At 36.3% G+C, this 61,595-nt stretch overlaps 2 protein-coding genes across 2 annotated transcripts; one reads left to right on the top strand and one right to left on the bottom strand.

The window, feature by feature from the left end:
• The first annotated feature begins 4,274 nt into the window (after positions 1-4,274).
• Positions 4,275-40,964, top strand: LOC138308332 (prion-like-(Q/N-rich) domain-bearing protein 25). Its single transcript, XM_069249327.1, has 9 exons — positions 4,275-4,359; positions 21,340-21,489; positions 28,851-28,976; positions 30,311-30,448; positions 31,843-31,932; positions 34,723-34,848; positions 36,248-36,373; positions 39,835-39,987; positions 40,933-40,964. The coding sequence occupies exons 1-9, from the start codon at positions 4,275-4,277 to the stop codon at positions 40,962-40,964; spliced, it is 1,026 nt and encodes a 341-aa protein (XP_069105428.1).
• Positions 40,965-49,015: 8,051 nt separating this feature from the next.
• On the bottom strand, positions 49,016-59,319 carry LOC138327198 (uncharacterized). The gene is made up of 7 exons (XM_069273182.1): positions 57,144-59,319; positions 56,752-56,877; positions 56,023-56,158; positions 52,459-52,709; positions 51,731-51,953; positions 50,811-51,141; positions 49,016-50,466 (listed from the first exon to the last, which is right to left on the bottom strand). Exons 1-7 carry the CDS (start codon positions 57,893-57,895, stop codon positions 50,222-50,224), a joined length of 2,064 nt encoding a protein of 687 aa, XP_069129283.1. The 5' UTR covers positions 57,896-59,319; the 3' UTR covers positions 49,016-50,221.
• Between the last annotated feature and the right edge of the window lie 2,276 nt (positions 59,320-61,595).

Here is a 61,595-nt window from a genome sequence, read left to right on the forward strand (position 1 = left end):
TATTGTCAACATAAATAGTCCATATGCAAATCAGTTTAAAACAAAGCGTATTTAATTTGTTTTAAAGAGAGTCATCAAAATGTCTGACCTTCGCACATACCTTTGTCTGCGTGTGAAGCAATAAAACCCTGTTAACCTCTGACCCTTGAAGCCATGACTGAAATGTTATCATTTATGTAAACTGCACTATATCTATGAATTGGTCAAATTTATTGTTTAAAAGTCCATCACTTTATATCTAAGAGAGAATAGGGAAATAAATACGGTTTGACCCCTAACCTAGAGGTCAAGGTTACAGTCAAACTGTCAAAAATACACTGCCTATTTATCTTATACAAGAATAGTCAACTTACATAACGCCAGCACAGGACGGAACATACACATGCGTTGGGTTTTGAATAGTCCATATATATACAATCTTAGATAAGTTCATTTCATTATGTAATTGTATGAAACAAATCTTTACTTTGGGAGCCTAGATGTGTGTCATAAAATATCATATGTAAATAAACACAACTTTAAGATACTTTTTTATCACATAACTACAACAACCTTCATTTCGAGGAATCTAAACTTCAAAATGTGTTGCAATAATCCAGTGGGCGCCACTAATCTGTCATAGCGTCCTCTTATTCTGACACCATGTCATTGTTTAACTGACTTCAAGTCAATAAAGCGCCCCAGGACCAAGTTTCATCGACATTTTTAAATTAAAAAGAATTTCTTAACTTAAACTTCTCCATAGGAAACCCTCAGAAGTTTAGGGGAAAATCTAAGTTAAGAAAGTTTCCTTAACTTATATAATGCTTTCCTGTGTAGAATTTTAAGTTAAAGAATTTCATAAGTTAAAGAATGTTGGCTGAAAGTGAATTCAAGCTAATATCACATGGTCGAAATCACAGAATGCCAGACGGACTACATGATAAAACTCCAAATGCCATAGGTGTGATTTCATGGCAATCGAAATGTTAGCTACAATATCAGTGTATGTGTATTTAAACGTACACGACCTAACATGCTTTCCGGCCGACAAATAAGGAAACCATTATCTGTCTAAAAGTCTTTCGAGCTACAATATTGCAGATGTGCCCCATTGAAAAATATAACCAACTTCATATTCCTCTTTTCAACATTAACTTTTAAGATCACCACTGATTACGTTATTCGTGGGTAAAATAATGATATAAATGTATTTCGAAACAAAAGACGATAGACCTCCGATTAAGCAATGATATGAGTAGTATAAACGACACGATAACTCCTGAAGTAAATTGGGTGGAGTACCAATGATTTGTAAACAGAGACCAGGAAGTTTGTGATATTCAAATTAATAGAAAACCGGTTTCTTCTCTGTTATTTAGAGATACGGTAACACAATCTAAAAATAGGAATACATTTATTGTAAATCCATACATATGTACTAAAATGCTGCACGCACATAACTGTACAAATTTTACATTGCAGTTTTATTTCTAATGTGTTCTTTGAAAGTAGTACATATGACACGATCAACATAATAAGCTTTCCATTGTATACACCAGAAATACATTACTTCATTTTCCATATTTGATTTAATTGTTTTACTTCTGTTTAAATTTCTTGTTTCAGACATCACTGACACCACGATGTCAGATAATCACTGGCCGAGACACACTAACTAGTCTATAAAAGTGGTAGTTTCTGCTCCTACTTAGCGTTCAGAATTAATCAAGGGAGTGAGACGACTGGTTCGCCCGTTTTCAGTATAATGTGACCGATAGGGCGTGTTACTTAGTGTCTTCGGCAGCATGCTTCAGTAGTTCCACTATACAAGAAGACACAGCACGAATATACCGCAGTCTCCAAAACACATCCCCGCACTTCATAGTTTATACACGCTACACACCGCATACACAGGAGGCCGTCCTCAAATTACCCTGGCTGTTATTAGAACGTAAATATAATAAACCAAACCAATTCAAACCAAAGTCAGAAAATACGGCAAAACAACCGTATATGGTGGTGAATACGTTTTCGTTTGTTGGATGGTTGATTTGATAACTGTGCTAATAACAGGCAGTGCCATTTAAGGACGACTTTCAATGTATGTGGTGTGTTGTATGTGAAGTGCGTGCGTGTTTTCGGAGACTGCAGTATGATCGCGTTGTGTCTCTTTGTTATAGTGAAACTTTACTGCTATCTCACTGAATATATAGAACATTTGGCTTCGTAAACCAGTAATAGCACGAAAGGTCTTCCTGTATTTGATGATGAGGGTTTATTACGAAATCATAATAGTTGAAATCCTAATTTGTTTTACTCAAGGCCTCCTAGACCCATATCAATGACCTTCCCTTTATGTTACAATTTGGAAAGCTTTTTGGAGACAACAAGGATAGCTCTCCCGACAGCTTATCACCTGTGAATGTCAGAAAAAAGGCCCCAGTGTTCCCTAACAAGGGAGACGCTTCACTATCACTCAAAGAGATGTCCTTGGTTTCAAGAAAGACATTGGGAAGACGAAAGCTGAATAGTGATATCGTAATGGAGGGCAACAGACACATTAAATGAAACAACGCTGAAATAATAACACAATACAATATGTAGGGTAGTTGATTCATTGGAATAGCCGGCATCCTCGATTTCCAGGGGTTACAGATCATCCTCGATTTCCATAGGTGACTGTCGCTTACATGTAGATCTCCACTGTGTCCTCGATTTCCAGGAGTTACGATGATTTAGGATCTCTTCGGAGATCATTCTCGATTTCAAGGGGTTACGATCACTTATGATCACTCAATTTCCAAATTTAGGAATTTCTAAGCAATCATAGAAACCATTTCGAATCCATCTAAAAAACAGAAACCTCGCCTCATCTCAAAACTTTAAAACTACCGCGGTTTGATGAACGCTAATTATTAGTAATACTTTGAATAAGTACATGTATCCCGATTCTGTGATTAGATTAGGGAGTGTTATAGGATATTGTGATAGGAAATAAATATAATATTAGTTCAACAGGTTATGACGAATAGATGATGTTACTTCCCGTATCAATTAGCAGGAAGTTATACGGCATCACTGGTTTGTGTAATAAAAGATAAATAAAAACTACGATTTTATTTGTGTCGACCAAACACACTGTATATTTCATTTTCCGGCTTATGTTGTACCAGACCTCCTATCCCAGAGAGTCACTTACTGTATATCTATAGCCGTTATTTAGAACAAACTTACATAAACTCACCTAACACGTTGTCATTCGCAACAAAACTGGCTAAAAAATATAATAACAAAGAAGGCCACTCAGTGATAAGCAAAATATTTTGCATGAAGATACATTATGGTCAGCTGCATATTGTATGCTATTCAGAATATCCTATTTTTCTGGGCTCATGGTAATTTCAGAGGTCAAAGGTCAAAGGGTGAAAATTTACAATTTCATTATTTTTGCTGTTTTTGCCTGTAAATATAGGGTTTGTGAAGTTCAGTTTAGAAAACTGATGAAAGTAGGTCACAGTGACCTAGTTAAACATTTGTTCTATTTTAGCATTAAACACTTTAATACCGGTATTTTTTGCCGAAAACTAGGATTTTTTTTAAAGATTTAGTACTGCGTGTAAATCTTGACATGACTTGCTTAAGATGACCCTAGGGTCACATTGGCTAGGTCACATACATAGATTAAGTCATAAAAAATGGTATTATCTGTCCACTAAGCCTTTGCTGTTTTCCCATGTTTAAACCAGGATTTTAAATCATTTAGACTTGTTTTATGAGCTTAATTTCAAGCAACGCCTTCACTGCGGTAAGATGTTAGAATTATGCCTGCTGCCCCACTGCATGATCGTAAAAGGCGACTTGGGATATGTGAGGGAATGACGGCAACTTGCCGATGACTGGTTGTTAGGTTCATTGCAACCTGTCCGAATCTTATGCAGCTTCACAAACCAGGTATAAACACCATCCATCTGGCTTGCAAAAGCTTCCAGCTTCAACCCTTTCTTTTTTAATAACTAAAGGCTTTCTTACTGTTTGTGAACTTGAAAAGACCATGACACTTTCTCCACCGCACGTCATTTTCCTTCAGTCCCTCAAACGCAGCGTTCTCTGGTTCTGGTATGAAAGTAAAGTTTCTTCATGGGATGTCTCTCTGTTGCTGGTGTATTGTTTTCTCCTTGCACCCCTCCCCTTGCTAATAGCATAAAGTGTATCCGTACCATCGATGGCACCAATAGGACCAGAAGCGACCCCCATTTCCTCTCTTATCGAGTGAAGTAGCTTCAGATGGTGGAATGGGCGACCTGGTGACAACCGTGGATGGCTTTGATTTGAGTCGGCAGCAGACTGGGCCCCTGTATCTGGAGGAGGTAGACTGGGGTATGCAGACCACCCTTTTGCATCCACTGCTTCTTTGGCTTGTTGTTATAGTATTGTTGAAATAGTGATACCGAAAGTCTCGATAGCTCTTCTTCTTTTATGAACACAATACAGATGCCCAAATTGCGCAACACATCCGTTGTTTCCGCTAATGTGCGCAATGCATCCTCATAACATCCGTAACGTTTCCGTAACATTCGCAATGCTTCCGACCTGTTTCCTCAATACATGTAGTATACATTCGTAGTTGTTCGTTACATATCCGCAATATTCGAGAATTTTACCGATTGTACCCCTCATGGGAGAGCATCCGTTATCGTATTCACTTTTATTCGTGAAATATCCGCTTTTGGCCGTCATGAATTTGCAGTACGTTATTGATATATCCGTAATTCAAACTTGAAGTTAGCACCGAATTCGGGATTCGAATAACGAATCCGGTGCCAGCACTTAATTCGTTATTCAAAAATGAACAAATAAAAAAGCACTTTCAAAACATAAAAAACAGATCAAAACATAATTTCACAACCTCAAAATAAACTTAATATCTTGATAAATTGTTTTGTGTTTGAACAACGAATCTGGTTTCAGCACCGTATTCGTTATTCTGTTTTCAATTTTCAACAACGAATCCGGTGCCAGCACCTTATTCGTTATTTGAGGACTTGAAAACCGTAAAACACCTCATTATATCGTTTTTCGTTATTCAGTTTGAATAACGAATTCGGTGCCAGCAAAACGCCTGTGATTAGCCGAATCTGGTTAAATACATGTAACGTTAGCTGTAATGCTTTTAAATTATTACCATCTTATGTAAGATATTAGAAACTCTTATTGAAGTTTGTATGTTTACATAAAAGCTTTAACATTTTCAGTGTTTTGTGAAATGTTTGAGAATCGGAATTATTGTCATTATGCATAAACCCAAAACTTCCTCGTGTTCACAGCACGTTAATTGTACTACAGAAATAGAAATACAAAAGGCCTAGCGTATATAATAATATGTGTAGTAGTGTACAATGTAGTTATATGGACTATAGCTATATAGGTTGACTTCCTGGTAGATAACCAATATTATATAGCCTACCTTCATTGTGGCAAATTATATCGTTTTATTCTGAAATTTGAGTCGCTCTGTTGAGGCTCAGTCGTGTGGTGAAAATTCACCAGCTGAGATAAATGAAACTGCTGTAAGTCTTTCGGTATAAGTCAGGGGCACAGGGATATGAGAATTAGTTACAGTTTATATAGTTATGGACCGATCCGAGTGCCGTCAGACCATTTTTAGACGTTTTAGAGGTCTATACTCTGCATAGTACTGTAAACGTGATATAGACCTCTAAAACGTCTCAAAATGGTCTTATGGATCCATAATATATTATGTAAACTATAACTAATTCTCATATCCCTGTGTCCCAGACTTAAAGCTTGTCCTCGAGGTCTGGGGCTACATGTGTACAGCTCTGTACATGTATAAATACACCATGCCCCATGTCCCTATTATACAATTGTATCTGCAATTTTAGTTTGCAAGTTACACAATAATTACACGCATGAATAGTAATTATAATTAATTAAAACACACACAATATCAGCTATTTATTTATTGATAAATGATCTGATAATTATATATTCCCGTGTACAGTCAGAATCGATTGATTCACAAGGAAAGGACTCTTTATAAAGAAACACTTTAGCATACAAGCGTAGTTAAAATGGCGCGAATTTCAAAAGTATGGTCATTGACCTATACATGTACCTTTTCCACTGTGTAACATGTAGTTTTGCTATACAGTGATGGTGAAATACTAAACAGCGTGAAAATTATAACAAGTGTTCAACTGTTCATGGAGCTACAGGTTGGCTCAGTTGAATCAGAAACCAAAAACATATCCATGTATAAATACAATGTATGTTTTCGCAGAAACTTATGTTTTCGCAGAAACTTATGTTTTCGCAGAAACTTATGTTTCTGGTTGAATTACAATTTACATAACCCACCAGAGTATCCACAAAACCGTTTTAAGAGCTCTTATGGGTCTAGATTAAAAATCGGTAAAAGTTATATTCTAAATGGTACATATATTGGCATACTCGTATATATGTAGAATGTCAGTTTCACCTACTGCAGTTTTTATCTAGACCTCGTGGCCATTATAAGATCAGAAACATTTAAGGGTAAACAAAAATAATTGTGTCTTCAATATCAATGCATCCCTTTCTTTCATCTAGGTAAAATAATTATACATAGCATGGAATGTGTGATTCCTTCCCAGAGCAAAATCGTGTATTTATTTAATTTCCAGTTGCATTGACTGCCATGAGAAGTCTAAGCCGGAAAAAAGGATACGGTTTTCCGGAAACCGTTCCGGAGATTATATTACTACAAAACAAGTTTTGTCGCACTGGCTGAAACAGGAAGCAATATGCACAGTAGAGTGAACAAGAAAGACGATTGCTATTAATACCAGGGATTTATTCAATAGAACTAACTTCCTGGTTCCCAAAAAGTTTACTTCTTTAACCATAGTTTTCGATCTGGTACTGTGCCATTCTGGAAAAGTTCAGAAGAAAGTTTACCGGCTACAGTGTCGTCTGTTCGCGATCGCCTGCAGGGCGTGGGTCACTGGGTGGACCAACATTCTCATCTTGGTCTAAAACTTACCGTTCCCGGGTACTTCCTGGTTATGTAAGACGGTGATCAGGTTAGCCATTTTGTGATCGCCCGAGGGAAGACTGATAATGGGCGCCATCAGAATACCTTGGGCTGTGTTTACATGCCTTGTAGTGATGGTAAGTGTCCGGAGTATGTAGTCACAAGGGATTGTAACGTAGGTTGTGAGAAACTTGCTATAATATTTATATAAAAGGACAAGGGAACCAAGGCTGGAAGAGGTACACCTGTACAAAACTATCCGTCAAACATGGATAAATATGTATATAATATTCTTAAATAAATTTTCGACATAGAAAAACACAACTTTCACGATATAAATATATTAACATACCTTTATTTCACTATATTTACACTTGCTAGGCCACTATACGCTAATACTAGCCGATTTTTGTTTACATAACTGCATGGTAACAATTGAACTTTGAACTTGCGTAAGGAAATGTTCTGTGCAACGTAAAAGGACTACTTTTTTTAAAAAGAAACACATGGCTTTGTTTACATTTTGACGCAACATTACGTGTATATTGTTGTTTTCATAGAATTTTGGAAAAATGTAAACAATATATACATGTTTTATATTTATATATGATTCAAACAATTTTTAAATTAACAATTGTATAAAGAAACGGAAAAATAATATCCCGACCGGGGCGACGTGCTTTCATTTTTGTTAAAAATGATGGGTGTCAAATGTAAACATTACCTCTGTGCCTATGTTCGTCCTACGATCGAGCCTTTGGGGTGGACGGGTGTGAGACCCTCTGATAGAGGTCAGTTATAAACATATCCTCTTGTCTTTGTTCTTTGAGTATTTAATCATGTGTATTATAAAACATGCACCGCTAATAATCCACGTGTTGACAGTTCCGCGTCACCACAAATACATTGTATCCATCGAACACAAGTGAATTTGTTTCATCTATCGATGGCGATATGGATCTAAGCGTAGATTATATAATCACATGGCTCCCAAGGATGTAATACTGTCAAGTCAGACGACATCTCAAACACATTGAGCTACTTGAAAATCGGTGTTTTGCCAACTTCGGCAAACTAAAGTGTGTAAGCGTGTGCGTCAGCTTCGCCTCGCTGCACAATAACGGTCACCGAGTTCACACATGTGGCCGTGTACAAATTCTTTATGTTATTACGCTATATATTAACTTTTAGCAAAATTGAATATATATATTTAAAGTTCTGATCTGATTAAATAAAATTATCTCTGAAATTTACTTTGTTTGTCATGTTTATTTTACACTAAAATATTGAACTTTTTTGTCGTCGCGGATGAATAATTCTACCTTACGTGAAGCGTCACCATTCGCTGTTCAAATGAGTAAGCTCCTCCCACTTTTGACCGACTTTTATTGAATAATTACGTCACTTTCAAATGACGATTTTATTGCATAAAAAATAAATAAAAAGTCGTGTGAGTGTAAATATAGGGATTGGATTTCGTTTTTATGTTAACCATGCTTGTATGGAGCAATTCCTCTAAGAATATATTCAATATGGGGGCGCGCCCCCATAGAATATATTCTTAGAAGAATTGCTCCATACAAGCATGGTTAACATAAAAACGAAATCCAATCCCTATATGAACGTGGAAAATGCAGTCAGATTTCCTCGCAGTCGTTTTGCTTGTCCACTGAAATCTAGGTTAAACACGTTTCGAGTGGATATTGTGTACCCCATACCCGGACCCGAACTGGAAACCCCATATACACAGTGCCTGTATACTAAAAGCTACAATATTAATGTGGTAACGGTAAAGTAAAACATGTTAGAGTCTCGACTTAAGTTAGATTCTTCAATTAATGATACGTGTATTTCAAATAAAAGGTACTTCTAAGAACCTTAACCATGAAACTTAATTTATACAGAGTCTGGGTACAGAATTTCAGTGCAGTATCGGGTAAGGGGGGGGTACACTAAAAAGGTACCCATCATCAATTACAATATGGCGGATTATACGAACAAGAGTCGATTGCTGGATAAAAAAAAGTGTGATTCCTAGCTTAGTTGTTGGATTGGTTAAATGAAAGCGTTATCGGAGATAGCCTATTTGTATTTGCAATGGGAAAATATCACCAGTAAGTGAAATGAATGCATACAAAATTTGTTACAAGGGAATATGAGTGCCTTTGACCTCGATTTCACTGGACAGGCATAACGACAGTGAGGAAATCTGACTGCATTTTCCGCGTTCATAGTGAAATAAAGGTATGTTAATATATTATTTCGTGTCTGAAGTTGTGTTTTCCGTATCGCAAATTTATTTAAGAATATATTAGTATTAAATATATACATATCTATCCATGTTTGACGGAATACCGGCGACTTTTGTAGAGGCAGCTAGGTGTACCTCTTCCAAGCGAGCCGTTTGTTCCCTTGTCCTTTTATATAGTATATAGGCCTAGTACACATGTATACACAACAGACTTTCTCACAACTTACGTTACAAGTCCCTGTGTATGTAGTCTACTGGGCGAAGCTTTGTAAACATAGAGGTAAACAGTAGGGCTGGGTATTGGAAGGTCTAAAACAATACGATACGTATTGACTATACACTGAAACAATACACGATACGTATTGACGATACAGTGGACCTCTTTTTCAAATTCAGTTGACCAATGTGTTTTGAATATTGTGACAATAAAAGACAATTTTGATAAAACATTTTATAACCTGGAAAAAATCTACCAAACATTTGATTCGGTTTATCATCTGTGTTGATTAAATTATGTCAATTTGTATCTTAGTTATGGAAAAGGTATTTTCTAATCCATCTAGGGGACACAGATGCCTTAAAAACACATTCCAATTGATTGAAATGCTCTTACTTGAATGATGTTTTAGAATAAATTTTGTTTTGATTTTCCTATTTCTATAACAAAAACAGTAGGGTGAGATGTAAAACGATACAGCGATATACAACATGTTTGCATATCGATATTTGATACACTGGTGAAAACCGATACATATCGGTAAAACGATATATTGATTCAGCCCTAGTAAACAGAAACACGAAATTTCAAATCATGATAATGATGGCAATAGCGCTATATAGCTAGCAGCGTGTTTTGTTTAGTTCGCTGATCGACATAAAAGGCTTTATAACAGTGATTACTGATCAGTGGATTCAGTGCCATGTATAAAAACCAATACACATAAAGACAACTGTGCAGGGACACTGCTTCCAGAAGCATAACGTCATTGTACCCAAATTGATACAGTTACTGTACCCAAATTGATACCCTAATTGAGAAATAAGCTGAAACGTTGTTTTTTTTTTTGTTAAATCTTACCTCATTTTTCAGTGGTGATCTACCAAAGATGCACCATTTATTGATAACTACGCTTCGTTTTATGCAACTAGTTCTGTTATTTTCTCTGAAATATAACTTTGAAATTGATAACTTGATCTCAAATGTGTTGATCCCTAGAAATGTGGCCATGGCCGTGCCACAATTACTAATATACTATAATCATGTTTTTTTCAAAGCATAAGGCCTCCTCAATGAAATTTTTATTAATAATGAAATTTAAGATATGTAAACACTCAACAAAAATAGAAAAAATATAATTTTTCTATTTAATCAAGTGCATATTGCTCTCTGTTAGCGTTATTTCTCCATCTTGATTTTTATTAAAACTGTTAGGCCTACTAGATTCTAGTATCTTGTAACTTGATTGATCCATAATTATGTTTGTAGTATCTAACATTGTTTTTTTTACAATCATTAAAAATAATTGATAGTGTTCTTATGACATATACACCATATTGGAACAATATAGACTTTGGTGAATGCCACAGAAAACTGAATTTAAATCATTGAAATATCACATAAGTGACATTACCTGGTCTTACAGGGGTACTGAATTAGCGCAGGTACTGTTGTGAAAACACTTGTACAATTTTCACAGTAAAATGTATCACTGCATTCAGTAAAAGTCAGTACATGTATAATAAACGCAAGCACACCTCATTTATGTAGTAAAATCATAAAAGTATCTTTTATACATTTTTAGCTCACCTGGCCCGAAGGGCCGGTGAGCTTATGTCATGGCGCGGCGTCCGTCGTCCGTCGTCCGTCCGTCCGTCCGTCCGTCTGTCCGTCAACATTTCCTTTAAATCGCTACTAGTCATAGAGTTCTGCATGGATTGTAACCAAATTTGGCCACAAACATCCTTGGGGGAAGGGGAACAGAACTTGTATAAATTTTGGCTCTGACCACCCCGGTAGCTGCAATATTGTAGCCCAAAAGACTTATAGACAGAAAATGGTGTCGTCTTTAGAGCTACAATTGGTGCCTATTACCGCTAATGGAGCAAATTAATGATTATGCAAACCATTATTAATCATTTGTTTGCATTTTATCGTACTTGTTTGGTATCGCTTACCTACTAGGCAATAAAACTGAACCACATAAAATATCAAATTCTCATCAAGGCATCATTTTTTTTACATATTCATATGAAGAGATCTTTCTGAGGGGAATTTATACGGCGAGTCCACAAATTGTGAATTTTGACGTCTTGTGACCTGTACGGTAGATATTAAGAATGGTAGTTATGTTTGTTTTGGACAAAAATAATATGTAAATGCAATGTATACGCATAAAAATAATCGGAAACCTACAAAAAAGTATGAAAAACTATGCCCGAGTGATTTTCGGAGGCAGTGCTCCACTACGACACATAGGGACCAATTCGTACCCGGCCGAAAGGTATAGTAGGCCGGGTACGTATATTCGTTCTAACCCCCGGGGGCAGGAGGGGCGGGGCCCAATAGGGGAAATAGAGGTAAGTCCTTTAAATCGCTACTTGTCATAGAGTTCTGAATGGAATGTAACTAAATTTGGCCACAAACATCCTTGGGGGAAGGGGAACAGAACTTGTATAAATTTTGGCTCTGACCCCCCGGGGGCAGGAGGGGCGGGGCCCAATAGGGGAAATAGAGGTAAATCCTTTAAATCGCTACTTGTCATAGAGTTCTACATGGATTGTAACCCAAATTTGGCCACAAACATCCGTGGGGGAAGGGGAACAGAACTTGTATAAATTTTGGCTCTGACCGCCCGGGGGCAGGAGGGGCGGGGCCCAATAGGGGAAATAGAGGTAAATCCTATAAATTGCTACTAGTCGTAGAGTTCTGCATGGATTGTAACCAAATTTGGCCAGAAACATCCTTGGGGGAAGGGGAACAGAACTTGTATAAATTTTGGCTCTGGCCCCCCGGGGGCTGGAGGGGTGGGGCCCAATAGGGGAAATAGAGGTAAATCCTTTAATTCGCTACTAGTCATAGAGTTTTGTATGGATTGTAACTAAATTTGGCCACAAACATCCTTGGGGGTAGGAGAACAGAACTTTTATAAATTTTGGCTCTGACCCCCAGGGGGCAGGAGGGGCAGGGCCCAATAGGGGAAATAGAGGTAAATTCTATTAATCGCTACTTGTCCTAGAGTTCTACATGGGTTGTAACCAAATTTGGCCACAAACATCCGTGGCGGAAGGGGAACAGAACTTGTATAAATTTTGGCTCTGACCCCCCGGGGTCAAGAGGGGCGGGGCCCAATAGGGGAAATAGAAGTAAATCCTATAAATTGCTACTAGTCGTAGAGTTCTGCATGGATTGTAACCAAATTTGGCTAGAAACATCCTTGGGGGAAGGGGAACAGAACTTGTATAAGTTTTGGCTCTGGCCCCCCCGGGGGCTGGAGGGGTGGGGCCCAATAGGGGAAATAGAGGTAAATCCTTTAATTCACTACTAGTCATAGAGTTCTGCATGGAATGTAACCAAATTTGGCCAGAAATATCCTTGGGAGAATAAGAACTGAGTTTGTATAAATTTTGGCTCTGGTCCCCCGGGGCAGGAGGGGCGGGGCCCAATAGGGGAATTATAGGTAAATTCTATAAAGTGCTACTTAATTGTCCAAGAGTTTTGTATGGATTGTAACTAAATTTGGCCACAAGCATCCTTTGGGGTAGGAGAACAGAACTTGTATAAATTTTGGCTCTGACCCCCAGGGGGCAGGAGGGGCAGGGCTCAATAGGGGAAATAGAGGTAAATTCTATCAATCGCTACTTGTCCTAGAGTTCTGCATGGATTGTAACCAAATTTGGCCACAAACATCCTTGGGGGAAGAGGAACAGAACTTGTATAAATTTTGGCTCTGATCCCCTGGGGGTAGGAGGGGCGGGGCCCAATAGGGGAAATAGAGGTAAATCCTTTAAATCACTTCTTCTCATAGAGTTCTGCATGGATTGTAACCAAATTTGGCCACAAACATCCTTGCAATTGGGAGAAGGGGAACAGAACTTGTATAAATTTTGGCTCTGATCCCCCGGGGGTAGGAGAGGTGGGGCCCAATAGGGGAAATAGAGGTAAATTCTTTAAATCGCTACTAGTCATAGAGTTCTGCATGGAATGTAACCAAATTTGGCCAGAAACATCCTTTGTGGAAGGGGAACAGAACTTGTATAAATTTTGGCTCTGACCCCCAGGGGGCAGGAGGGGTGGGGCCCAATAGGGGATTTAGAGGTTAATATTAAAATTCCTTCAGAAAAGAAACAATGAACCTGTATTCAGAAAATTATTTGGCATTACAAACCAGGTGAGCGATACAGGCCCTCTGGGCCTCTTGTTCTTGCTGGGTATATCAATTTGGGTATACATAATGTGACAAAACTAGAAATTTTGACACAAGCTGTTAATCATTCTAACAGTAAAAATAAGCATTGTAATATCAAAAAACAAAGCATCAAAATAAAGTTTGTATGCTCTTCTTAAAAACAAATCAGAAAAAATGAAACACACCAAGCAACACATGTCATAAAGGAGAAATCTGTGTGTATTGGTATCAATTTGGGTACAATGACGTTATAGTTACATGTTTCTGCTATTTCATTTCCAATACCTGTAATTGGGAAATTCTTACAGCATTTGCATTAATTTAAGGATCATTGAAAAAAGAAAATTAAAGGAAATCTAACTGATTTAGTTTTTTTAGCTCACCTGGCCTGAAGGGCCGGTGAGCTTATGTCATGGCGCGTCGTCCGTACGTCCGTTAACATTTAATTTAAATCGCTACTTGTCCTAGAGTTCTGCATGGATTGTGACCAAATTTGGCCACAAATATCCTTGGGTGAAGGGGAACAGAACTTGTATAAATTTTGTCTCTGACCCCCCAGGGGCAGGAGGGGCGGGGTCCAATAGGGGAAATAGAGGTACGGTAAACCTCCGGTTAATTCGAACCGCCGGATAGTTCGAACACGCAAATTTTTCCAGAAAAACGGTAATTTTTTAGCTTGTGATAGTTCGAACACTGACTTTTTATAATCAATCCTATTTCGGATAGTTCGAACACGTCAAATTATGAACGTAAAAGTAAGATTTTTGTCGGCAAATCGGCGCAATGGGGTCCCCAAAAATGGTGATATATTTGCATATTGCAACAGTTTTGGTGTTTGGAATAAAGATTGTATAAATGATCATTATAATGACCACATGACAGATAATTAATGAACATTTTAAGCCATAAATAAAAATAATTTATGCCGATATATCGTACACAAATGTTTAATCTTAGGCCCAGACAATGTATATTTGAATTCGCTGTACCTGATGGAAACACGTGGAAGAAATCGCCAATGTTTGTTAAGTTCAATCTAGATACGGATATCAGTTTAAGTCATTTTCTGTGGTTTAAATAAAGTTTCTATCTCAGTTAACGGACGTCGATGTAAATTATAGGTCGCATCGTGAACGGTGCTGTTTGGGGCCTTGTCCACGTGCACGTATGCATGCGGCTTCTGCTACGCAATTAAATATGAATTCACAAATTAAATGCCCATGTTTATGAAGAAAATGATTGAATATATTATCTTCAGGAAACTAAATACTTACCCGATAGATTTTCTGCCTTACATTGCTTATGCCTGGTACATCGGTACTCAAAACTGATTTTTAGCTCACCTGGCCCGAAGGGCCGGTGAGCTTATGTCATGGCGCGGCGTCCGTCGTCCGTCGTCCGTCTGTCGTCCGTCCGTCGTCCGTCCGTCCGTCTGTCCGTCAACATTTCCTTTAAATCGCTACTAGTCATAGAGTTCTGCATGGATTGTAACCAAATTTGGCCACAAGCATCCTTGGGGGAGGGGGAACAGAACTTGTATAAATTTTGGCTCTGACCCCCGGGGGCAGGAGGGGCGGGGCCCAATAGGAGAAATAGAGGTAAATCCTATAAATCGCTACTAGTCATAGAGTTTTGAATGGAATGTAACCAAATTTGGCCACAAACATCCTTGGGGGAGGGGGAACAGAACTTGTATAAATTTTGGCTCTGACCCCCCGGGGGCAGGAGGGGCGGGGCCCAATAGGAGAAATAGAGGTAAATCCTATAAATCGCTACTTGTCCTACAGTTCTGCATGGATTGTAACCAAATTTGGCCACAAACATCCTTGGGGGAGAGGGAACAGAACTTGTATAAATTTTGGCTCTGATCCCCCAGGGGCAGGAGGGGCGGGGCCCAATAGGGGAAATAGAGGTAAAACCTTTAAATCGCTACTTGTCCTAGAGTTCTGAATGGAATGTAACCAAATTTGGCCACAAACATCCTTGGGGGAAGGGGAACAGAACTTGTATAAATTTTGGCTCTGGTCCCCCGGGGGCAGGAGGGGCGGGGCCCAATAGGGGAAATAGAGGTAAATCCTTTAAATCGCTACTAGTCATAGAGTTCTGAATGGAATGTAACCAAATTTGGCCACAAACATCCTTGGGGGAAGGGGAACAGAACTTGTATAAATTTTGGCTCTGACCCCCCGGGGGCAGGAAGGGCGGGGCCCAATAGGAGAAATAGAGGTAAATCCTTTAAATCGCTACTAGTCATAGAGTTCTACATGAATTGTAACCAAATTTGACCACAAACATCCTTGGGGAAAGGGGAACACAACTTGTATAAATTTTGGCTCTGACCCCCCGGGGGCAGGAGGGGTGGGGCCCAATAGGGGAAATAGAGATAAATCCTTTAAATCGCTACTAGTCATAGAGTTCTGCATGGATTGTAACCAAATTTGGCCATAAACATCATTGAGGGAAGGGGAACAGAACATGTATAAATTTTGGCTCTGACACCCCGGGGGCAGGAGGGGTGGGGCCCAATAGGGGAAATAGAGATAAATCCTTTGAATCGCTACTAGTCATAGAGTTCTACATGGATTGTAATCAAATTTGGCCACAAACATCCTTGGGGGAAGGGGAACAGAACTTTTATAAATTTTGGCTCTGGCCCCCCGGGGGCAGGAAGGGTGGGGCCCAATATATATATAGGGGAAATAGAGTTAAATCCTTTAAATCGCTACCAGTCATAGAGTTCTGGATGGATTGTAACCAAATTTGGCCATAAACATCATTGAGGGAAGTGGAACACAACTTGTATAAATTTTGGCTCTGACCCCCCGGGGGCGGGAGGGGTGGGGCCCAATAGGGGAAATAGAGATAAATCCTTTAAATCGCTACTAGTCATAGAGTTCTGCATGGATTGTAACCAAATTTGGCCATAAACATCATTGAGGGAAGGGGAACAGAACACTTATAAATTTTGGCTCTGACACCCCGTGGGCAGGAGGGGCGTGGCCCAATAGGGGAAATAGAGGTAAATCCTTTAAATCGCTATTAGTCATAGAGTTCTGGATGGATTGTAACCAAATTTGGCCACAAACATCCTTGGGGGAACGGGAACAGAACTTGTATAAATTTTGGCTCTGACACCCCGGGGGCAGGAGAGGTGGGGCCCAATAGAAGAAATAGAGGTAAATCCTTTAAATCGCTACTTGTCATAGAGTTCTGCATTGAATGTAACCAAATTTGGCCACAAACATCCTTTTTGGAAGGGAAACAGAACTTGTATAAATTTTGGCTCTGGCCCCCCGGGGGCAGGACGGGTGGGGCCCAATAGGGGATTTAGAGGTTAATATTAAAATTCCTTCAGAAAAAAAACAATGAACCTGTATTCAGAACATTACTTGGCATTACAAACCAGGTGAGCGATACAGGCCCTCTGGGCCTCTTGTTACCGATTTCAACTCGGATAGTTCGAACTCACGATTTTTTAGCTCACCTGGCCCGAAGGGCCGGTGAGCTTATGTCATGGCGCGGCGTCCGTCGTCCGTCCGTCGTCCGTCGTCCGTCGTCCGTCTGTCCGTCAACATTTCCTTTAAATCGCTACTAGTCATAGAGTTCTGCATGGATTTTAACCAAATTTGGCCAGAAACATCCTTGGGGGGAGGGGAACAGAACTTGTATAAATTTTTGCTCTGACCCCCCGGGGACAGGAGGGGCGGGGCCCAATAGGGGAAATTGAGGTAAATCCTATAAATCGCTACTTGTCCTAGAGTTCTGCATGGATTGTAACCAAATTTGGCCAGAAACATCCTTGGGGGAAGTGGAATAGAACTTGTATAAATTTTGGCTCTGACCCCCCCGGGGACAGGAGGGGCGGGGCCCAATAGGGGAAATAGAGGTAAATCCTATAAATCGCTACTTGTCCTAGTGTTCTGCATGGATTGTAACCAAATTTGGCCAGAAACATCCTTGGGGGAAGGGGAACAGAACTTGTATAAATTTTGGCTCTGACCCCTCGGGGACAGGAGGGGCGGGGCCCAATAAGGGAAATTTAGATAAATCCTATAAATCGCTACTTGTCCTAGAGTTCTGCATGGATTGTAACCAAATTTGGCCAGAAACATCATTGGGGGAAGGGAATCAGAACTTGTATAAATTTTGGCTCTGACCCCCCGAGGACAGGAGGGGCGGGGCCCAATAGGGGAAATTAAGGTAAATCCTATAAATCGCTACTTGTCCTAGAGTTCAGCATGGATTGAAACCAAATTTGGCCAGAAACATCCTTGGGGGAAGGGGAATAGAACTTGTATAAATTTTGGCTCTGAACCCCCGGGGACAGGAGGGGCGAGGCCCAATAGGGGAAATAGAGGTAAATCCTATAAATCACTACTTGTCCTAGTGTTCTGCATGGATTGTAACCAAATTTGGCCAGAAACATCCTTGGGGGAAGGGGAACAGAACTTGTATAAATTTTGGCTCTGACCCCCCAGGGACAGGAGGGGCGGGGCCCAATAAGGGAAATTGAGGTAAATCCTATAAATCGCTACTTGTCCTAGAGTTCTGCATGGATTGTAACCAAATTTGGCCAGAAACATCCTTGGGGGAAGGGGAACAGAACTTGTATAAATTTTGGCTCTGACCCCCCGGGGACAGTAGGGGCAGGGCCCAATAGGGGAAATAGAGGTAAATCCTATAAATCGCTACTTGTCCTAGAGTTCTGCATAGATTGTAACCAAATTTGGCCAGAAACAACCTTGGGGGAAGGGGAATAGAACTTGTATAAATTTTGGCTCTGACCCCCCGGGGACAGGAGGGGCGGGGCCCAATAGGGGAAATTTAGGTAAATCCTATAAATTGCTACTTGTCCTAGAGTTCTGCATGGATTGTAACCAAATTTGGCCAGGACCATCCTAGGGGGAAGGGGAACAGAACTTGTTTAAATTTTTGCTCTGACCCCCTGGGGACAGGAGGGGCGGGGCCCAATAGGGGAAATAGAGGTAAATCCTATAAATCGCTACTTGTCCTAGAGTTCTGCATGGATTGTAACCAAATTTGGCCAGAAACTTTCTTAGGGGAATAGGAACAGAACTTATATAAATTTTGGCTCTGACCCCCCGGGGGCAGGAGGGGCGGGCCCAATAGGGGAAATAGAGGTAAATCCTATAAATCGCTACTTGTCCTAGAGTTCAGCATGGATTGAAACCAAATTTGGCCAGAAACATTCTTGGGGGAAGGGGAATAGAACTTGTATAAATTTTGGATCTGACCCCCTGGGGGCAGGAGGGGCGGGGCCCAATAGGGAAATTTAGGTAAATCCTATAAATCGCTACTAGTCTTAGAGTTCTGCTTGGATTTTAACCAAATTTGGCCCAGAAACATCCTTGGGGTTAACAGAATTCCTATAATTTTTGGCTCTAACCCTCTTGAGCAGAAAGAGTGGGGCCCAATAGGGGAATTAGAGGTAAATATTCAAATTTCTTCAGAAAAGAAACAATGAACCTTACTAGGCATTACAAACCAGGTGAGCGATACAGGCCCTCTGGGCCTCTTGTTCCTGAAGCTTAATTTCGGATAATTCGAACTGGTCCATCAATATCTATTTAATTTTGTTCGAAATAACCGAAGGTTTACCGTAAATCCTATAAATCGCTACTTGTCCTAGAGTTCTGCATGGATTGTAACCAAATTTGGCCACAAACATCGTTGGAGGAAGGGGAACAGAACTTGTATAGATTTTGGCTCTGACTCCCCGGGGCAGGAGGGGCGGGGTCCAATAGGGGAAATAGAGGTAAATCCTATAAATCGCTACTTGTCCTAGAGTTCTGCATGGATTGTAACCAAATTTGGCCACAAACATCCTTGGGGGAAGGGGAACAGAACTTGTATAAATTTTGGCTCTGACCCCCCGGGGGCTGGAGGGGCGAGGCCCAATAGGGGTAATAGAGGTAAATCCTATAAATCACTACTTGTCCTAGAGTTCTACATGGATTTTAACCAAATTTGGCCTCAAACATCCTTTGGGGAAGGGGAATAGAACTTGTATAAAGTTTGGCTCTGACCCCAGGGGACAGGAGGGGTAGAGCCCAATAGGGGGATATAGAGGTAAATCCTATAAATCGCTACTTTGTCCTAGAGTTCTACATGGATTGTAATCAAATTTGGGTCACAAATATCATTGGGAAAAGGGGAACAGAAACCTGTGTAAATTTTGGCTCTGACCCCCTGGGGGCAGGAGGTGCGTGGGCCCAATAGGGGAAATAGAGGTTAATCCTTTTAAAATCACTACCTAGTCATAGAGTTCTGCATGGAATGTAACCAAAATTTGGCCAGAAACATCCTTAGGGGAAGGGGAACAGAGTTTTGTATCAATTTTGGCTCTGACTAGCCCCCAGGGGGCAGTAGGGGCGGGGCTCAATAGGGGAAATAGAGGTTAATCCTTTAAATCGCTACTAGTCATATATTTCTGCATGGAATGTAACCAAATTTAGGCAGAAACATTCTTGAGGTAAGGGGAACAGAGTGTGTATAAATTTTGGCTCTGATCACCCCAAGGGCAGGAGGTGCGGGACCCAATTAGGGGGAATAGGAGGTTAATCCTTTAAAACGCTACTAAATTTGGCCAGAAATATCTTGGGGGAAGGGGAACAGAGTTTGTATCAATTTTGGCTCTGACTAGCCCCAGGGGGCAGTAGGGGCGGGGTCTCAATAGGAGGAAATAGAGGTTAATCCTTGAAATTTGCTACTAGCTATAGAGTTCTGCGTGGATTGTTACTAATTTGGCCAGAAACATCCTCTGGGGAATGGGAACAGAGTTTGTATAAATTTTGGCTCTGACCCCCTGGAGCAGAAAGAGTAGGGCCCAACAAGGAATTTAGAGGTAAATCTTTAAAATTCCTTCAGAAAAGAAACAATGATCCTGTATTGAGAACATTATCTGGCATTACAAACCAGGTGAGCGATACAGGCCATCTGGGGCCTTTGTTTCATATCTTGATCAGACCAAATTGTAGCAGTTGAAAAAAACATCTAGAGAAGAAGCTGTACTAAATGTAAAGTTATATATGTCTGCTTATGTAGGTTTGCTTTTATACATGTATACATATATATTATTCAATATAGAATTATTATTTATAGGGTTACTTTAATGTTCCACACTGGCTGTGTCATCAACATATCTTTCAAGTTTCAACAGGAAATTAGCTATATATAAGATCTAGACGCAGTAGCCAGAATCATTATGCTACATCATCAGATGATGAAAAAATATCATGTTGCTAGTTTATATATAATATATTGAATTTTGATCATGATTCAACACCAGATATCATTTTATATACATTTGTATATTCAAACATGCTGTTGTGACTAAGCCTGTATCAATTAAGACCACCGGCTTATTAGACCACCTTCTCAGGTTCCCAAAATGGTCAATCGAACACATTTTGTTCCTGTGTATAAAGATCTAGACATTTGGCTATTTAAAGACCATTTTTCCTTGGTCCAATATGATCATGAGTAGTCTAGATCTTTACAGACAGGTTTGACAGGAGATCAAGAAGAGAGCTAAAACTATATAGCTCAAAAAGTCTATATTTTCCTTTTTATTTGTTTTATTTATTAGTAACTTTAACTAATCAGGAAAATATTTTTATTATGCATGCACTTTTTTCTTTCTATAGATAGTTTTTGTTGTTCAGTGGAGGATGTAAGGCAGATGTTGGTACAGCCTGTTACAGACACCACTAACTGTACTACAGGGGAGGTCTGTAATGGTTCATCATGTGTCTGTGATACAACTCATTACCAGAATGGTGTTAACTGCCTGGAAAGTAAGTGATATGCCGATCTACAGTATATAGATACATGATTGTCCTCATCAGCATGGACTCTATATTGTCTAGGCTAATGCTCACTATCATCCTTTATGTTAAAAATTGCATTATTTAAATTATAGGATTTTAACAGTATTGCCTGCATGTGTATACATGACTTTTAGATTTCTATTTTTTCACTGCATAATTTTTGGATGTTTAGTCTACTTCTTGTAATAATAAGTAGACGTCTTGGTATAACAGTGATGTGCCGTTTACTTTGTATTTTCCAATTTTCCAAACCATCCAAGTAGGTTCGAGAAATTTAAAACATATAGAAAATCTAAAATTGGTTCATTTCAGTGATTTAGGGACTCTCCTGAGTCCAGCGTAAAATCATGATTTTTTCTGTTGGACTTGCCAAAATTTTGAGAATTCTTTATTTTCTGTTTACTAGGACTTCATGAAGATTTTTGAAAATTAATGTTAGACTTGTCTTAAAAAATTCCTACATAACTTGCTGTCCATTACATGTTTTTTTTCAGTGGAAAATTGAAGTTTTCTAATATATATGATACTGTAAAAACCATTTAAATTTTGTTGGACATTTACGTAAATCTTATTTATTTCGTGGGCACATAAAAAACGACGAAAAATAAAAACACAAACAAAAATTTAACCACAACTTAATCTTTATCTTAAATAGAAGAACAACGAAAATATCCTCAACGAAAACGTTTATAGACATCAAATAACAAAATTTTACCCCAACTAAATTAGATATTTTTACAATATAATGGGTCTATTCACAACAGTAAAAATACCAATGCTTCAATGTCTTTTACTAAGTTTTATTCAGAAAACTAAAAACAACTTAAAAAACTAGATTTGATCGCGATCAAAACACGGGATTTCCACCTATGTATGATATAAGTAATGTTAGCGAACAGACGATTGCTTGAACGACGACGAACGATCTCACTCAATATTAATCAGAAAGCGTTTCTTACGAAAGTAGTCTGGTCCAACCGAAAAACAGATTTAGGGGAATCCCCTTTTGGGCACAAGATTTCATAGAGAGGTGAATATATAGGAACCTGCTGATTGGATATATTCAGGGTACACCAGTTAATGGTTTATGTGTGGGTCGGACAATACATGTAGATGTAAAATTTGTAAAGAATTTTGATAACTTCATTTAACCTGAATAGTAGCAAACGTTAACACGGTCCTCTATGGGAATTTATTTGGTTCTGTGATCTCAAAACGGCCGGGTAGTTTCTCAAAATAGCACCGGTTGTGTTTGAACATCCGGTGTCACAGGTGACGGCTCTGCCACACACATAAAAGGTTTTTAAACCTGTCAGTTATTGTGTTTGTGCATTACTTTTATTGTTTGTTTGTTCAAAATGTACGTCCTATTAACAGCTAGGGTCACGTAAGGACGGCCTCCCATGTATGCGGTGTAGTTACACATGTACGTGTATTTACGCAAACACGTGTACATTGTTCATATATACGTGTATATGTAGTGTGATAGAACGGGTTTCTATCATTGTTGCATTTATTTCTACAGTATGTATATTTGTTATTGCACTCTTCTAAGTCTTCACTTCAGTGATCTGTTTATGTATCTTGGACCTAAATTCAAGGGAACACCAGTGAGAACAGGTCTTATCTAGGGTGTGTTTGCTGTTTAGCAGTCACATTCATCAACCTAGTTGTCCTCATGATCACACCCCGATGATGACCGCTGGCCGGAGTACACGTGTGGTACACGTGGGAGGTTTTTATCAGTCAGTTGAGCCTTGTCTGTTTTAAGCGGAAGATATATTTAGTGTGTAGGTGGGTTGTTGTAGCAACGGTTTCACCTAAATATGGTGCTCTGTCCGGACATTGACCAATCAGTGGTCACTTTGGGGTAATGGGTTGATGAGTTGTTATAAAAGGGGCTGATTCTAAGGAAGCTTTGGTCTTGACTTAGGGAATAGGTAGGGAGCAGAGCCACGTCGTGCACTGTCAACAGTGCAACACTTGCGGGGTTTTCTGAGCTAGACTGCAACGTGGGTCTTTACTTAGAGTGTATCTATAGCTAACGTAGGGTTTGTGTATAATTAGGGGTTGTCAGGGGCTTAGGGCTTAGGCATCCTAAGGTATCCTAGTTTACACCGTTGGTTTTATATACCTCTAGAGTTAAGAACATTTGTAGGTGGTTAGTTGGCTCCGTAGGGTGTTAGGCTTTGTTTAGGGAACGTGGTAATCACACAGGACTTAGCTAATTAGGCCTAAAGTTTGGCTATAGTTAATCTTGGATACATTGTTACTGCTTCGGCACTTATATATCTCTTATTGTTATCTGTCTTAACGGGCACTATTGTGAATCTTCTATGTAATAATTAATCTACTTGTCTTTTATATAATAAATAGTTATTTGTACCTGTATTTACCTAGTTGAGTTATTGGATTAGTGTCAGTACTTCCGCTACATCCTAGAGATCGAACCAGTTGAGATACAGGCCTGTAACCTGTGGAGGAAACGGGATCCGGAGAAGATTTGTGACGACTGTGGACTCTGTTGTATACTAAAAATACTATACGATCACGATTTGGGACTTATACATATAACGGGAGCTACAGTCGGATCGCCCCTCCGGGTCTCTTGTGGAAAACCCTCCCTATTACAGTAGCACTTAAAACATCCCGAAAAGTATTGAAAACTAAATGTAAAAATACCTTCGAAACGGCCCGTGTGTAACGAAGATTGAGCCCAGGACAGAATTTTAACCCGGCCGCTGATTGGCTGGCTTATTATGAATTTCAAAATTAAAAATGTTTTCTGACAGGTGATTATTCCTTGATAACCGTGATATGAATTTGGAAATTCCGATTGAGATTTAGGTTCAAAATATCAATTTTGATAATGAATAGGTAAACACATTAGAATTTCAGGTTTTTTTAAAGTGCAAAAATTCTCCTTTTCTTATGAAGATCTTGGACCAATGCGGAATAACACGTACGATTAGAGTTTTAGTATTAGATATGGATTATCTCCCTTTGGCCACAGGCCACATCATGTAATCACAACTCAAAATCGCTGAAAGTTCTATACCTCCGCCATTTTGAATCATATGACATTGAAATTGGTCATTTTATGTGTCTGAAAGCATGATCTTTCACATCCAATTCAAAACATTTCACCTTTGAATTTTCATGAATTACGATAAAATTTACGTTAAAAAATGAACGAAACGCCATATTCGGAGGGGTGTATTTCCACCATTTTCTAATTCCTGATTTTGAAATTATAACTCTGTACAGACAATATATCAATGTCTACATTTACATCAAATCAACACCCTAAATTAAATCATAAAGGCCCTACGAGCTCACAAATTACGAAAAAAAATAAGGAAAACATACAGGTTTAAAGGCGCTGAAACGCGTGCCGCAAGGACAAATATAAACTAAAAATTCGATTTTTGATGTCCTATATCTCCGCCATTTTGAATCTGATGACCTTGAACTTGGTCATTTTATGTGTCTGAAAGCATGATCTTTTACATCCAATTCAAAACATTTCACCTTTGAATTTTCATGAATTACGCTAAAATTATACGTTAAAAAATGAACGAAACGCCATATTCGGAGGTCTATATTTCCGCCATTTTCAAATTCATGTCTTTGAAATTAAAAACCTGTACAGACAATAGGCTAAAGCTAACATTTACAAAAAATCAACACCCTACATGAGATGATCAAGGCCCTACGAGCTCACAAATAACGGACAAAAATAAGAAAATGAAACAAATTGCCATATTTGGAGAGCTATATTTTCGCCATTTTTCCATTTAACCCCTTAAAAATAAATAACTTTTGAAGACAAAAAGTTCATACAACATAGGTATGAGAAATCAACACTGTACATACAGGTTTAAAGGCGCTGAAACGTCTCGGGCAAGGACAAATATAAACTAAAAATTCGATTTTCGATGTCCTATATCTCCGCCATTTTGAATCATATGACCTTGAAATTGGTCATGATTTATGTGTCTTAGAGCATAGCTCTTTCACATCTAATTCAAAACAATTTTCTTTGAAAATTCATAAATAACGGTAAAATTTACTTTAAAAAAATGAACGAAACGCCATATTCGGAGGGCTACATTTCCGCCATTTTCAGTGCTTTGTCTTTGAAATTGAAACCCGATACAGATAATATGTTAAAGTCTACATTTACAAAAAATCAACACCCTACATTAAATTATAAAGGCGCTACGAGCACACAAATTACGATTGAAAAATAAGGAAATGGAACAAATTGCCATATTTGGAGAGCTATATTTCCGCCATTTTTCTATATAATCCCTTTAAAACCCAAAACTTTTGAAGACAAAAGTTCATACAACACGCGGTATGAAAAATCAACACCGTACATACAGGTATAAAGGCGCTGAAACGTCTCTCGGGCAGGGGCAAATATAAACTAAATTTTCGATTTTTGATGTCCTATATCTCCGCCATTTTTTGATCATATGACCTTGAATTTGGTCATTTATGTGCCTGAGAACATGCTCTTTCATATGCGCCATTCGAAACATTTCTATGGTAAAGTTCATTTTTGACCTTTGTTTGACCTCATTTGACCCCCTAGTGAACTCGTGACCTTGACATAATTTCTGATTAACATGTAATGAGAAAAAAACGTGAATTATCGTGATCTACATGGAGAATGAAAACGTACATGTTGTGTAGCGTACGGTTATGAAATTATGAGCGTTTAAAGTTCGTTCGAAAAAAGCAGTTTTTTACGTCTGTGACCCTTGACCTTGAACGTTATCCTCCAAAATCGAGAGTACATTTGAAGAACTCATGTACGTACATAACGTGTCCAAATTTACAGCGCTCTACACCTCTTATTTATAAAGAAGAAGTCGTTTAAAGATTTAAAGCTTTTTGAACCCTGTGACCTTGAATGAATGTCAAGGTCAATAAAAAGGCATAAGTTCTGTAGACATTCGTCCATGCTATGTCTATACAAAAAATCAAGCATGTATGTTAAGTATTAAAGGCGCTGAAAACCTTTAAATATTTTTGGCGGGAAAACGCCAAAATATCCTTTTTTCAAAGGCCTATATCTCCGCCATTTTGGATCTCATGACCTTAAAACTTGTCATTTATATATTTCTGAGGGCATGCCCTTTCATATCCAACTTTCAAAACTTTTCTGTGACAAATTTCGTTTTTGACCTTTGTTTGACCCCGTAGCGAACTCTTGACCTTGACATAATCTCATGATAACATGGCATGGGAAAAGCACGCGCAATGTCAAGATCTATCTGAATAACAAAACGTGAACGATGTAAACCATACAGTAATGAAGCTATGAGCGCTTAAACTTCGTTCCAAAAAAAATGTTTTTTTACGTCTGTGACCTTGACCTTGAACATTTTTGTAAAAAATCGAACGTACATTTCAAGATCTTATGTACATTCATAACGTGTCCAAAGTTGAGCGTCGTACCTTATTTCGTTCCTGAGATATCCTGCGGAACAAGATTTGTGGAATAAGAATAAAAAAGAAAAATAAGAATAATAATAATAAGAAGAAAAAACAGAACAATAACAATAGGGATTTCCATCACCTCAATGAAATCCCTAATAAGAAAAAAAACTTTTTAAAACCACATTTAAAGCAATAGCATCCTCCATACAATTTAGAAGGCCAGGATCTCGATCTACATATAGATATAATGACAACTTATATTTGTATTAAATTTTGTTTTTGTTTTACCACAGAAACTAAAGTTCTTTGGCTTCATTCTCGAAGCTTATTGAAATCTTCGGTTTCTGTAGAGGTAATATTCAAAGGATCACTTAATTTGCTATGTAAATAATTGTTTTACATGTTTTAGACCACCATCATCTGATTGTGGGCTATTCAAATCGCTTTTCTGTCCGTGGTCACTGTCATCCGTCCTTCTGTGTCCGCGTCCGTCTGTCCGTCCGTCCGTCCTTCAGTATGTCCTTCGGGTCCGTTAACATTTATTGTTACTTTTTTTTTTGTTAAGCTATTTCTCCAGTAAAGTGCTGAAGGGATCTCTCCTCAAATTTCACTTGTAGGGGTTCCCCTAGGGCCCTAGTTTGTGCATATTGCATTTTAGGGACCGATCGGTTTACAAGATGGCCGCCAGGCCACCATCTTGGATTTTGATAGTTAAAGTTTGTTACCGCTATTTCTCAGAAAGTACTGAAGGGATCTCTCCCAAATTTCACAGGTAGGTTCCCCTAGGGCCCTTGTTGTGCATATTTCATTTCGGGACACGATCGGTTATCAAGATGGCCGCCAGACCGCCATCTTGGAATTTGATAGTTAAAAGTTTGTTAACGCTATTTCTCAGAAGTACCAAAGGGATCTCTCTCAAATTTCACATGTAGGTTCCCCTAGGGCCCTAGTTGTGCATATTTCATTTTTGAAACTGATCGGTTGACAAGATGGCCGCCAGGCCGCCATCTTGGATTTTGATAGTTAAAGTTTGTTACCGCTATTTCTGTAGGTTCCCTATTTCTGAACACGATCGGTGAAAATGCCCCAGGGCCGCCAGGATTTTGATACCTCTCTCAAATTTCTCAAATTTCACATGTAGGTTCCCCTAGGGCCCTAGTTGTGCATATTTCATTTCTGAACAGATCGGTTGACAAAGATGGCCGCCAGGCCGCCATCTGGATTTTGATAGTTAAAGTTTTTTACCGCTATTTCTTAGAACAGTACTGTAGGGATCTCTCTCAAATTTCACAGGTAGGTTCCCCTGGGGCCTTAGTTGTGCATATTGCATTTTGGGACCAATCAATCAACAAGATGGTCGAAGGTAGCAATCTTTGATTTTTGATTATTGAAGTTTGTTAGTGTTATATATCTCAGAAAAGTACTGAAAGGATCTTTCTCAAATTTCATATGTAGTATTATGTAGTAAAAGTTTGAAAAGCAGAGAAAATTAAGATCCCTCTTTGGTAGACATAGATCATTCTTTGGTGGGCGCCAAGATCCCTCTGGGATCTCTTGTTAAATATTCATTTTCAACCTAAGCCTCCAATCTTCCTTCTGAATCATTATTGCTGGTACATTGAAGTGAATGATCTTAACCTACTTTTATAAGTCATCAAATATTTCAAAAACTTACAGTTTCAACCATTAAGGCCTATTAGAGTCTCCTGTTTCTCAAAAGTAAAGCATCTAGTTCTATTCATTTGGTTCTATTCATGAAGCTGTAAAAAGACATGATTGAAAGCCTGGTGTCTGAGGTAATCATTACAGGGATACTTAACTTTGCAATGTAAATAATTGTATTACATTTGTAAATATTCATTTCCAACTACTACCAGAAATCCAGGCTGGTGAGACAGGTTGTACAGGTATAACCAATGAGTGTACTGCCATGTCTACCTGTACCGGGAACCAATGTATCTGTATCAGTGGTTACTATGACAGTGGTGCTGTCTGTTCTCTTCGTAAGTTTTTAGTTCATTTTCATAAACTAACCGTCTGTATGTAGTACAAGACTAATGCTTCAACCACTTGTAATCAGGTTTGTTTTTGGTTTATTATAGAAATATAATGATAATGGACATCAAATCAGACAAATGGGTTTAGCTGTACAAAAATTATGATATTATTATTATAAAGAGATTGCTTAAGACAATTATTAAGGGATTGACACTATAAAAACCCTTCAGTGTCGAAGTTTCCGGTAGACTAGAAATTTGATTAAAATCTGATGACTATTATAGAATAAGAGCTAGAATTAATTCATTATTCATTAGGATTTTGCTGCAGGACTGTTGGCCTATATATAATAAGTTACTGTGCTATAATTATATAATGTCTATTTAAGCTTTAACTTAATTCTCCATAATCGAAAGCCCCAGGTTACTGATATTTTGCCTGTAGCCTTGATGGGATGAGGGTTACAGAGTTTGTTCAAACGAATTGGTACCTTTACATATATATATACATTTAACGTCACAGGGGTCTAAAAAACTAAAATCCATCCTACAGGACTTCTTGGCAATAAATAAGAGCTCTTGAGAGACCTGATATTTGGCCTGTAGTATATATGCTTGCATTAAATTTGTTCAAGTGCATACCTGTCAGCTTTCAGGAATTGCAATGCGGGAGAAAGGACATATGAGCAAAATTTTCAACAGTCCAACTGAGGCGCTACACGTCGCTTATCATTATTACTTGTGATGTTTTAGCATATTAAACCCTGTTTATCTTTAGAAAATAACATGGGATGGAAATATTTCTTGAATGAATAAGCTTATTTTTATATCCTATCAGTTGAAAAACTTGTATCTTTAACATCAAAAGTTTTTATCATGTAAAATAACATTTGTGTAATTAATCAAGTGTAGAAGGAGAAGGAGAAAAGGGTTCTGATAATATATTCTTGTTGCGACCTCAAATATTGAAACAATTGGATCCATGTGTTGAAGTTACATCTTCAAAAAATATGTTTCGTCTGTATCTGTGCTTGTTTTCTTTCACTTTCAATCTCCTTCTGAATCATTATTGCTGGTACATTGAAGGGAATGATCTTAACCTACTTTTATAAGTCATCAAATATATAAAAAAAACTTAAGTTTCAACCATTAAGGCCTATTAGAGTCTCCTGTTTCTCAAAAGTAAAGCATCTAGTTCTATTCATTTGGTTCTATTCATGAAGCTGTAAAAAGACATGATTGAAAGCCTGGTGTCTGAGGTAATCATTACAGGGATACTTAACTTTGCAATGTAAATAATTGTATTACATTTGTAAATATTCATTTCCAACTACTACCAGAAATCCAGGCTGGTGAGACAGGCTGTGCAGGTATAGCCAATGAGTGTACTGCCATGTCTACCTGTACCGGGAACCAATGTATCTGTATCAGTGGTTACTATGACAGTGGTGCTCTGTGGTGTGCTGTCTGGTCTCTTCGTAAGTTTTTAGTTCATTTTCATAAACTAACCGTCTGTATGTAGTACAAGACTAATGCTTCAACCACTTGTAATCAGGTTTGTTTTTGGTTTATTATAGAAATATAATGATAATGGACATCAAATCAGACAAATGGGTTTAGCTGTACAAAAATTATGATATTATTATTATAAAGAGATGTTTAAGACATTTATTAGGGGATTGACACTATAAAAACCCTTCAGTGTCGAAGTTTCCGGTAGACTAGAAATTTTATGAAATCTGATGACTATTATAAAATAAGAGCTAGAATTAATTCATTATTCATTAGGATTTTGCTGCAGGACTGTTGGCCTATATATAATAAGTTAATGTGCTATAATGTCTATTTAAGCTTTAACTTAATTCTCCATAACCGAAAGCCCCAGGGTACTGATATTTTGCCTGTAGCCTTGACGGGATGAGGGTTACAGAGTTTGTTCAAACGAATTGGTACCTTTACATATATACATACATTTAACGTCACAGGGGTCTAAAAAACTAAAATCCTTACATGACTTCTTGGCAATAAATAAGAGCTCTTGAGAGACCTGATATTTGGCCTGTAGTATATATGCTTGCATTAAATTTGTTCAAGTGCATACCTGTCAGCTTTCAGGAATTGCAATGCGGGAGAAAGGACATATGAGCGAAATTTTCAACAGTCCAACTGAGGCGCTACACGTCGCTTATCATTATTACTTGTGATGTTTTAGCATATTAAACCCTGTTTATCTTTAGAAAATAACATGGGATGGAAATATTTCTTGAATGAATAAGCTTATTTTTATATCCTATCAGTTGAAAAACTTGTATCTTTAACATCAAAAGTTTTTATCATGTAAAATAACATTTGTGTAAGCTTAATCAAGTGTAGAAGAGAAGGAGAAAAAGGGTTCTGATAATATATTCTTTAGCTTGCGACTTCGTCATCAAATATTGAAACAATTGGATCCATGTGTTGAAGTTACATCTTCAAAATATGTTTCGTCTGTATCTGTGCTTGTTTTCTTTCACTTTCAATCTCCTTCTGAATCATTATTGCTGGTACATTGAAGGGAATGATCTTAACCTACTTTTATAAGTCATCAAATATATAAAAAAAACTTAGTTTCAACCATTAAGGCCTATTAGAGTCTCCTGTTCTCGCAAAAAGTAAAGCACATCCTAGGTTCTATTCTTTTGGTTATATTCATGAAGCTGTAAAAAAGGACATGATTTGATAAAGCCTGGTGATCCTCTAGGTGAAATCATTACAGGGATACTTAACTTTGCAATGTAATAATTGTATTACTATTTGTAAAATATTCATTTCCAACTAATACCAAGAAATCCAGGGCTGGTGAGGCACAGGATTGTACAGGTAATGTGATAAGCCAATGAGTGTACTGCCATGTCTACCTGTACCGGGAACCAATGTATCTGTAACAGTGGTTACTATGACAGTGGTGCTGTCTGTTCTCTTCGTAAGTTTTTAGTTCATTTTCATAAACTAACCGTCTGTATGTAGTACAAGACTAATGCTTCAACCACTTGTAATCAGGTTTGTTTTTGGTTTATTATAGAAATATAATGATAATGGACATCAAATCAGACAAATGGGTTTAGCTGTACAAAAATTATGATATTATTATTATAAAGAGATGTTTAAGACATTTATTAGGGGATTGACACTATAAAAACCCTTCAGTGTCGAAGTTTCCGGTAGACTAGAAATTTTATGAAATCTGATGACTATTATAAAATAAGAGCTAGAATTAATTCATTATTCATTAGGATTTTGCTGCAGGACTGTTGGCCTATATATAATAAGTTACTGTGCTATAATTATATAATGTCTATTTAAGCTTTAACTTAATTCTCCATAATCGAAAGCCCCAGGTTACTGATATTTTGCCTGTAGCCTTGATGGGATGAGGGTTACAGAGTTTGTTCAAACGAATTGGTACCTTTACATATATACATACATTTAACGTCACAGGGGTCTAAAAAACTAAAATCCTTACAGGACTTCTTGGCAATAAATAAGAGCTCTTGAGAGACCTGATATTTGGCCTGTAGTATATATGCTTGCATTAAATTTGTTCAAGTGCATACCTGTCAGCTTTCAGGAATTGCAATGCGGGAGAAAGGACATATGAGCGAAATTTTCAACAGTCCAACTGAGGCTAGCATACACGTCGCTTATCATTATTACTTGTGATGTTTTTAGCATATTAAACCTGTTTATCTTTAGAAAATAACATGGGATGGAAATATTTCTTGAATGAATAAGCTTATTTTTATATCCTATCAGTTGAAAAAACTTGTATCTTTAACATCAAAAGTTTTTATCATGTAAAATAACATTTGTGTAATTAATCAAGTGTAGAAGGAGAAGGAGAAAAGGGTTCTGATAATATATTCTTGTTGCGACCTCAAATATTGAAACAATTGGATCCATGTGTTGAAGTTACATCTTCAAAATATGTTTCGTCTGTATCTGTGCTTGTTTTCTTTCACTTTCAATCTCCTTCTGAATCATTATTGCTGGTACATTGAAGGGAATGATCTTAACCTACTTTTTATAAGTCATCAAATATATCAAAAAAAACTTAGTTTCAACCATTAAGGCCTATTAGAGTCTCCTGTTTCTCAAAAGTAAAGCATCTAGTTCTATTCATTTGGTTCTATTCATGAAGCTGTAAAAAGACATGATTGAAAGCCTGGTGTCTGAGGTAATCATTACAGGGATACTTAACTTTGCAAATGTAAATAATTGTATTACATTTGTAAATATTCATTTCCAACTACTACCAGAAATCCAGGCTGGTGAGACAGGCTGTACAAGGTATAGCCAATGAGTGTACTGCCATGTCTACCTGTACCGGGAACCAATGTATCTGTATCAGTGGTTACTATGACAGTGGTCGCTGTCTGTTCTCTTCGTAAGTTTTTAGTTCATTTTCATAAACTAACCGCTGTATGTAGTACAAGACTAATGCTTCAAACCACTTGTAATCAGGTTTGTTTTTGGTTTATTATAGAAATATAATGATAATGGACATCAAATCAGACAAATGGGTTTAGCTGTACAAAAATTATGATATTATTATTATAAAGAGATGTTTAAGACATTTATTAGGGGATTGACACTATAAAAACCCTTCAGTGTCGAAGTTTCCGGTAGACTAGAAATTTTATGAAATCTGATGACTATTATAAAATAAGAGCTAGAATTAATTCATTATTCATTAGGATTTTGCTGCAGGACTGTTGGCCTATATATAATAAGTTAATGTGCTATAATGTCTATTTAAGCTTTAACTTAATTCTCCATAACCGAAAGTACATCCCCAGGGTACTGATATTTTGCCTGTAGCCTTGACGGGATGAGGGTTACAGAGTTTGTTCAAACGAATTGGTACCGTTTACATATATACATACATTTAACTTCACAGGGGTCTAAAAAACTAAAATCCTTACATGACTTCTTGGCAATAAATAAGAGCTCTTGAGAGACCTGATATTTGGCCTGTAGTATATATGCTTGCATTAAATTTGTTCAAGTGCATACCTGTCAGCTTTCAGGAATTGCAATGCGGGAGAAAGGACATATGAGCGAAATTTTCAACAGTCCAACTGAGGCGCTACACGTCGCTTATCATTATTACTTGTGATGTTTTAGCATATTAAACCCTGTTTATCTTTAGAAAATAACATAGGATAGAAATATTTTATGAATGAATAAGCTTTTTTTTATATCCTATCAGTTGAAAAACTTGTATCTTTAACATCAAAAGTTTTTATCATGTAAAATAACATTTGTGTAATTAATCAAGTGTAGAAAGAGAAGGAGAAAAAGGTTCTGATATTATATATTCTTGTTGCGATTTCAAAATAATGAAACAATTGGATCCATTTGTGAAGTAACGTCATCAATATATGTTTCGTCTGTACCGGTACTTTTCTTCTTTCACTTTCAATCTCCTTCTGAATCATTATTGCTGGTACATTGAAGTGAATGATCTTAACCTACTTTTATATTAAGTCATCAAATATATCAAAAACTTACAGCTTCAACCGTTAAGGCCTATGGTCTCCAGTTTCCAAAAACTAAAGCATCTCGTTCTATTCATTTGGTTCTATTCATGAAGCTGTAAAAAGACATGATTGAAAGCCTGGTGTCTGAGGTAATCATTACAGGAACATAACTTATTTTTGCATAGTTATTAATTCTATTGTATTTGTAAATATTCATTTCCAATTACTACCAGAAATCCAGGCTGGTGAGACAGGTTGTACAGGTATAACCAATGAGTGTACTGCCATGTCTACCTGTACCGGGAACCAATGTATCTGTAACAGTGGTTACTATGACAGTGGTGCTGTCTGTTCTCTTCGTAAGTTTTTAGTTCATTTTCATAAACTAACCGTCTGTATGTAGTAAACAAGACTAATGCCTTCAACCACTTGTAATCAGGTTTGCTTTTTGGTTTATTATAGAAATATAATGATAATGGACATCAAATCAGACAAATGGGTTTAGCTGTACAAAAATTATGATATTATTATTATAAAGAGATGCTTAAGAAACAATTATTAGCGGGATTGACACTATAAAAACCCTTCAGTGTCGAAGTTTCCGGTAGACTAGAAATTTTATTGAAATCTGATGACTATTATAGAATAAGAGCTAGAATTAATTCATTATTCATTAGGATTTTTTTGCTGCAGGGGACTGTTGGCCTATATATAATAAGTTACTGTGCTATAAATTAATAATGTCTATTTAAGCTTTTAACTTAATTCTCCATAATCGAAAGCCCCAGGGTACTGATATTTTGCCTGTAGCCTTGATGGGATGAGGGTTACAGAGTTTGTTCAAACGAATTGGTACCTTTACATATATATATACATTTAACGTCACAGGGGTCTAAAAAACTAAAATCCTTACAGGACTTCTTGGCAATAAATAAGAGCTCTTGAGAGACCTGATATTTGGCCTGTAGTATATATGCTTGCATTAAATTTGTTCAAGTGCATACCTGTCAGCTTTCAGGAATTGCAATGCGGGAGAAAGGACATATGAGCGAAATTTTCAACAGTCCAACTGAGGCGCTACACGTCGCTTATCATTATTACTTGTGATGTTTTAGCATATTGAACCCTGTTTATCTTTAGAAAATAACATAGGATAGAAATATTTTATGAATGAATAAGCTTTTTTTTATATCCTATCAGTTGAAAAACTTGTATCTTTAACATCAAAAGGTTTTTAACGACATGTAAAATAACAATTTTGATTTGTTTAATTAATCAAGTGTAGAAAGCAGAAGGAGAAAAAAGGTTCTGATATTATTATATATTCTTGTTGCGACTTCAAATATTGAAACAATTGGATCCATGTGTTGAAGTTACATCTATCAAATATATGTTTTCGTCTGTATCTGTATCTTGATTCTTCTTTTCACTTTCAATCTCCTTCTGCAATCATTGATTTGCTGGTACATTGAAGGGAATGAATCTTAACCTACTTTTATATTAAGTCATCATCAAATATATCAAAAACTTACAGCTTCAATCCGTTATTGTAGAGTCCGTTATTAGCCTATAAGAGTCTCCTGTTTCTCAAAAGTAAGCATCTAGTTCTATTCATTTGGTTCTATTCATGAAGCTGTAAAAAAGACATGATTGAAAGCCTGGTGTCTAGAGGTAATCATTACAGGGATTACTATAACTTTGCAATGTAAATTTAATTGTATTTACATTTGTTAAATATTTATTTCCAATTACTACCAGAAATCCAGGCTGGTGAGGCAGGCTGTACTGGTATAGCCAATGAGTGTACTGCCATGTCTACCTGTACCGGGAACCAATGTATCTGTAACAGTGGTTACTATGACAGTGGTGCTGTCTGTTCTCTTCGTAAGTTTTTAGTTCATTTTCATAAACTAACCGTCTGTATGTAGTATAACAAGACTAATGCTTCAACCACTTGTAATCAGGTTTGTTTTTGGTTTATTATAGAAAATAATGATAATGACATCAAATCAGACAAATGGGTTTGCTGTACATCATATTATCAGATGCAGAATGGGTTTATGCACTGGTCGCGAGTTCGAATCCTATATGGGGCTAGTTGTCAGGGTTATCTGACCGCTGGTCGGGTATGGTTTTTAGCGTCCAGGTATTACCTCCTACCAACTAAGTACCCTGAACGTCCTTAACTCTGACCCTGGTTTATAGGACGTTAAACCTTCAAACCCAAACCCAACTCAAACCACATTGTATACCTCAAGGTTTAGTTTTTGGTTTTATTTATATAAATATAATTGATAATGGGACATATCCAAATCAGGACAGATGGGTTAAGGTAGAGGTATGGCTATGGCAGTCATATTTTGATATATTACTCTATATAGAAGATGTGATGTCCATTTCGACATTGAATATAGGCATTGACACCACAGGTACCATAAAATGCCCTTCAATGAAGTTATCAACCAAAAAGATAGCATTTCTTCAATCATCCTAAAATATCACACATTTATTGTTCTGCGACTTGTGACATGTAGTTCTGGTTCAAAAAGTTGACTTTGTGAGACCGTTGTTTTAGTGTAAAAAAAGTATATTGAACCTATGGCCATTTTACTATTATGTTGGATGGCGGGGATTGGTTTGTTTAGTTTTACGTCCTATTAACAGCCAGGGTCATGTAAGGAGTATGCCAGGTTAGTTGGTGGGAAGGAAAGCCGGTGTACTCGGGAAGTGGAGACCAACGGTCGTAAAAACCACCCGGCATGCGGTCAAGTACTGGCAAACTGCCCCCACAATGGGATTCGAAACCCGCATCCCAGAGGCTGATGAGGGGGAACTTGTGGTATTCTATATTGTTCCCTAAGAGTGTAAACATCACTAACGAGTGTCGGCTACCGCGGCCCTCGGCTCTACATTACATATTCCCGAGGAACAACTAGAAAAATTGAATTTGTAATACTAATACAGCTCAGCTCTGAATGGATTATAAAAATTCAAATTCCAATACCTCTAAAGAGCAAACTATCTGATGCAACGCAATGCACATGGATTTAATAACCATAATTACTAAACAAATAGAATATGTACAATTAGTATGAGAAGAAGGAAGGGAACATCCACCATCAAAGGCTTACTATATTGTGTAGTTATTGTATTTTGATTGAGTAGTTGGGATTAAAATCTCTGCCTTTAAATCTTTTTCTTAACAAAGAGCATGTAAGGGTGTATGAACCAGCAAAACAACACCAAATCCAAAATCTTATATTTATCCTTCACTGGCTGATAATACTGGAGACCAATAAGGAACATTGTTGCTTACTGCGTTTCCGCTGTTATTATTATGTTACAGTCTCCTCAGGTTTACAGAAAGTGTGTAGGTTATTCCTAATGGATCGATAATGTCACTCAGTTACCCGTTCTTCAGATGTATTCGCATTCGTACACAGAGGGTTACGAGGCTAACATGGGACCTTAACTGTTTAGAGTGCGACATATATTACCAAGTCGCAGATACTTATATGTGTGTATGAAAATCATTGTGAATTGTGAATAGATAAGAAGGCCTTTGCTTCTTTGACTCATGGTGCGAACCTTTTTGTCCGAAACTAACTACGGTCAAATCAATAATTGGACATCAAATAAATGGGATTTAGGGGGACATATTTGATGTTATTATAAAGAGATGTTCTAGAGACATTGTATATTGGATTAATACTTTAAAAAACACACTTCCTTGAAAGTTTATTATCAAAGGAACCCATGGGGGCATGTGAGGGGCCAAGGCTCCAATAGAGGTCAATTTGTGTAATAATTCATTATTGCTATCTAATACTTTCTTCTCTCGCAAAGTTACTAAATGGATTTTCGCTGTATGACATGTATATTGTTTGTAGTATTCTTTATGATGGTGTTGGGAGTTTCTAAATATGTTACAAATGCGTTGGGCAAAACCTCCTCCCCCAGGGCTTAATAGGGTGGGCCAAAGGGGTATACAATACTTGCGGTCATTATAGCAATAAAATGTCTTATTCCCTGAAAGTTGAGTGAATCTATCTGATACGTCATCTGGGATGTTAATGGTTTTGCTGACATCACCCAACTTCTAGCAACATTCTTGTGTTATATCACTTAAGTTATGTATGTATGCTATCTCTGACACTGGAGGTTGTGACTTCACAAAATTGTAACAAATAGTGGAAACATGGCACATTGCATGACTCATAGGTAGTGAGAAATTGATTCATAATAGTCCTGTCTAGTCAATTAGTTGGGTGTATATATCTATATGTGCTTGCATGTATAATCAATATGTACCATCCACGAGTCTGATACACTTGTCAGACAGTTTCGTAGTTATGGCCTATACCTGAATGCTAGCACTGGAAGATTTTTATAATTGTAAAAATATTCTCATTGCTTTTCATGATATAAAATTGTCTTGAATATTTTGGTTTATGATGATCAGATAAAAGCATTTTATTTAATGTATATAATATATATATATAGCATATATATTGATCTCTACTGTTCTATGTATAAAATGAATGCTCTATTTTCATGTTTCTATCTGATAAGTCATGTATGAATGCATTCCAATTTATGTATATGATGTATATTAACAATATTAAGGATAATTCAAACTGGTCCATCAATATATATGTTTAATTTTGTTCGAACTAACCGAAGGTTTACCGTATTTATTACTGACAGAAACATAATGCGTGATTGTATCATCAACCTACCAATAATGGGATATGTGCTGAATGTAAGTTAATGGTTTGAATTATACACTGACTGCCAAATTGCTTGGAAAGTCACTTGAACTCTCACAACTATACATTTCTTAAAAGCAATTAAGTCTGTCCCTGACTTCACCACTGGATTTAAAAATTGTATATCTACTTCCCATGCATCCTTGACCTCTTGTCTTACAGACAGCTAACCTGTTGGATAGTAATGACTGTCATTATATGCTGGTATATAGCACATTAAAAAACAAATTTATAAAAGATTTTTCTGTAATAATTTTAAAGTATATACAGTTATAGTTAAGGTATACATGCAGTTATAAAATGGATGGATATCTTAAGACAACAAGGTGTTTTCTTTATTTTTGTCTTTGTTTACCTATCAAACCTTCATGTTCAAAATGAAATAGAAGGTACATGGTCAGTGCAATTATTAAATTCAGGCATATATACCTGTATCTAGCTAATATTTTTTTTCACAAATATTGCAGTTAGATCATCTTTTATTGTAAAACTTGAATTAAAACATTATATCTGGAATCCTATGTTTAATTGAAATGTTGCAATTGAAAGGAAATCAATATTTGATTGATGTTTCAGTGATTACATTAAGTGGGACCTGTACTAGTAGTTTAAGTGTTACCCAGTGTCAGACGACTGGAGCTGTTTGTGCTACTGACAACAAATGTAGATGTAACCAAGGAACATTTGATAGTAACGGGTTTGGTACAGCTGATGGTACCTGTGTAGACAGTAAGTTTATAATATATTTGAATTCCTTTGAGTGAAATAATGTTTTTGGTCTTACTCTTCACTATTGAATATATAGTCAATAGTGCCTAAATACAGCTAGTATTATATATTGCTACTCAGCTGTCATGACCATCAGACAGGTCCAACCATTTTCCATCTTTACTATTGAATGAAGCTATAATTATGATGCAGCAGACACAATTATTTGATAAATTAAATTAAAAGAAAGTTATTATGATAATCCTTTGTTTGTTATAGATGTAGTTATAGTGGTCACATCTACTTTATACACAAAGCATGTTCAAAATTCCAAACTGCCATATTATGTTGTTAATGGCATGCAATTTTAGTCTAGTCTAAAAAGAAACTTTTAGCACATTTTCATTATGATTAAAAATGATTAAATAATCAGTTAAAGAAAAGTCTCATCCAGAGCAGTTATCTCCTATACTATAAGAAGACGTCATCTAGGTGAGATGATGAGTTATTTACTAAAACAACATGGTCGTTTACAAGCTAGGTCACTGTGACCTACATTTTGATCTTTAATAAATTGATCTCAGTTTAAAAACAGCTTATCCAGACTTGCTCTCCATTACTTTGAGGCATATGAAATATCATATATATACTACTCAAAATTTGCTAAGGATCACTTTTACTTTGTAGTATATCAAATTCATTTCATTGTACAAAATTCATAAAAAATACTTAAATGATTTCTTTAAGATGTCTGAACACAGGTTCCAACAGAAAAACTGTGAAATTTCCACGAGCGTTCGATACATTACTTGTGAAACAGTTCTACCCCCAAAAATGACAAAAACAGGACAATAGGAGTGAAAATGAAATACGCATTAAAAACAGTTTTCTCGCAATTAAGTCCCATTTCCAGTTTTGCTGGATGAATGCCCATTCCTCTTGCAAAGCTGTTCCATGTTTTTGCAGTGACCTTGGCTTGTAAACGCTGGAAGAAATAGATTCCAGTAGCATGTCCTACATGTGCTCTATAGGAATTAGATCCAGGGAATGAGCAGGCCAATCCATGTGTTTGATAATTTTCATTTGAAGCTCGTCGTCCGAGGTTTATAAGGCTATGTCACTACGAATACACTTTATAAACGCCACTAGAACTTGAATATCCACGCAATCTGTGTATAATAGACTTTATTTGGCAGGTCTGAGGTCCCGTAGACCTGCAATGAGAATTTCTTTGACTAGTAAGCATGCTCAGGCAAGACTTATATCAGCCCGCGATCACGCGAGATGGACTTTCAGAGTAAATAGGTTCTATATCTTTTCAATAATTCCTGATTAGTAATAACAAGTGGATAAATATCTCAAACACAACATTGACATTTTCAACCTGGAGTGAACTGGGCGGACCAGAACCGCCGATGATATATGGACATTCTGCATCAGCATAGAATGTCAGTTATTCAGGGTAACGGAGGGCCAATAACAAGAAAACAAAACACAATGTCGGTTTTAATATGTAAATATCTTTTAAATAATTAAAATACAACACTGAGAATTCTTAGTGCACAGTTGTCAATCATATATATCGGGTAATATAATTGGCATTGAAATTGTCACCAGCTCCCGCGTTTCCATACCTCCGATATTTAGGGACATCCTCTGTGACATGCGTTTTTTTTTCCAAAAATTTTTATGATGCTGCAAAATATACTCGATAAGTAGATGTTTTTCATCAGCATTATTCCCAGCCCTAAAAAGTACCTGCGCAAATTACACTGGTGCGCAAATTATAACCAGTTTTATACGGTAAAAGGTAAAGGTCATTTTTTTAAAAAAATAAACTTGGTAGCCCACCTTTATCCCAGCATGCCACAGGCCGTAAATCAGGTCCCTAGGCTGTTTGGTTATTAAAATGAAGTCGTATTTTTAAAGATTTTAGCATATTTGATCCCTGTGACCTTGAATGAAAATCAAGGTTATTCTTTTGAACAAAAAATTTGTAGCCCTCATCCCAACATGTCACAGAGCCCAATATCAGGTCTCTAGGCCTTTTGTTTAATTAAGAAGAAGTCTTTTTAACAATTTTAACATCATGGGGACAGTAAAAATAAATTTGACTGCAATACAAAAAGTCAAAATAGAATCTCACCAAGCAGTCAACATTAAATCTTAACAGAAAAATCAGGCATAAGTCAAACAAGGACATAGTCATTCAGATCCCCAGCCAATGGAGAGCTAAATCAATTAATTTTATATGCTAGTAAGAGTATAGGGAAAAGTATTTTAAAACCCAACTGCAATTGAAGAAATATATCCAAAACATAAATTTATGTTTTTTTTTTAACAAAGTGAAACCAACTTTGAAAACATTTGCTTCTTTGAAAAATAACAGAATTGATCTTAGCTTTAACAAAGTTCAGCAGCTAACAGTGTGATTTTTTATTTGTTTTAAACAGCGACGAGTTACATAGGAATTAAGTGAATGTTCATAGTAATTGAGTTTGATATATCTGAGTTTTACTGCATGCATATTAAATAAAAAGTAAAGCATAATACAAAATTAGAAGTCCTACATAAAATGTGTCTATGAAGTTTCATGGAAATATCTCTGCTGGTTTTAGAGTTGTGCTCCGGAAACGATTCTTACACAAAAATCTGCCATTTTCAGCAATGTTTCCATGGTTACAGAAAAAAGTACAAAAAGTGAAAACCTTAAAATAGCAATGCTCCGGAACGAACCTGGTACAAAAATATGATATTTTCAGCAATGTTTCCATGGTTATGGAAAAAAATGCAAAAAATGAAAACCTAAAAATAGCAAAAGGCACTACTAGACCATAAGACCAATGTGTGTATGAAGTTTCGTGGAAATATCTCTACTGGTTTTAGAGTTATGCTCCGGAAACCATTCGAACGCACGGACGGACGGAACCCATTTGTATATCCCCCGCCAACTTCGTTGGGCGGGGGATAATAACCAGTTTGTATTTTGTAATTTGCTGCTAGTGTATCTGCATATAACATTCTGACTTACGTGTAACACACATCCCATTATTGGCTGACGGACCATCACTGTCATAGTAACCAGTGTTACAGGTACACACACCACCAGAACACATAGAGTTATCCTTACATGCAGTTGATGGTAAAGAAGAGCATGCTTCTCCTGGATTTAGTCCTGGTGTAGAATGGTTATAGTTATCAACATGCTGTTTATTAAATGTTTACCATGCTATATAGAATAACGATAAAAATTTCTTGCACCTCGGACAAGGAAATCTCACATGGTACCCGGTGCTAGATTTTTCTATCTCGTCCGATCTGTCTGGTACCTTTACATGAATATTGGCGGAATTTTAAGCCATTCATGTAACAGTTCGTGCATGTGACGTGTCATACTCTCGAATCGGTGATGTCACACGCGTCAGATAATCAATATTATTAGAAATTTGTGCATTCAGTCATTTACCATGCATTGTTTGGTTCTTGTTTTTAATTATGAAAACAGTAGGGTATGTACCGATTGATCATCGTTTTTCTTTGATATGACTAAACTATAGTTTTACAAGAAATGACTGCAATTGAAGTGCAGAAGAAATGGTTGATAGGCTTTGAACCAGGAGGCCCAAAACGGGATAATTTTGCACTCTGAACGCGTATATAGATTGAGTTTGTTATATCATAGAGGCGTGAGAAATAAAATCTATTATCTTTAAGTGATCAAGATCGGGTTATCTCAGTCTCGGGCTAAGGTTTGGTAATGTCCTAACTTCGGCTAACGCCTCGGCTGGGATTATGTTACAAAATCTTAGCCCTCAACTGAGATAACCCGATCTCGATCACTTACAGGTAACAGATTTTATTAATCTAGTGATTGATCTCAATCTAGCCAGGTCAAAGGATTTTAATAACGAGACTTCTAATATAGGGAGATCCCAAAAAGATCTAAAAAAGAGGTAAATTTAAAACACTTGAGATATCATAATCCAATATAGCTGTCAGTCATATTTTGTATGATAGCTGTCAGAAAACTATAGGTACATGTACTAGTAAGAGGACACTACCAATGCAATATGAAGATTATTGGGATGACTCGATTGATATCCCTCCCTACTTTGAGAAATTGCAGAAACAAGATTTTTTTTTAGGATGCACATGTACATATAGACCCAAACAAAAGATGATTTGACAAGCCCACTGTCTGATGATAGAGGACAAATAAATAGACATTTTATAAAGTTTAGTAAGTTATTATCATTATTTGCCTTATATGTGATCTTTAACTACAGCATCAATTGTTTGTTAGGTAAGGCTGATCAACATTTCCTGACTTACTTGGAGTACATGTACCACTACTGGCTGACGAACCATCACTGTCATAGTACCCGTTGTTACAGGTACACACATTATTGTTACACATAGAGTTATCCTTACAGGCGTTTGTTGGTGATACTGAACATGATACTCCTGGATTTAGTCCTGGTGTAGAAAGGTTATCATCATGCAGTTTAATAAATGTTTACCATGATGTAAAGAATATAGTCTAAGCAGATGAACATCAGAACTCAGGTTCTCTATAAACTATAGAAAATAAATGATCGGTGACCAGATTGACATTGAAACTATATGTTTAGAAATCAAAAATTCATTTTTATACACATAATGCATGCATTAGATGGAAAAATATTTTTCCTATCTAAATGAAAGTGTGTTTTATGGTAATAATGTATTTTAAAACAACTGAACATAGACGCTTAGTTTCAAACTAAAGAGCAAGATCTCCGAAAGATCTTGGTACCATCCATTTTATTATTAGACAATAGCAAATGTTAAGTTTTCCCTTATTAACAGGAAGATTTTTTACCTCAACATTTGATTACCACAAGGAAACTGCCCATAAAATCAACTATTCTAGATATATATAATGTTATAGAAGCAAAACACTTTAAACTATTCTAGATATATATAATGTTATAGAAGCAAAACACTTTAAATGTTTTGATTATCTGCTTGCATTGCTGTCAGCCATATTTGGTATGATAGCTAGCGCTGTTCTAATTTAACCAGCTAGGGACGTACCAATAGGTCCGTGCTGGGGAAAGTTACCAGTTCGCTCATCCAAACGAGTAGTGGATTTGACCATAGGAAAGTAAATATTGACAGCACTGCACTTGTTCATCAGACAGGCACAAATTACTGACACCAATCAAATTTGACTTGGATCTTCTATAAGTCATGTTACATTTATCACTAAATATATACTTCTTTTACTGTTTCTTAGAAATATGATAGAAAATAATAAGCTTCCACGTTCTGCATCATTCATGAAAATGAATTCCCGAATTTTGTTTTCAATACAATGCAGTTAAATCTAAATAACTAAATGAATTAATTCCAGCTCTAATTTTATTAGTTTTTTCAATACACTAATTATTAATATAATGAAAGATGCAAGTAATAAACACAATTAAGTATTTATATTTACACCCCCCCCCCTTCCAAACTACTCAAGAATGGTTGAAGGTTTCTTTATTGGTATTGGAAAATACAAGGCACATATACTCAGTGTTTTTTTCACTTACAATTTTCAACAGCCCATGCCTTTTCAATTGGGAAAATAACTCGGAATTTGGAGGAAATTGGGAAAAAGTGTAAAAATATTCAAAATCACTTGCCCCGGGCAAGTAGAGCCCAATAATTCACTTGCAATTACCCAAAATTAAATTCCACTTGCCCCCCAAAAAATACCATTTTTTCTTACCGCAGTACTGTACTTATTAGAAAATTGAAAATCAAAAACTTTAGAATTATCTAATAAACATTTCTAATTCTATTTCACAAGATGTTTTCCTTCTATTATTAGAAGAAAAATAAAACAATTAATTTGAAACACTATTTGTATTTTTAAAACTTTTTTTTTGTTTCTCTATCATTTTTTTTTTAAATTCCTGAATTCCGGAAACCGGATTCCGGCTCCATTATTAGATACCAAGTGCTACTTCCTACCTTGAACAGAGATCGTTTTTACACAAGAAAAACTCCATGCTTATGTCGAAAAAAAATAATTAGACGACTAATAATGTAAGTTAACTCTGGAAACATTGTTGTATTACTTAAAAGCAGTTGACTATTGTTTTTATTAGCTTGAATGTCTGTAAAACGTCTCTGAACTGAAGGTGCACCTAGCGACCTAGTTATGCTCATTTCGATTTTGTTTTCATTTTGTGAAATAAAAATTGTTTCTGATCCCAAATGTTTTGTTTTAAGTAATGTAAACTAGTCTATATTTACACATTTTAGGAATGAAAATCTGGTTCAAATCATCAACACAAATGTCATTGAATTTGATCAGTTTTTATTGGGAAATTTGACTTCAAAATTGGGGAAATAAGGCATTTTTTGGCTAGGGGAAACAGCCGAAGTTCGGCTGAAGATTTGGCCAAAAAAAACCACTGATACTGGTATATGCAAATATGTCCCAGCATTATTACAGTAGGAAAGACTATGCAAATCTCAAAGTCACATATATATCTTACATGTATATACATGCAGTCTATACTGTTAACATCCTATAATATAAATAATGCATTTTATCATACAGAGGTCATACAGAGGTCCTATGTATAATATGATGGATGTCTGATCATGGTGCAATACATGTACAAGAGTAATTAAAATAATATAATGAGCACAAGCCTACAATTTAGTGTCCATGCTGATGAGACAATCATGTATCTTATAAAGATCTGCAAATAACTTACTTTCCAGACAAGTACTTCCATTTTGGTAATGAGTCGATGTGTCACAAACACATGTTGAAGATCCAGTATCACAGACCTCCCCTGCAGCTGTAGTACAGTTACTTGGATCACCCTCAGTACAGGGTGTACCAACATCTGCCTTACATCCTCCACTGAACAACAAAACTGTCTGTAGAAAGAAAAAAGTGTGCATAATTAAAACATTTTCTGAATGGTTATAAAATTAACTTACTAATAATATAAATAACACAAACAAGAGGCCCAAGGGCCTTAATGGTCATCAATTGGGAATTAACCCGAGATGTAGCAACACTTTGTCATAATGTCAAGATCATATCAGAATCATTTCAGGCAAGTTTCAACCAAATTGCACTGGTATAACTTTTGAAGAAGTTCAAATTTGTTTTCAAGATGACGGCTGTGGTGGCCATCTTGGATTTCAGATCAACCCGAAAAATAACAACACTTGGTTGGGATAATGTCAGGATCATTTCATGCAAGTTTCAGCTAAATCGCATTGGTAGAACTGGAGAAAAAGTTCAAAATGTGTTTTCAACATGGCAGCTGTGACAGCCATCTTGGATTTCGGAACGACCTGAAAAATAACAACACTTGGTCGGGACCATGTCAGGATCATTTCAGTCAAGTTTCAGCTAAATTGCACTGCTTGAACTAGAAAAGAAGTTCAAAATGTGAAAAGTTAAAGGGACAATTCAGTCTAAGAGTATATTAAAAGTTGCACATATTTTGGAAACAAACCAGTTCTAATAGAAATTAATTAAGTTTTGCTGTAATATGCCAGAAACGCCCATTGTAGTGAAATGTTTGTGAAATGTTCAAACTCGCTTACTGTCCGCCATTACACATGGTGGTTGGATGTCTTGTATGCCGAACCCTGGCCCTTGCTAGTGTACATGTAATGTTGTAAAGAAATCTTTGTCTGGAACTACTCAAATCGTTCTTACAGTAGTGTGTTTACCTTATTAGATGCATGTTCTTGTCTAAAAGTAATTTCATCAACTCTTCAGTGGTTATGTAAAGTTGCATTTGTTTAACGTATGTGACTTTGGCTCGGGTATGGGTACAGCATATATGTTGTACTGGCTTAATTGTATTGATCAACGATTAGGAATTTCAACGGTATATCATGCGGATATATCAACCAAAATACTTTATAATGTCGTGGAATTTGTCAATATTTCTTGTTATATGTTTCATAAGGAATGTAGAACAATACATCTATGTCATATTTTGCTTTGTGGTTATGTAACAGAATTAGCCTCATTGAATTGTCATTCAATGCACGCCGGACGACGCCGGCTCACGTATGACCTAATAAAAATGTAGAATTTTTACAATTTTGACCATTTTTTGCTAACTTTGTGTCAAAGAAACCATAGAGTGCATCCTTGAACAAACTTTGTATTTCTCCTTAAGATGTATTGGAAGTGCATACATATTCTCAGTAAATAGTAAAACAGTCATTATAGTTGAATCAGGGATGTATCAAATATTTCAAATGAAACAATTTAATCACCAAATGATTGAAGTGTGCTGTCATTAACATATCTCTATTCTATACAGGAAGAAAAATCTCCTTAGTTTTAATTAATTAAAAGTCACACTGCATGGCAAAGTTAATTAAATATGAGGGTCAATATTGTAAGCATTACATGAACATTTCTGATGCAGGAGTTTTTAATTAGGTATGATGGACCATGAGCATTATATTTAATACATACATGGTGTAGTTGGTGACAAGTTATTTAATGGGTTGATCATATATGAGCTGCCGGCTGGGATTTAGGTCCTTAAGTAATAAAAAATCGATTTTGAGTTTTTTGTTGATTCACAATCTAGAGGTTCTAAGGATTAAAATGGTGTAAAAATATTTTCAGTGCGTCAACATTTGACAATATTACACATAATTGAATGTATGTAACATTTGGTTTGTAAAATGACATTGACGTTTTTCATGACGTTGTTTTACCTCTGCTGTTTAACGTCATTTTTGACGACGTCATCATTGAGGTTAGTTGTATAACACTTTATTTTTTAATTGATGAATAATACAGATGTATGTTACATGCTTTATATATATTGCATGGACTTAATTTACTTTTTGCATTTAATGAGAGACTATGTATAAGTAGCATGCCATCAAAAACTTATACCCAACAGAACTATAGTAATGCATGATGTACACGTTTCCGGTGGTTATCCAGTCTAGAAAGTGCAACTAGCTGTTAAATGAATGGATAGTTATAACAAACAAAGCAACATATATATATCTGTTGTTTAGATTCATTTATTTAGTACAATGATAATTAACAACATATATATTTATATAATTATAACAATAAAGATCCAATTACTCATAACTTCTACATTTACATTTCATGTTCTCACACTACCTCAACCACATCTCTTTCACGAATTATTACAATCTCACACCCAACTTGTACCTCTTTGTGCCCTCTCATATTATCTCAACATGATGTCTCACATTAATTTCTTTATTGACTTAACATACTGTGAATCATATAATCAACTGAAAGATAAAACACATCACAGGTATGCAGAAATAAATTTCTAAAATACTTTGAAAGAAATTGCAGAAATAAATTTCCAAAATACTTCGAAAGAAATTGCAGAAATAAATTTCCATAATACTTTGAAAGAAATTACAGAAATAAATTTCCGAACTATTTCGAAAGAAACTGCTGAATTATAAACATAAACATGTTGTTTGATAGAAAAGAATATAGGTATGCTATATGTGATATTAATCATAATACAGTAGACTACAGAATCAAGCAGAATTATAATTATAATCATTGCATGATGCACAAAGACATTCAGATTAAGGAGAGGCAGAAGAGAGATGAACAGACAATCTTTGTTTTGTTGCAGGCACAAATGTATATTGTTAAAAAAGTAATGACTTAAAACATTTGACATTTTGAAACAATCATCAGAAACCAAAAGGAACCAGTTTTACTGATGACAAGATCATTTTACTGTATATAGTTGCTTTTAATCACGTGGGGATTTTCACTTCCACGATCATTAAATACCTACGAAATCAATGCAAAGAGTGAAAAGTACAATAATTTACATACATATAGCTTATTACTGTTAGAAATCAACAACTGCAGGATATCTCCCTTTTGAATAAGTACTATTGAGTAAATCAAAGAGTAAGATGTGTTCAGATTCCAGATGTTTGACTTACTGAGTACCCTTACAGTGACTACATGTACAATGTACAGCTGTATGTATAGTTAAAGGATCATTCATTAGCTAAATACAATGTACATTACTCACATCGATGCATCAGTACTACTGCAAAATTATCTGTTAGACACAAAAAAGCTCACAAGGACACATTAGATCATATCAATTTTTTTAAACAAATTTCACTTTACATTAGTATCAAGAGTAAATGTCTGAACCCTAAAACTACAGAATAAATTAAACTCAAAACCATTTTTGATTTATTCTTCTGTATGAGGTTGTGTAGATTTGGTAGGCTCTGGGACAGTTGGAAGAGGGCAAAGAAGGTCTTTTGAAGGATCCTTTACAAAAGCTCTGATGTTTTTATATAAATACCATGTTCGTTCTGGAGAAAGACCTTTTGCTTCTAGTCTTACTGGCATGCCATTTGGTATTTCCTTTCCTCTCTTCAGAAGTCTCACAACTGTGTGATCTCCACCAACGCTTGTCTTCACTTTCACCATTCCTGAATGAAAACAAAATACACAGTAAAATACTTTCAGTAGAGTAATAACAACCTTTTGTTTGATTATTTAAACATCCTTTTAACATTAATTCCTGGTGGAAAGCCGGAGTACCCAGAGTAAAATCACCAACCATCATTTAGTACCTGAAGACGTGTGGTATATATATATCAGGACATTTTACATTATGTAACCACTCGGCCACTCCGGCCTGATAACTGACTTAAAATTCACAACCAAGAAAAACACCTTACTATTCTAGGTAAACAATAAGTTAAGGTTTATATTGTAATTTTGTGTTTATGTAAAAAAAAACAAAAAAAAAAACAACAGAAGTACAATGTACCTGTATTGGTTGAAGAAAAGTGGAAGTGGTGATATTTGGTAATCCCAGGTACAGCTCTGAAAACAGGTTTAAAGAACTGCTTCCAGTCCCTCCATATCCATGAGTTTGGAGACAGCTCGCTATAAACATCTGCCTGGTTATGTGTGGATGACGCATCAATGGTCATTTTGAGGTCAGACAAACTATCAACATCATTCCACCGAATTTTCCTTCTGGCAATACCAAACATTCCATCTACAAGACATCGAGCATGGTATGGTTTCATGAAGTGAAGATTGATGTCTTTGTGGTAACCATTTGCGACCCTCCATGCGAGATAGCTTGTGACAACCTGAATAATTAAAACATACAAATAGCACTGCATTATAAAAAGCAGAACCAACACTCTTATTGATCTATATCTGTTATCATAAAATGGGGTGGGACATGTCACATATGGATATTTGTTAAAATAGTATTGCACATAATCACACAATGCTTACAGGAAAAAGTCATTTGGAGTCAGAGACTTATAGATTACAGTTTAAAACCAGTAATATTGTGATGATTGTATTAATCACATGACTGGAAAGCTATGTCAAAAATCTGCATGAATATACCAATGTATGCAGTGTGCACTGACAGTCTAACACTGCTGTCACATCACAAGTACTTTTCAATGTATTGTAAAAAAGAATATGTAGTACTACAAAATTAGTTCTGAAATTAATACAATATAAATTGAGTATGTTAATTTACATAATAATTACAAACAGAGCACATGATTTTTTTTTATAAACATAATCACTGCATCTTCAAGGGTTCGAACTCGGGACCTCTGGGTTCTATAGAGAAGTTCTAACCAAGCAGTATATTGTGGCTTATATTGACCAGGGTTGCACATGTTTTATCACAATACCTCAGTTGAATGTGTTTCATACCTGATTCTTGTTCTGTCCACCACAATTATCTGCGTTAAGATAAACCGTCTTTTCCCCTTCCCCATGATGCTCAAAATAATGGTGAAGCATTGATATCACAGAGTTAGCTGAGTGGCTCTGTGATCCATCCAGACCTATGCACTGATCCTCACCAAACAAGTAGTTTGTCTGTAATGTGCGGCCATCATTACAAATACCAAACAGATTGGCTTTATATGGAGATCTGAAAATTAAGAAATATAGTATATTATCATAAAACCTAATTAATTCAGGAGAGAAAGCATGATCCAGTGTTAAATATATCAGATTGATGATGGTGAATTTTATAGGACAGAAATATTGAAAGTGATACTAATTAAATAAGTTTTTACAAAACAAATTATGACATACGTTTACTTTGGTTTATTTTACATCTTGTAAATGAACAGGACTATTACAGGATATGCCAGCTTTAAGAGATATAGAAAAATTAGCATACCAAGAAAAAAAATCTGACCTACGGACAGTACTTTATAACTGCCTATGTGGGTTGATCTAACATGAAAATATATTAAACATCTGCAAGGAATTTAAATTGTTTCTATCACTACTTCAAAATGTAAAAACACAGTCACTGAATGATTTCCTCTCATTCAACTCAAATATAGGTGTACAGTTTGCATTTAATAAAACAAAATTACCTGAAGTAAATATAGGTGTACAGTTTGCATTTAATAAAACAAAATTACCTGAAGTACAAAGCACCTTCCTGTCTACAATGGGTGGGTAGAAGTACACTCTGGGCAAAATCAAAGGTGTAGTGGACATCATCGAGGTCTAGGGACGCTGGAGGAATAGCAACATGTGACTTGGGGTGATCTCGGAGACCTGCAATAGCAGCCTGACACCTTTCTCGATAATAATCTCTCTCCATTTGAGCTGATGAAATGTGGTTAGCAAAGTCTGTAGTGGCCTCCATTTTGTCCGTCCCTGTGATAGCCTTTAATGTACCAAAATCTTGTCAAAACATATTTTATATTTTACAATATTTCACTTTTAGCAAGTTGACTAATTTAGACACAAAAAATATCACTGCTTAAAAGATATTTCAAAAAATTAAATAATTTCTTTTGTTCACAAAACCTTCTTTTGATTTTCATTTCTTATTTCATTTTATAAGAATTTTTTTAGTTAAAGTCCCATTATGCTTTCACCAAACTTTGCTAAAATATATATTAACATCCCTTATGAAAGGTTCTTCATTTGGTTTCTTTCCAATGAAGATAATTACGCAATTATCAATTAGTAAAGAATTCTTAAAATAGAACGGGTTGATTTGCATAGTTAAAAATACCTCGTGTATACGTATGTTCGGTACCCGGATAGTAAACAAAAACACGCAGGGCCGAGAGAGAGAGCAGTTTTGAGCAAACGGTGAGCAATACAATGTTCTATAATTGTTTTAGAATATGATACATATCAGATTTCACAAATTATAAATGTGTCCTGTCAAAGGTTACAAATAGTTTATATAAAGCTTAATACAGAATACGTATTAATCGAAAAATAGTGTGTAAATAGTGAAATGCGTACATGGGGCACCATATGGGGTATTTTATCGTACCTGGTACCAATATAAACACGTGGCCGTGTCAATTTTGGTAATGATCGGTTGATTTTAACTTTCCTCTCGTGTAATAATTTGAGATAAATACAGTATTTGTCCCAAACTATATATTGATAAGTAAATATCATGATACTACTAATCTATTCATAATTTGAGAGTTAGGAGAGCACAGTATATCTAAAATACTTAGAACATACGTAAAGAGGTGGACCAATAGCTTACTATATACATGTATAACTGCTTTCTATTTCTTCTTTGGGTATCTTAAAACGATATTCTTATGTCTATGAAATATGTGATAGTACATGTAGATGAAAGATTACTGGAATCGGTGCTAGTCGAGATACGTCAATCTGTATGTTGAGACATGTCTGTATTATATATATTACTTTGCTCGTTATCTACGATAGTATACATATCGTATATTACATCTATACATACATGTATCTATTCTCAGTATTCATGTACCCAACATATATGTGTTTGTTAGGACCCAGCACTTAATTGACATATATACCGTTGCTATTATAATTACCTCCTTTATTTTTTTTTTTATCAATTATACATGTAAAAATTTTCTGGTTTATATTCCAACCGGGGGGCTATATACCGATACCTGTCGAGATTTTATTTCTGTATAATTAACTGATTAAATGTTTCTCGATTACGTTTCGTGTGGTTAGAAAAGGATCATCATATACATTAAGTATTGATTACCAGGTGCATGAGTCTTAATTATCGTATGAGCATTTTTAAATATACATGTAGGCCTACATTTTTATGTACACGGAACGAATTAAAGTAATCAAAGACTCGCATTTATATTCGTACAAACGTCAGTATTAGAGTGAACTAAGGGGATATAAATATTGCCAGACTATTTCATCATTAAAAAGACACAACATATATTATTTTGACCCATGATGCTACCTGGCGGACTATCAATTTCCGCCAGTACGTAATTCTTAGTACGGTATACATGTACGTAGTAAAAAGGAAAAGGGAATTGAAACTGAAATTTCTCTAATTTCACGAGTGTGCATTCCATTTTACGCCGAACGTGAATTATGTTTATTAGCATTCAGCCTATTTGTTTTCATAGAAAAAGTTCGATTTATGGAGCAAGTCTAAAAGTTTATGCGCTAAATAAAATATGTAAGAAAAATAGGTTCGTGATACCTGCTAGGACTTTACCAGTCTTATTAAAACGGATATTTTTCCCATGTTCTCTTCTTTTAATGAAGGACTGATCCAGGGTTTCTTTAGCTTTTCTGGTATACTTTTCCATCAGATTTTAGTTCACTTGATGAACTGTATAGAAATCATTAACTGACTGTTTTTATACTTCATTTCTTAGTACTATTCAATCAAACCAAATTATTCTACATTTTGTACATGCATTCCTTTTCCTGTCCCGTGCATGCAGTGAATTATGAGATGATATGAATCACATAGGCCTACATGTGGTTCATTCACAGGTGTTTGGCTCTATAGACATTTTTCTCTCTTTATATACTGACACGGTATCACACACACACACATATACATATATGTGTGTGTGTAGAAAAAATGTCTATAGAGCCAAACACCTGTGGTTCATATACATGTATATATCTTTACATGTAACATAAACATAATTATGTTTCTGCATGTAGTAATTTTAAAGTTCATACTAATAATTTTATGCTACAATGTGGATTGTACTCAGTTAGTAATTCATGATCATGATCACTTGTCATGGATATATCTGATAATGCCGATACACTGGTCTAAGTTTATGTTCGGTCTTCGATGGGGTAGAACATGTGGGCTTACCAGACTTCGTATGAATGTATACATCGCTGTATTGTTATACAAAGAACCAAAGTGTAAGATCTATATAGCAGGTAACGACATGGCGTGTTTGTGTTTACTTTCATTTGTTTACGAGTTTTGTCGAGCCACCCCATGGGAGGCCTCATCAGGTAACACAAACGTATGTTTGCTTTCGATGTACATTTCAATAAAGCCAGATTAGGCCATATAGGCATCTATAAATCGCTAATACAAAATACATAAGATCAGCAAATAAAATAGTAATTATAATTTTGTTAATTGCTTGCTTTCCATTCAAGAACAAATTACACTTTTTAAATAGTTTTAGCCTAGTTTTATATAGAAACTACATGTAAATACATTAGTTACATGTACAACATGAATTTTAGGTCCACGCGTGGAAAATGCGTGGGTTCGTAACGTGCAGTCGATCGCGATCGAGCAACTTGACCGCTAAATTATGTGCACGTTCCAACAGACGCATGTGTGTTCGCTGACATGTATAAGTTTGGCGAGTTGTGTTCGCCATGCATGATGTTGAAGTTTGTTAGGGAAATCCCACTTTTTATGTGCCTACGCATGCGTACTAGATTGTTTTGGCTCTGGGGCGGAACTACGGATTTCCCCCTCTCCGTAGACGGGTTTTCTATTGTTTTTGAAAAACATGGAAATGTTGGGCATTTTTTATTAGCGGATATTTTCATAAGGATATATGCTCTACTATTCAGCAAAGTTTGGTACTTTATGACGATATTTTTTTCACCCCAAAACATAATGGGGCTTTAAAACATGGTACCTGTATCACAAGGAAGTACATGTATTATGATATTATAAATAACTTTGCATATATGCATAGCAATAATTATCATACCTTCTGTATGCAATTCCTGAAGGATTCACACTTGTGACAAACATCAGTCTTACAGGACATAAATTGAATATGAGGGAGACACTGATGCCAAATTCTCCTGAATGTTGTCTCGGAAAGACATCTGTTTCCTGTTTCACTGTTGAAGATAAAAAAGATTCCATCATTTTATCTTTAAGATTCATGATTGTGCGAAACGATATAGAGTAGTAAATTTGAATTATTATTCTTATGCCTAAACAATTTAGCAAAACTTTTAAAAGATATTGTGTTCTAGCCATTGAGTAAACAAAAGCACACTAAGGATGATACAGTAATATAATTTTTTATTATATATGGTACAGGGCATCCTCGATACTCCAGGGGTTCAAATCACTTACAATCTCTACACCTATGGACTATCTCATGGTAAAACTGTAGGCAACAGAACAGAACAGGTTATACAATTTAGTCCTTTGCTGTAAATCAAAAGAGCTGTCCAATGATACACTGTTGTTGACTGTGTGGCTTTGAAGTTGGGCATCACTCTCTCTGTAGTCTTCAAAGGAAATTTTGCAGGCCTGTGTTTGGTTCAGATTTTTTTCTCAATTTTACTATGAGAGAGTTCAGGGGTATAGAGATTGTAAGTGATCGGAACCTCTGGGGGTATCGAGGATGGGTATATGGTGACATTTATTCATTAAGAGTTTTAGTATTAATAAATACCAGATATGAGGTTCATCTAATACTCACAGACAAACTTGAGTGTACTTCTTATGAACAGATATATAAGTATCACTGCCAGGTAGATAAATTGGCGGAAAGCTATCTCGTCCACGTGGGGCAGCAGGCTCAGGCAATCCCATTTCATCTGCATACCTAACGGATGAAAAAAAATTATTTCAAATTTTGAAGTTAAATGACAAGTGATTTATAATGTAATAGTCTATGATTTGTAATATTACTTTTGCTTAAATCAAATAAAATTAAAATTAATAATTCAGAGCATTTCATTAATTCTGCATGTACATGGAGTACATTTGTATTTGAATATTCTGCTTTTCATCTACGAATACTGTAGTTTATAGGAGGACATCGAGTTATAACTATAAATTACATCATGTGCATAAATACACTGTACATACCTTGAAATAAACTGTACTACTTGTTGTACATGGTCATATGTTACAGCATTCTTGGGCTTTTTCCCTGTGTTTCCATGTATCCTAGGAACCGCACCATGCTTAATAAAATGGGTTCTGATATTTTTAAGATAATGTATATTGATGTTGTTGATGTAGAGGAAACATGACTTACAAATATTTGTGTTCTGGAACTGGTAGTCAAACCGATGTCGTTTCACGTTAGGCCTAGATACACCATCCATACTCCTTGTTGTACCACACGCCTGAAGCTGGCCTATTATAAACATGTCTCTGACATCTCTGTCCATTCCCTGTATGTTCAGTCTATTCTCCACAATGTCACTATTTCGAAACTTTGCTTGGCAACCCTTGCTACACATACGAGTTGTGTCACACTCTTGTTCCGTATCATCCTCAAAATTATCGTCACCACTAACACATGTTTCTTGATCAGATTCAATATCCCTTTCACTACCATTTCTGACGAAAATTCTCATTCTGGTATTCAAAATAGGTGAGTGTGTTACTGATTTACCGTAGTACTGTTCGCTGTCCTCCTCATCACTTCCAATGTCGAAATCACACTCATCTTCCTGGAACTGATGATCACCGCTAACCTGACTCGATACATGTACTTCATCAGTACTATTTCCCCGGCTCGTAGATGGGAAAAAATGGCTAAAATCGGTATCTATCTCTGCCGCCAGCTCACTATCGCATCCAACAACATTAAAATTTGGTGGAACAGACATGGTAAACTTCCCCGTGCCTTACAATCAACACTTTCGTTCTGTCACATCTTCGTAGCGAATGTAAACAAACTACCGGAAGTGTGTTCTGCAGAAAACGGGAAAACCCCATTCGCTTCGATATTTTCTGTTGATTAAATACTTTTATTAACATTAACGGCCAATGTTATTGTTTGAGAAATTAACTGACATATATAAGGTTTCGGAATAACTATTTGAGGTATATGCATAAATAGACATATCAAGAGTATTTTTCGTTTTTATGACGCAAGTGAGGTTTCCATTTTCGCGCGAAATGGAAATAGTACAAAAATATTACGTCTGACGGAATTCCCATTTTTCTCCCTTTTCATTGGCTAGAAGTTAAGGACCTAAATCCCAGCCGGCGGCTCATATATAAGTACCATTGTCCAAAACTAAATGCAGGGTTCTCGTTAAAAGCTGGTTGCCGGCAAAAACAGCCATGTATTTCCTTGTTTACAACCTGCTATTTTTGTCAGAAATAAGTATTGGCCCTCATGGGGGCTTGTAGCCCTCAATGCAACCACCTATTATTAATTTTCAACCATCTATTTAAAAAACTTAGTGAGAACCCTGAAATGTATCTAAAAACCTTCCATGGGTTATTTAGTTAGGTACCCAAGTAAAAGAGCAGGGAATGATTAACATACATATGATTCCTGTCAAGCGCCTGACCAGAAATCAAACCTGGATCTCTTGTGTGAAAAACTGATCAACTAAGCCAAAGAAGCATGCTCCATCAGCTGAGTGACAGAGACCGTATTTAACACTATGTACAAACTACAAACCACACTGATGTGCTCGAGCTCCATTTACAAACATATAGCGATATATAGGCCCTTGCTTTTTTTTTTAAGTCAGTAAATTAAATTGGCAAATGAGATCGCTGATTAAAGAGGTAGTATACGTATGCATTGTGCAACATTAGATATATAGGCCTGTATATATCATATTTTACAGGTTTGTATATATGCATGGTTCTCCCAAATAATATTTTGATCTGATCCTTTGGTTTTTTGTTTCAGGTTCCCCATTAATACTTTGAAGCACACGACTATATTGTATAAAACTGAAATATTAAACTGAATATAATAAAGAGTAATGAAGCAGAATTCCAATGGGTCCGGATGATATTATTTTAATCAAAGATATATAAGTGACTGTGAAATGGATTTATCACTCTGGATTAACATTTTGAATGCATGAATACGCTCCAAGCTCTTTTGTGTTTGGCCACTGATGTTGGGTGACGACTCATTTTCCTTTGATATTCGCTGCCGCAACCTTAAAATTTATGTAACTTGTGGGTACCAGACTTACCATTTCAATTTCTGAAACGGGCCGTCATTTCATGAGCTGTCATATCTTTTCTAAATCTTCCGTCCTTAAACGGATCTCCTAAATTTTTCTATATCCCACTGTACCTTTCCGGATCAATTAAAATATGCTCAAGTAACACCAGTATTAAAAAAAAAACGACCCTTTAGACAAAAGTAATTATAGACCAGTGAGCATACTTCCTAGCATCTCTAAAATCTTTGAAAGAATTCTGCATGATCAGCTGTCATCCTTTTTTAAAGATATCTTCCATCCTTTTTTAGCTGCTTACAGATCGGGCTTTGGGTGCCAGACCACTCTGCTGCGCATGCTGGAGGACTGGAGACAGGCCTTGGATTGCCGCAACCAGGTTGGGGCTATTTTGATGGATCTCTCCAAGGCCTTCGACTGTCTTCCGCATGACCTGTTCCTCAGGAAGCTGCAAACTTATGGGGCATCGGGTGATGCTGTTCGTCTGATGGGTAGCTACCTGGGGAACAGGAAGCAGAGGGTTGGTTTGGGGGGCATCACCAGCGAGTGGGTGTCCCTCATTAAAGGTGTCCCCCAGGGCTCGATACTGGGGCCTTTGATTTTTAACATTTTTATCAATGATATATTTTATTTCATCAAAGAAGCCACATTATATAACTATGCCGACGACAATACCCTAGGTTATTTTAGTCAAAATATAAACAATCTTAAGAAAGTTTTAGAAGATGAAGCCAGTGTTTTAATTAAGTGGTTTGACATAAATGGAATGAAGGCAAATCCAGAGAAATTTCAGGCTATCTCTCTGGGTAAGAACACTGTGAAACATTTTAATATATCTAACACTGAAATTGTTTGTGAAGATAGTGTTAAACTTTTAGGTATCGAAATCGACCATCTTTTAAAATTTGATAAACATATTTCAGATATATGCAGGAAAGCATCTAAGCAACTAGCAGTTCTGAAAAGGATCGGACATTTTTTACCTAAAGCAACAAAAATTTTAATTTACAAATGTTTTGTTTTATCAAACTTTGACTATTGTCCCCTTATTTGGCATTTCTGCAGTATTTCTGCAACTAGAAAAATCGAACGAGTGCAAGAGAGGGGCTTGCGATTCATTCATAATGACCACACCTCTAACCTTAAAGAACTGCTAGCCGGATCAAATTTGTCTTTTTTACATGTCCACAGGATGAAAATGATGGCCTGTGAGGTTTTTAAAATTTTTAACAATATTGCTCCTGACTACATACGTCACCTTATTAAAAAACAAGAAAACACTTATAATTTCAGATCTGAAAACAAAGCAAACCTACCCAGAGTTAACACCACCAGGTATGGTAAGAAATCATTCAGGTACGAGGCGTCCCGCATATGGAACAGCCTCCCAAATGACCTGCGTAAGGTTGAAAACTATGCAGAGTTTCGGAGGCTGCTACGTAAGTGGGACGGCCCGGACTGTAAGTGTAAACTTTGTTCTTAATGTCTCCCTGCATCCTGTGGTGTAACACATGTCTTTATGTCTTTATTTTATTTTTATTTTGGTTTGCTTTGTTGCTTGTTTTGTCACCCCTTTTAATATAAATTTGTAAAAAATTCTGTGATAGCTTATGTAGTGCCTGTACTTATAATTACTGACAACTGTGATGCTTTAGTTTTAATTTCTGTTATATATACAATATACTTTGTTTTGTCGAAATACAAGCTCGAACGAGCTTATGTTACCATGTTTTATATATTCGACACTAAATAAAGTTTCTTGTATCTTGTATCTTGTATCTTGTATCTTTCAACTGAACGGAGGCCGCCATTTTTCAAGCGTACCCGAGAAGCAGGAGAGAGCGATGATTTCATTGGCCCATATTCGAACTAAATTCGTATTTTGATTGGCTATCATTTAATGCGATTATTGTATGCATATTGACCCCTGACGTTCAATTTCACTATGAGATAGTCCAGGGGTGTAGAGATCGTAAGTGATCGGAACCCCTGGAGTATCGAGGATGATTAAAGATTGATTGGGTGCTTGGGTTTCACATTCCATGGACAATCCCTTGGGTAAGGTATGTTTTTGACAATGTATATATTATTTCTGTTTCTGGTACATGTAGCACAAACTTTGACAAACACGTTTGATGAATGATAGAATCTATATATAATATAGTAACAGATGTAATATATATTACAGTATTTAGTTGCAGTTTTTGGCGGATTGAAAAATACTTTAGTACATACATCTACACGAGCGTCTTACAACTACACGTATATACCAAAATGACGATTAAAATTGTTTATACCTTTCCGAAACGGATTTTTTTATTTTTGATACGGGAATGTATAAAAACACGATTGAAAATTTTGCAGTGATGCAAAA

This window comes from Argopecten irradians, chromosome 1 (assembly GCF_041381155.1).
Source record: "Argopecten irradians isolate NY chromosome 1, Ai_NY, whole genome shotgun sequence".
Taxonomy (NCBI): Eukaryota; Metazoa; Mollusca; class Bivalvia; order Pectinida; family Pectinidae; genus Argopecten; species Argopecten irradians.

Bases quoted from the DNA above. Each gene is read 5' to 3' on its own strand.
- LOC138308332 (XM_069249327.1), top strand. From the start codon at position 4,275: ATGGGCGACCTGGTGACAACCGTGGATGGCTTTGATTTGAGTCGGCAG. The intron at 21,490-28,850 runs GTAAGTGATATG...AACTACTACCAG, and splicing joins TGGTGTTAACTGCCTGGAAA to AAATCCAGGCTGGTGAGACA. The intron at 31,933-34,722 runs GTAAGTTTTTAG...AATTACTACCAG, and splicing joins TGGTGCTGTCTGTTCTCTTC to AAATCCAGGCTGGTGAGACA.
- LOC138327198 (XM_069273182.1), bottom strand. From the start codon at position 57,895: ATGTCTGTTCCACCAAATTTTAATGTTGTTGGATGCGATAGTGAGCTG. The intron at 52,710-56,022 runs GTATGATAATTA...GGTACATTAAAG, and splicing joins TCAGGAATTGCATACAGAAG to GCTATCACAGGGACGGACAA. The intron at 50,467-50,810 runs GTACATTGTACT...GTTTTCATTCAG, and splicing joins CTTTTCTTCAACCAATACAG to GAATGGTGAAAGTGAAGACA.